The sequence below is a fragment of the Rhinolophus sinicus genome, linkage group LG01 (assembly GCF_036562045.2).
Source record: "Rhinolophus sinicus isolate RSC01 linkage group LG01, ASM3656204v1, whole genome shotgun sequence".
NCBI classification, from domain to species: Eukaryota; Metazoa; Chordata; class Mammalia; order Chiroptera; family Rhinolophidae; genus Rhinolophus; species Rhinolophus sinicus.
The window spans coordinates 204,456,277-204,528,365 of record NC_133751.1 but is presented as its reverse complement, the minus strand read 5'-3'; the positions used below and the strand labels follow the sequence as shown (position 1 = coordinate 204,528,365).

At 44.2% G+C, this 72,089-nt stretch overlaps 1 long non-coding RNA gene across 1 annotated transcript; it reads left to right on the top strand.

The window, feature by feature from the left end:
- Positions 1–13,140: 13,140 nt before the first annotated feature.
- On the top strand, positions 13,141–36,985 carry LOC141568508 (uncharacterized). The gene is made up of 3 exons (XR_012491670.1): positions 13,141–13,270; positions 35,303–35,416; positions 36,368–36,985. It is a non-coding gene; the product is annotated as an uncharacterized LOC141568508 (long non-coding RNA).
- Positions 36,986–72,089: the final 35,104 nt, after the last annotated feature.

The following is a 72,089-nucleotide window of genomic DNA, read 5'->3' as shown; positions in this document are numbered from 1 at the left end:
GGGGATGGGAGGTGCCCCCCACCCTCATTCTGAAGATGCCAGGAAGGAGAATGTCAAGGTGCGTCAGCAGAGACAGGACAGCCCAGGGAATGTGATGCTGGCAGCTTCACCTGATACTGTTCACTGTCGCCTTAGAGAATCAGTGTGGATCGCCTCTTTCGGGAAGGCCACCGGTGCAGGCTGGGCTAGTGCTCCATCCCTGCATCCTCTGTGTGCACTTATCATGCAGTGTGACAACCTTCGGATTGTTTATCCATCTCCCCTCTGCTCTGGGTCCTTGGGCATAAGGTCCACGACTCACTTTGTTTTCCTGCTGAGTGACAGCCCCCGGTGTGGTTGTACCTCCGTTTGTTTAGCCATCTATCCCCCGAAGGACATCCAGCTTCACTTCTCTGGGATAGATGCCCAAGAGTAGTCACCGGGTCATCTGGTAATTGCACATTTAGTTTTATAAGAAACTGAGTGGCCTCCTTTGTAAGTGGTTCTTATGTCCCCTGGAGGAAGAGAAGATAAAATTCTAGAATTGACATCAAACCCTCACCCTGAGACATCCCCCAGTGGGCCCTGGGTGCCCAGACAGCAGCAGAGACGAGACTAGGTGAGGTGCCAGGACGAGAAACTTCAGGGGGCTTCAGTCTCTGGGCCATGACCCTGCCCTTCCCCCATCCTGGAGCCTCTTCCAATGCTGAGTCAGTCAGGGCCACCTCACCTGTGACACCCAGGCCCTGCCCTGGAGGACACTTTCGAAATAAACACCTGGAAGCACCGGGTCCTCAGCCAGGTTTGAAAAATGGGCGGCAGCAGTCACAGGTTTCCAGCCAGGCAGTTTTAGGATTCTTAGGGAGATTTTTAGGTGGTTTCTTCCCCAGCTCCAAGCCGCCATTCCCTCACCGAGGTGGTGAGGGCACAGTGGATGGTGTTTAAGGATGAGAGCTGCCAAAAGAGGGCTCGGAGGCTCTGGGTGCCACTCACCTCTGCCAGCCCGGTGTCTGCACCCACCGGCCCTGCCCAACCCTGGGAGCCGGCTGGAGAAAGGGAAAGAGAGAGTGTTTAACTGGACCAGCTCTTTTTCTGAGCGGGGGCTCAAGAGCTGTGAAATGAGAGGAAGAGGGGGCCCAGGCGGTGAGAGGGTCGTTTGTGGGTGGCTTTGTAGCAACATTGTGTGGCACTGGGAGGGAGTAGGCCCTCTCGTGCTTTAGGCATCCCTGGAAGGAAGGACATGTCCTGGGTGTGTGCCTCTTTTTCCAGGGCACCCCCATCTCCACCTGGAGAACCCTCCACAGTGGCAACTGCCTCCACAACATAAATGACTAAGGCACCAGTCCCTGGAAAGCATAACCATTAGAAATACCGTCCTGTGCGTGACACCAAATTTACCACCCTGATGCCAATCTGTGTTGGGGCCCCTCCAGGACACGGGGTTTCACCAATTTCACTCTTGCGTTTATAAAGGAAAATTGTATAAACCACCCATCATTGTGTAAATTTCCCAATCCCAGTGAAGCTGCATCCACTTGAAGCACAGAGGGTACCTGTCTCTTGCAGGTGGGAAGTTGAACACTGGTACCCCAATAGCCGCTGCCTTCTCACCAATGTGGGAGCCATAACCTACATCCCAACACAGTGGGGCAATCTCCATGCAGGAAAAGCCACCATTGATAGCAAGGTGACTGGGCTAGACGTCGTGGTTTTTTGTCTGGTGGAGGGAGTCTGGCTCCCAGGACTGCGGACATCTGACCCCACGTGGGCCTGGGCAGTCGGGTGTGGGGTTCGCTTGACATCTGGCGCCTGGAAGACAAGCAAGGACCTTGGCTGGGAGTGAGGAGGTGCCATTGAGTGAGGAGACGAAGCCACACGAGGGACTTGTGCTCCACCCTCGGATGTCCTGTCAGCCAAGTCCCCGCTCAGGCCCTGCTGAGAGCTGGCACCAGACTCTCTGGGCCCAGGCGCCTGTTGCTGCAGCTGTTGGGCAGTTGTCACTCCTTCAGAACTATAATTATCAAATTTTAAAGGAAAATAAGGGAAAGTTCAGCAAAGAGCTGGGAAATAAAATCTACAGGCATAGCTGACAGGAGACTGTGGGTTGCAATTTCTGCTGAGAAGATGTATGCATGTGTGTGCATTGGAACATGCGTGTATATTTATGTGTGTGTGTCTGTGTTTGAGAGTAGGTGTGTTTTTGTTTATATGCGTGTGTATATGTGTATGTGGATAGGTGTGTTAGTCTGCATCTGAGTGTGTTTCTATGTGTGCCTGTGTGGATGTGCCGAAGAGGGGTGGGTGCACGCGTGTTAGACGTGGAGGCAGAAACAAAAGGCAGCTATAAATACAGTCACTGAGCAAAGGGCTGAGGGAAGTGCTGGACCTTAGAGCAGCATGGCTTCAGGAGAAGGATGTCAAAGTCCAAAGTGAAAACTCCCTTGGTTTTCTTGCTGTGACATTTGCTGACACCAGCCCTGACACCAACGTCACATGCCCTGCTTGGCTGCTTTCTCCCTGAGGAAGTGAGAAGGAGGTGAGGTCCTTTAGCTCTGATCTGCAATCACCTAAACGCCTTCCCCACGCAAGTTGTCCGCCCCCAGACTTCCCCTTTTCTCCACAGTTCCCGAGTCTCTTTGTGACCTAAGAATTGAACCTCTGTGGCCAGAACACGGGAAATACACTGAGTCTCTCGTTTGATTGGCAGGGCTTTTTACCAGCCACCTTTCCAGTCCTTGTTTTTCTGTTTGGGGAAGGCGTGTGTGTGTGTGTGTGTGTGTGTGTGTGTGTGTGTGTGTGTGTGTATAGAAGCGGGAGAAACGGAGAGACACAAATGGGATTAACTGTCAACAGACAGGCAGAGGGATCAAGAAACAACCATTCCTCACTCCAGGTACTAAAACTCCTGCTGCTGCCGTCTTTGCTGGCTTCTTGTTTAGCTCAAGAGTTTGGGGCCCACGCTCTGTTTGTCTTACTTACAGGAACATCGGTGTATCAGTTACCTACTGCCACACAAATACAGTGCAAACATCAGGCCAAAACTCAGTGCTGTATTTTCTTTATCATTTCATTTATTTATTTTCAACAATTGGGCCTAAGCCAATCAGATGAGTCCTTACAAAAAACTGGGACCTTCCTGAAGACATCGTGAGAGGGACTCAATGTGAAGGAGCTCAAATGCTGGCCGTGGAGATGGAGGCCACCTGACGCGGAATGCACGTGGCCTCTAGGAGGTGAGTGACCCCTCATTGACCACTGTCAAGGAAACAAGTATGTACTACTGCAAGGAATTGAACAACCTCAGTGAGTTCGCACGTGGGTTCTCTCCCAGAGTAACCAGACATAAATGCGGGCCGGCAGCCACCCTGATTCCAGCCTTGTGAGACCCTGGACGGAGAATCCAGTTGAGCCCTGCCTGGGCTTTTGACTTATAGAACTGTGAGCTGTTCAGTGGGGTTTGTCTTATACCACTAAGTTGGTGGTATTTGTTACACACAGACTGGCTACTTTCTTAGAAGGAGAAAGGAAAACTCCAGAAGGAAAAAACACAAGTTACTATCTCACTGAAGTAGTTTGCCACACCTGTAATGAAACTTGGTTCCCCCCAGTGGATAGAAGTTGCCTAAATTACCATATCTGCACCAGCAATGAGTTTTATGATTTTATTTTACTCATTGACAAATGAAAGTGTCAATTCATTATTTCAATTTGCATTTATTCCTTTGCCTTCTCATGAGAAACCCCCTTTTTCATATGGTTCTTAGCATAACAGCTGTTAGGAGCGTGCTTTCTTCATTTCTAGCTGGATAGATTTTTCTATTTAACTTTCATGGCTAATTTCTCAGTTTTTACAGAACCCCTTCCCCCCCCCCACACACAATACGTGCTAGAGAAATATTTGCTGAATTAACGTCTGAATTAACAAATAAAGAATAAGTAATTGAGTCTTCAAGGGCAGGCAGGGAAATTCAAAATGAGCTGCTGCTGAGAAATTCAGAATGTTGGTGTTAGAACAGGACTGGAAGGGCCCATTGGAAACCGCTCCATAAACCAGAGACCCGCCTGACATTCAAACGCCCTTGGCCACGTCAGCCTGTGAGGCAGCTGGCCAAGCAGTTGCCAGCAGGGAAGAAGCCCTTACAGAGCAGATGAGAGGATAGGAAATCAGGCATATGACTGGTGGTCAGAGGGCTGCTCTGGGGGGGAAGGGGGCTGCTCTGGGGGCATTGTCTACTGCCTTGCGTCATCAGATATGCCAGATTAGGTCCGGGCTTTGGTTTGTTGGAAACATTTCTTATTATTTCTTTGTTAAATGTTTATTTCTTTGGAAACTATTACTACAAAAGTAACCTATTTACTGTTTAAAATACTTCACAGAGTTTAGAAGGATATAAAATACAAGATAAGAGAGACTCTTTAACCCTCCATCTCACTTTCCTCATGTGATGAACTTTGACTTACATACATAATAGTCAAAGGAAAAATGGGCTGAGCTCAACACACTGTCTGCAGTGTATTCTGTTTTCACTTAACAAAACATCTTGGATATATTTTCCTGAACATGAATTTCAGATCAGGAAACTGGGACCCAAAGATTCCCAGAGGTCTCCATGAATAGACTTTGTACCTTCATAGACTCTGAAATTTTAGATGTATTTTCCAGAGTTTGGGGGCATTCTATAGGTCTCTGAGACTGCTGTCACCCCAAAGATAGAAAAACAAACAAGCCCAGCCTCATTTTTTTAAAGTCTTTTTTTAATATTGTGATCATTTTGTGAAATTGTGATGCCTTTTATGAAATTGCCTCTAGAGGTTCAAAACTCTAATTCCATAATGTACACAAGCCTCATTACTTATCCTGGAAGATTAAGAATACCTATTAAGCAGAGATAAAACCCCAACCTGTTAGTCCCTTTCATATCTACTGCTGAGTATACCCGAGGGGACATAGCAGGAGCTCTTTCGGTTCCTCCTGGGTTTTCTCTACCTGCTGTGACTTTTTGCAGGTGTGGTTGTTTCTATCACAGTGTGGGCACCACTGGTCTTTCAATGGGCAGTGGACCAGTCATCAAAGCTTCAGTCCTGATTTACCAGCTCTGTGAGGACTTCAGAGATCTGCATGCTGTCCCCTCCGAGGGCAGTCTCGTGTGTGACCCAGGGGGCTGCCACCACATGAAAGACAGGCACGTGTGGTCATCTGTTCCCTACATGTCGGTGAACCAGACTGTTGAAGGTGGGGGTAAGAGACGGCCAGGAAGGAAGTAGAATAAGGGATGGAGAGGGAGCATCTCCTCAGGAAATGCTAGTTCGAAGAATCTGTTAATTAACATTTGAGGCTTGGGTTTTGTTTAATTATCCCTTCGTGTGGGACAGTGCGTTGGACTAGGTACAGGACTGCTGACTCGAGCAGCGGGCCCCTATTTGGGAATGGGAGTGCTTTCTGGGGCACCTGGAAAAGTGTGGCCTCGGGGCAAACACTGTGGAAGACCCAGGGCTGCAGCAGGTTCTCTCGGAGGGAGAGGTGAGCATCTCCATTGGGACGTAGGTGTTACATCAGTGGGCAGCCACTCTGCTAAGATGTTACCGTCACGGCTAGAATGGACCCCTCAACCCATCATGGCTGAGGGGTACCTGGCTTTGCCGAAGCTCGCAGAGCTATTCTGGGGGCAGGTGATTATCTTGTGTCTTGTCTTCACAGTGACGTGGGGACTCAGGACCTTGACCAGGGGCTGGCTCTCTGCCGTCCAAGTCCAGAAACACGAGCTGCTGACCAGTGCTGAAAGTTTCCCACGTGGATTGTTTAACCCTCACGACCTGAGAGGAGCTGGGCACTGCTTCCACCCTCCCTGTGCAGGGCTGACATCTGATGCACGGGATGGTGAGTGACTTTCCCAAACGGCACACAGGAAGGGGGAGCTGAGGTCAAACCCAGACTCCCTCCATCGGAAACATGTGACTCATGTTTGTTCGATGCATGAAAATGTTTAGAGAAATGCAACCTCTGGATAGCACAAACCAGAATGCTGGGCCACCAATGCAGAGATAGAGGCTGGGGTGAGAGAGGCCACAGCAGGACCCAGAGAGGCAGGCAGATATTAGAAATCAGGGTCTGGTAAGAGCGAGCCAAGTCAGGGTGAATATGAAATACATTCATTCACAAAACACACTTCCATCGAGGCCCCTTGTTGTGGGCAATGCCCCAGGCACTGGAGATAAACAGGCTCTGCCACCCAGGCTCACAGACAAGGGCAAAGCAGCAGCGTCACAATGTGGAAACCACGCTAAGGAAGCCCTTCACTCTGCCTCCGGGGACCAGGGACAGTTTCCTGTGTGAGAGGACCACGTGGCAGATCTGAGGGGAGAAATGGGTGTTTGCAAGCAGGAGAGACTTTCCATGTAGAGCGGGCAGCACGCACAGGCCTGGAGACGCACCTGTGGGGAGGTGTCGTGGGGTCGACTGCAGAATTGGTGACTGAAGAATGGAGGGAGGTGACGCTGGGGAAACGGGCGACAGTCAGAGCAAGATGTCTTTACGCCGTGGATGACCGCAGGGGGAGCATCTGCGGCTGGGGTGGTTATGGTACCCCAACTTCATTGGGGGAGATGGTTCATGACTAGGGTATGGATTGTGACCTCTGCCCTCAAAGCCCCTGAGTGTGTGTGTGTGTGTGTGTGTGTGTATGTGTGTAAGTGTGTATGTGTGTAAGGGTGGTGGTGGGGAACGGACTGGCATTCAGCAGATAAACATGTAAATAAATACTAATCACACAGGGGCGTGGGATCAAGCACTCCTGTGCGTGATGGACGGGAGACCTGATGATAACGCCCATTAAAGTCATGACCAGGTGGCTTCAGGAGACACCTAGGTTTCAAAGGTTCCTTCTGGCAGCACCTGCAGGATGGAGGCAGAAAGTGGTGTGTGCAGTCCAGGTGGGTCAGGAGAGAGGCCAGGATGCAATCGTTGGCAGTGGGGACGGAGAGAAGCAGGCTTGCGTGGGAAGCATGAAGGGAGCAAGAGAACGATGCTGTGGCTGAGAGGAGAGGAGGAATGGAAAACGGAACCAAGCGTGTTCCCCAGGGTGGGCTCTTCCGGAGAACTCTCCCGCTCCCTGGGGACTGACCAGGGCTCAGGGCCGTCCCAGCCAGCTCGGGCTCTACAACAAAATGCCAAAGATGGGCGACTGAGACAACAGAGATTTATTTCCCACAGTTCTGGAGGCTGGACGTCTAAGCTCAAGGGGACATCAGATGCAGGTCTACGTGAGAGTCCCCAGCCTGCCATGTAGATGGCTCTCTTCCCACTTGTCTTCACATGGCCCCTTCTTTATGTGTTGGAAGAGAGAGAAAGAAAGATCTCATGCCTTTCTTATAAGAGCACGGCTCCCACCATGACAGCCCCGCCCTCATGACCTCGTCCAACCCTAATCACCTCCCAGAGGCCCCATCTCCTAATTCCCTCCCATTGAGGGTTAGGGCTTCAGCATATGCTGTGGGGACACAAGATTCAGTGCATGACAGGGGCTTCACCTGAGCAGGAGAAGAGGACAGGAGGCCCGTGACTGTATCGTGCAGAGGATGGAAGAACCAAGCAGCAAGAGTGAGTCCCCTGGGGTCACAGCATTGAAAGGAAGAAGCCAGCACTGGAGACCAGGACTAGAGCCCAGAATAGCAAGAAGGGGACCCTAAAGGCCTGGGAGTAATGGATGTGGGAGGGAAAATCCTCGTGGGCATCCATGGGGACTCCTTAGGTCATAGTCCTGTGAATGGGATAAAATGAAAGCACGTGTTTAATAGTTTAGATCAATAATTTCATGGCTTTCCATAGGCTTCCAGCCACCATGCCTAAGAGTGCCTGATCCTACAGCCCTGCACTGGCTTTTGTGTTTGTTTTGTTTTAAGTGAAGTTTTCATTGACCTGTGGCATTGAATTAGATTCCTAGGGCTGCCATCACAAATTACTATAACCAGATACTTACTCTCTCGCAGTTCTAGAGGCTGGAAGTCTGAAACCAAGGTGTCGGCAGGGCCACACTGCCCCCAAAAGCTCTAACGGAGGGGGCTCTCTTGCCTCTTTCTAGCTGCGGGTGGTTGGTGATTCTCAGCATTCCTTGGCTCATAGGCGCATCCCTCCAATCTCTGCCTCCGTTGTCCTGTAGACAATGACCCTCTCTTCTGTGTCTGTGTTTTCCTTCTGGATTCAGTTCTCTAAACCCATAACTACTGTTATCCAAATTCTGATAACTAATGCTGTCTAAATCCGATAACTAGCGTTATCCAAATCTGCTAAGGCTATTTATCAGATTTAGAGCCCGTCCTAATCCAGAATGACCTCTCTCGAGGTCTTTAGCCTAATCACATCAGCAAAGACCCTTTTTCCAAATAAGTTCACACTCCCAGGTCCTGGGGGTCAGGACTGAGACACATCGTTTTGGGGCCAACCACTCATCTCACTACAGACATACATACTGAAAAGTCCACAGATTGCAAGTGGGTAGTTCAAGGACCTCTTATACACTGAAGGTGTTCAAGTGATCACCACGTGGGACAACAGCAGGAACACAGAGTCCCCACGGCGCGCCTTTGCCTCACCATCCCCTTCCCTTCTCCACAGAGGCAGCCTCCATCCATGAGGTTTGGCTGGCCTTGAACTTCATGTAGATGAAAAGATGAAAGGCTGTGTGCTTGGCCCTGGGGGTATACCAGCTCTCCACCTTCAGTTTCTTCTAGCAATATACCTAGAAACGGAAAAAAGCCCTGTAATAGTTGAAGAAGTAACTAGAGCAGTTAACAAAGTAACCAAACTCAGCATAAGTTCCCCAAAGTAAGTAGCTTTTCTGTTTAGAAGCATTCAACGAGTTAAAAATATAATGGGGGGAAAATCCCACTTACAATAGCGCCCACGCATAGAATAGCTAAGAATATCCTTAGTAATCAAAATAAGAGGTCAAAGAAATGAAACTAAAAATTAAGCTGAAAAGTACTTTTGTTTTCAGACAGAGCAGCTATGTGTTAGGATGGGAAAATTATGTTTTAAAGTGAATAACTTCCCCCAAATGAAACTGGAAGAGTAAATAAGTGGAAAGACCTGAGAAAATCTTCTACAAGAAGAAAAATGAGGGACAATCTGCTTGCCCCACCAGGTTTTACATGGCGTGGTGGGTCTGAAATGAGTGACTCTGAACATTCCTGGTACAAGCAGTGGCAGACTGATGAAGAGTGAACAGCCAAAAACTGATCGGTATTTAACAATGATAATTGGGCGACATTCAGCAATGGGAAATAAAAGATTTCTCAATCAAGGATGACACGATAATTGGCAAGATATTCGGGGACATTATCTGCAGTAACTTCGCCACACACCCAAATAAACTGCAGATTGATCAGAGCTCAGCTGTTTTTAAAAATACGGTGGAACAAAGAGAGAATAACTCCTTCGTTTCTGGATGGAGTAAGGACTTCCTAAGTTTAAAACCAAGGGAAGGCAGTAAAAAGGAAGATATAGGTTTGAATGCACATCAAGAGTCTATGTCAAGCATCACAAAATAAATGAAAGGCAAATTACAGGCTGAAAAAAATCTGTGTTTTTTGCCATAAAGATGATTGAGAAAGGATTTAAAATGTCTATAAATAAATAGTTCATATGAATCAATGAGAAAAGCTGAAATATTCCATTAAGGGAATGGGCAAAGAAAAAGCTTAGAAACTCAGATGAAATGCAAGAACCTTACAAACAAATGACAATAGAGTCACTGTTACAAAGAATTTAAAAAAAAAAGATCAAGGCTGAAGAAAAAGACCATTTTTTGCCTCTTGGACTAGTAACTAAAGCTAGAGTTGGTGAAGACGTTCTCGATAATCTAAGCTGTGAATTTTCGTATCTAATGATGGGAGGGTCAATTTTTACAACTTTTTTGAAAATAAAGTTAGCAGTTTGTGTCAAAAGTTTAAGACATTTTAATGTACTTTGGGTGTAAAAAAAACCCCAAATCCAAGGAGTTTAAATTGTGTATGTGTGTGTGTAATGTACATAAAAATCCTAGAAAATGAAGAAAATATACTCAACTCTTGCAACGTTACACTCTCAGTATTCGGTGTTCTCTCCTTTGATGTACTCTTTTCTAATTTTCAAATGACTTTTATTTTCAGGGAAAGAAAATAATTATTAAAACAAAGAAACCGAATGCTAAGTACATTCTATGCACAACCCCAAAGGAATCACTATTGCCACCTCGTTGCAGAATCAAGGGCTTAAGATAACAAACAAGGGGAAACAAAGGTATCTCTTTGCTCATGACAAATCCAGTGACAGCTTATTAACCCAATCAATAGGTGGTCATTTGGTGATCTCCAAGTAAATGAAATCTCCCACTAAACAGAATTGACTCTACCTCACTCAGCAGGGAAGTGCACATGTAGGCTAAAAGGTCAATGAGCTGGACTTTTTCAGGCAGAAAAGCAAGGGGAAGGCTTCAGTCCAAGAAGGACCACAGGTGAAGACCAGAAGCCTAATCCAGCTGTGTGGATGGGAAAGAAGGTGGAGGAGTGAGGATACGGCCAAGAAGGTAGCGGCTGGACTGCTAAGGGCTGCTAAGGCCTTTAGAACTGGTCCTGCACAGAGGGGAGCAGGAGTGATGGGGACATCGGATGGATTTAGAGCATGAACATCACATAATCAGATGTGTCTGTTGGAAGGATCGACAGTGCAGAGAATAAACTGGGGGTGGGAGAAAGACTGTAGAGAGGCCGATGGATATAGCGGTCCTTCTGGAAGGTAATGGAATCCTAAACAAGGGCAGTTATACTTGAGATGAAATGGGGGATGGATTAGAACATCAGCTCCACAAAGGGCTTTTTTGGTCACATCTCTTTTCCTAACTCCTACAAAAATAATTGGCCAATAGCAGACGATCAATTATATTTGTTGAAGGAATGAGCCAGTAAAAAGACACAAGATATTTAGAAGGCAGCTAGAAGGACCTTGGATGTAGAAAATAATGGTGGAGGATTTTGGAAAGGATATAATCAAATAATTATACCTCAAAACAATCTTATCTCTATAAGTAAATTCATCCAATGCTGCCTCATAAATTTCCATAGATTTGCAGTAATTTGGGTTATAATTGTATAGGCCATCAAAATATTTTCAAGGGCTACTTAATGTTTTTCTTATAAATGTAAACATGCCCATTCTATGGACATAAACTCCTTGCTAGGATTAATATAAAAGCATTTTGTCCCTATCTGGTTATTTGGTGAGAGGTTTTTTTGTGTGTTTTTTTTAATAACAGATATTTTACATTTTTATAATTTCAAAAGTGACAATATATCTATTTAAAGAAGAGTTCCTCAAAACTGAATCATTGTATCAAAGTCAGTTTCCTGGTTGCGATGTTATCCTGTTTGTGCGAAATGTTACCTGACTGTGAAGGGACCCCTCCTGCTATTTCTTACAACAGCACGTGAATCTACAGTTATATCAAAATAAAAGGCTAAAAAAAAAAACCCTGAATGACTCATCTTCCTCACTGAGGATCTTTTACACCATAATGTCAGAAGGAAATCTTGGATTCACACACAACCAGGGGGAAACGGTTCCTTATCTCTATTTTCTTAAGAGATGAGCCCCGAAGATTGTCGCTCCCCTCATTGCAGCTTTTCTGTTTCCAGCTGTAATTCCAAAGTAAACACACCTATTATTTATGGCTTCCAAACCACGAGATTGTCGCCATGGTTATTCTCACCGCTCCTCTGAGCTTTATCACTTCCTCTCCGGATGAGGTTTGTTCTGCCTGTAAAGGGTTTGCCGACTTTCAAAGGAGCGAAAAATGGACCATTTTTGAGGTCTCTGTGCACCAAAATAGTGCAAGTCGGTCCAAACCGGAACTCTCTCCACCGGGTTTGGACCGACTTGGACGTTGCTATATAAGTCGGTCCAAACCGGATGGAGAGAGTTCTGGTCCAATCAGCGCGGTCCCCTCACTGTGGTCGACAACTGCAGGTACACAGTTGCCCGGCTGTGTGGATGGTGGAAACAGCTCCATGATGTTTGTTATCTTACCTGTGTGAGGTGGGGGTGGGGGAAAGCAGGGAGCTGGTGGAATAGCGAGAAGTCCCACCTGAGCCTCTTCCTCTGCCTCGCCCTCTTTTTCCTCTGCAGGGCACCTCTGGTGTCAAGGCCTCCTGTAGCACAGATGGGCACCCCGCCACCCCAGACCTCTTCCATCCCCAGGCTCATTGTTCCAGCATCTGACCCCTAGGAGGCGCTCCACACTTGCTGGCTGCCTGAATCTGGTTTCCCGGTGCCTTGCGCAGGTGTTTCTATTTCTGTTACAGACACCCATCCTTCTGTGGAAGGATTGCACAGACTCCCAAACTAGTCTCCCTGCCTCCCACTTTGGCCCTTCTCCAACTCATTCTCTGCAGGCAGCCAGAGTGATCTCTTTAAAACATCACCGCACTGCATGCTTCATGCCTTAGAGAATCTGACGTACCCTCAGGATAAAATTTGAAATATGGCATATGCGGCCCTCCCGGACCTGACTGGGCACACCTGCCCGTCCTCTCAGCCTCTCTCTCTGCAGGCCATCCTCCAGCTGTATGTACAAGGTGCGTGCATGTCAGCCCCACTTAAAGGGTCCCTATGGAGCAGACACAGGCTCCTTGGAGCCCAGGGGTTCAGAACTGGGAGCAGCGGCGCTTGGGGTTCTTGCCAGCTGACTCTGGGAGAGTGTCCTCACACTTGCTCCACTTCCTCCCAAGGTGTCTGGGGCACATTACCTGCTGGATGGTGGGATACCTGGCTGGCATCAGAGTTGACCTTATGCAGTCGCCATCTTGGTGAGATGGGGGAAGCAGGTCACATGTGCAATTGTAAGGCACCAAGAGGCCACCTGCCCTAAATATTTTTTCCTCCTGACTTATTGAACCTGAAATCACCTCTGCTAGAGCAAACACAGGCACCACATGGCCCGGACACAGGTTTCTAGCCACGAGTTCTCTGATCCAGTCTCTGGACCTTTCCCACCCATCTCCACAGCCTCCCTGCTCCTCCCTGTGAACAGGTGCCCCCTCCAGGAGGCACAGTGTGAAGGCGAGAGCCCAGTGGGGTAGAAACACCTGTGAGTGGGGCCTTGAGGAAGTGCGTCCTGTGTGGGGGGAAGGGAGACGCCAAGAGCAGCAGCAGGTTTGAGACTGCATTTGGGGAAGGACAGAGCGGGGATCCAAGTCCCCAGGCTGCGCACAGGCAAACATCTGGTGACCTCAGGACATTGGCCAGGACCTATTGGCCCAGGTAGGTGAAGAGAGGTGTGAAAGAGTCTAGAACCAAGTAACTCGTACAGTTTGGCATGTCTAGGTAAGCGGGCTTAGAAATCAACTGAAGTAACAAATGAGAAACAGAAACTCATAGACACAGACAATAATAGTTTAGTGGTTACCAGAGGGTAAGGGGGGAGGGAGGTGGGAAATGAGGGTAAGGGGGATCAAATATATGGTGATGGAAGGAGAACTGACTCTGGTTGGTGAACACACAATGGGATTTATAGACGATGTAATACAGAATTGTACACCTGAAATCTATGTAACTTTACTAACAATTGTCTCCCCAATAAACTTTAATTAAAAAAAGGAAATCAACTAACGTAACCCCTCATTTTACAGTCGAGGAAATCACGGTTCATAGAGATTCTGAGGTCTTCCCTGTGTCACAGATAGAAGAGGCCAGGACCTTTAGTGAACCAGCCAGGGCCATGGGTCACATGGCTTGATTGCTGCAATGGAGCAGGGCTGCTGTTTGTGTCCATTCAGGCCTTTTTTCTTTTTTCTTTGTGCACTTTGTAGACTATAGTATGAACAACCCCACCTTGGGGTGTGCAGTGCACATACTGCGCAACTGTACAGAGAGGCTCTGAGCCAGACTCAGGGCAATAACCAATAGTGACAGGGAGGTCCGATCCCTTGAGCTGGGTCCCTGATGAAAATCAAAGCAGGAGGACGATCTGGAGTGCAGACAGCAAGCAGGTGTCAGGGCTTTTCCCCACAGAAGAATGTTCATTTGGCCTTTAGTCCCGAGGCAGGCTCTGGTTCAAGAAGTTGACTGCTGAGCTCAGGAGCACCTGGCCAGGTATCCAAGGCCCTCCCTCCTAGGCTGTGGGTGGCGCCAGAGCCCGGCCCTGTGGTCAAACTGAGTCAACTGCAGACTCCAACAGGCCTTTGGGATGAACAGGCCTCCGGAGCCCAAAGGTCAAGAGCAGGGCAAGGCCAGGGTCACAGTACCACAAGCAAGCAGGAGGCCAAGACATCTTTGAGAGGTGAAAGGCTGGGGAAGGCGGATGTTGGCAATTTATGACTCATAAAGAAAGCACTGGAGAATGAATGGCCCCTCGTATTCGCAGATCTGTTGTCAGGCTACAAACACTTGTGCAAAACAGCTTTATTTGATCCCACAGGAAGCCTGTGAGGAAGGTGTTTACGTCCACAGGTTCTCCACGTGGATTTCGCAGGTTACCGGACAAAAAGACAGCTTGAACCCAAGGCTCATGACTTTCGGAGGCCAGCCCTGCACCATAGCGCCCCCTTCTGGCCACAGAGAAAACTTAGTTCCGAGGCTCTGTGGCTCTGGTCCGGGAGTCTAATAGAGGGGTGTGGGCACTTGATCCCGGTGACGTGGGTGAGGGGTTCCTAAGTGGTGCAGAAGTGAAGCAAGACCTCCTAACAGGTGGACCCTGACCATGGAGACAGAGCACTGTGTGTCTCAATCTCAGGGCACCGTTCTGCCCCCAAATGGGCGAGAGATCAGTTTCCTCCACACTGCGGCTCCCTACTCATCTCTATGTGTTTTTCCAAGGCCATCTCCCCCGTGGAATATGTACCGACAGCTGAACCCTTTTGTGTTCAAATGTCCTTCTCCCGGGCAGGCCCCAGCACCAGCCCAGGCCAGTTCTCTATCTTCTCTGTTTCTACAGACCTGTATTTTCCTCCATTTCAGACGGGATTAATTTTAGACGCTTTATGATTTTTCTTTTTATTAAGTATGTTCACCTTGCAGATAATGTGGAGAAGGTACAAAAGTACAGAGGCAAAACCAAAGTCACCTGCAACCCCAGCCCTCAGGACAGAAATCCCATTGCAGTTTTTACCATCTCCTTCCCGAGATCGAGTATTTAAGCAGAGTTATACTTTCTTGATAATGTCACATTTTTTGTTGTTGTTGCTTAACATTACATTGCAGGCATGTGACGAAATGTTTTCCAAGCACTCTTTTTAATGGGCTTGTTGCAGTCTGTCCTGTGGCTGGTCCATAATTTATACAGCCATTCTCCCTTGCTGGGCATTTCGATTGTTTTGAAGTTTACTCTTTTTTTTTTAAACAGGACTTTATTGGGGAACAGTGTGTACTTCCAGGCCTTTTTTCTGAGTCAAGTTGTTGTCCTTCAATCTTAGTTGTGGAGGGTGCCATTCAGCTTCAAGTTGTTGTCCTTTCAGTCCTAGTTGCAGGGGGTGGAGCCCACCATCCCTTGCGAAACTCGAGGAATTGAACTGGCAACCTTGTGGTTGAGAGCCCACTGGCCCATGTGGGAATCGAACCGGCAGCCTTCGGAGTTAGGAGCACGGAGCTCCAACCGCCTGAGCCACCGGGCCGGCCCTGAAGTTTACTCTTTTGAACAATGCTATAAGGGAAAGCTTGTGTGTGAATCTTTGTCCCTCCCTGGGGTGGAGTCCTGCAAGTGAAATCACCACTCAAAGAATCCTGACAGTTTTAAAACTCCCGCAATCAGGACCCAACTGCACCATCGGCTGGTGTCAGCGCACCACCCACTTTTCCCACTCCACCTGGAACAGGTGGTCAGGTGGGCGTGGCCTTTCACTTTTGTTTTCATGTGGATTTGTTTGATTAGCTGTCACATTGAGCATCTTCTCCTGCATGTCTGACTGAAATTTCTAAAGGGGCTCAATAAACAGCAGTTATATTTCTTCCCTCCATCCCAACAATTTCAAAAATGAGACCAGAGGGACAGAAAGGCTAAAATAGCACCTCTATTCTTAATGAAGATGGAGGTGGAGGAGGCAGCTTCATGTGGCAGCCACATGGCCTGCGAACTGAAGTAGGAATTCAGCGACACCCCTCCTTTGTATCCTGGGCAGTAGAGGCTGGACAGATGGACAGACAGAACTTCCCAGCTGTGGGCACTGCCGGTGAGTCCTGGCATGGATGAGCAGAGGAGAATCACTCCCTGCAGACATCTGGCTCCCTACAGGAAAAGGGGGCAGCTGAGTGAGCACCCCTACTTTGCTTCTCTGAATGGTCTTCTTCTCTTAGGGAAGAGATAAGGATGGGCCTGCAGAGAGATCAAAACCCCATTTAGGATGTTTGGAGGGTGGCAAGAGCAATGAAACACTTCTGTACAGCTCTTATCTGCCCATGCAGTTTCTTCTATTAGTGTTTTTTATTCTGCATATTTTCTAGTGGACTTGAGATGCAAAATTCTTCGTTGAACCATTTTCATCCTATTTGTATTTTTCTCTTCTGTAAACTGATTTTGAACTATGAAGTTTTAAATTCCTATTGATCCAAATCCACCATTTTTTTGCATGCAGCCACAATCCTGGGAATCAGCCTCCATCATCTTCATTATATTTGAGTGCATTCTCTGTGCCAGGCATTCTGCTAAACCCTGTGCACGTATTTTATCTCCTGAAACTTTCACAGCAGCCCCTACCAGGAAGGAACAATTCTCCAAACCAAGGTTGTCAAGTGGATTGACTTGCCAATAGGGCAGACGTGGCAGGGCCAGGGTGGTCTGAGTCCAGTCACTCTGTCCCCAAAAGCTGTGTCACCCTGGAGACAGGAATCGTGGCTCCGGGCTCACATTCCAGAGCCGTGCTTTTGGGAAATGAAAACGCTCATTTATTTGGGCTCCTAATTACTATGTCAGGAAGTGAGCATGTTACTGCTGACAATTTGGGGTAGGAATGATACAGATTCCAACTTGGGGATGATAAAAAGCTACAGGAGCGGCTGTGACTCATTTAAATGCTCTGTTTTGAGAAATATCAAAGCTATCACGGATTTATCTGTCTGCCTAGAGCCTCAGCTGTTCCCAGAAAGTATGTCCTCATAGTTGATACAGTTGGTGGACTCTTTTCTTTCTGTTCTACTGTTTTCCTTTCAGTTACATAAATAAATCATATTCATTGACATTATTCAAAAACTATAGTAACGTGTTTAAAAAATAGTTAATAGCCAGCTATCCCTCCTTCCATCAAGCTTTTAAAACAATGCCACCTGAATAATCATAAACACTTAAATGATGAATAACTTGAATAATATTCTTAAATAATTAGTACTTCAATAATAATAATAAGTACCACCATTTGTGCGGTGCTTACTATGTGTTAGGAATATCGCTTAATTCAGTTCATTCACAAAATGGCACTCTGAGTTAGGCACTGTTTTTATCCCTGTTTCACAGGTGAGGAGACCGAGGCACAGAGAAGTTAATAAATTGCCCAAGGTCCCATAGGACGAGTTAGAGCTGAGATTTCAACATGAATGTTTGGCTCCAGAGCCCATAGCTTTAATTACTTTACTCTGCTAATACTTTGGGGCAAAAATTATGGATGTGTACATGTTCTTTGCTCAAATAAATTCTCTTTGCTGTTTGGTTCATCCATGTACACGTGGATGAACCAATGTAGGTCACACTACCAACTTTTCTTTCTTTTCTCTGCTCTTTCTTTTTTTCTTTATAGCAAAATTACTTGTTACTTGACAATGTATTTGGACATCTTTCCAGATATAAACATAGAGAATTAAGTGAATCTTTTACAATCGTTGTCTTATAATTTGTGGTTAAATATATATTTAACAATCTTACTGCTTATAGGCATTTAGGTTGTTTACAAATGTTTTTAAATGCTGGCATAAATACCCTTATGCACAGAACTTTGTATAGTGTGCTTTTTATATCAATAGAATAGATTGCTAACATTGGGGTTGCTACATCAAAGACTTACGTATTTACAGTTTTAACACATGAGTCCCATGTGGTCACAGGCTAATTCTACCAAACTTTTAAGGAACAAATTATTTTAACTTTATACAAACTGTGAGACAATAGACCAAGAGGAACTACTTCCAAACTCATTCTATGAAGTCATCATAAGCTGATACTAATATAACACTATGACAGTGCAGAAAAGGACTATTTGGGCCTATGGAATTCATGCATGTGGATACAAAATATTAGACAATGGAACCCAGCAATGTATACAAAGATAATGCAACATAATCAATTTGCATTTATACCAGTTATGAAAGGATTGTTGGATATTATAAAAGTCGTAAATAAAATTTACTACATTAATCCATTTACATTTAAAGTAATCGTTGATAATTATGTAGCTGTTGCCATTTTATTATTCATAATTTTGATCTTGTTTTTTGTCCTGTTCTAAAGAAGTCCCTCTAAGATTCCTTGTAATACTGGTTTGGTGGTGATGAACTCCTTTAGCTTTTCCTTGACTGGAAAGCTCTTTATCTGTCCTTCGATTTTAAATGATAGCCTTGCTGGGTAGAGTAATCTTGGTTGTAGGTCTTTGGTTTTCATCATGTTGAATACTCGTATTTCATGCCAATCCCTTCTGTCCTGCAAAGTTTCCATTGAGAAATCAGCTGACAGTCTTATGGGGCCTCCCTTATAAGTTGCTAGTTGCCTTTCTCTTGCTGCTTTTAGGATTCTCTTTGTCTTTAACCTTTGCCATGTTAATTATAATCTGTCTTGGTGTGGGCCTGTTTGAGTTCATCTTGTTTGAGACCCTCTGCACTTCCCGGGTTTGCATGTCTATTTCCCTTGCCAGGTTAGAAAAGTTTTCAGTCATTATTTCTTCAAATAGGTTCTCAATCCCTTGCTTCCTCTCTTCTCCTTCTGGTACCCTCATGATGGCAATGTTGTTATGTTTGATGTTGTCCAGAGGCCTCTTAAACTATCCTTCTTTTTTTGGATTCTGTTTTCTTTTTGCTGTTCCAGTTGGGTGTTTTCTGCTACTTTGACTTCCTAATCGCAAATTGCTGATTCAATCCTCTGCTTCATCTAGTCTGCTGGTGATCGATTCCTTCTAGTGCATTTTTCATTTCAGTTATTGTATTCTTCACTTCTGACTGTTTTTTTTTTTTGTTTTGTTTTGTTTTTTATGGTTTCTATGTCCTTTTTTATGCTTCTATCTCTCTGTTGAAGTTCTCGCTAAGTTCCTTGAGCATCCTTATAACCATTGTTTTAAACTCTGTATCTGGTAGGTTGCTTGCCTCTATTTTATTCAGTTCTTTTTCTGGAGCTTTCTCCTGGTCTTTCATTTGAGACATATTGTCTCAGTTTGGCTGCCTCTCTGTGTTCGTTTCTGTGTATTCGGTAGATCTGCTATGTCTCTGAGTCTTGGCCAGGTGGCCTTATGTAGTAGCTGCCCTGTGGGGCCCTTGCACAATCTCCCTGGTCAGCTGCTCCAGGAGTGTCCCTAATGTAGGTTGTGTGTGCCCTCCTGTTATAGTTGAGCCTTGATTGCTATTGGTACCTCAGTGGATGGGATTGACTCTCAGCCTGACTTGATGTGGGATTGGGCCACAATCACAACTAGGCTGCTCTGCTGGGGGCTGACCTCACTAAGTGGGATTCACCCCATGGGCTCTGGTGCCTGTTGAGATAGCCATTTTTGTGTGCCGCTTGTGGGGCAAATTAGGTAGTGCGCTGCTGTAGTCTGAAACCATCCTCCAAGTATATTGTGGCCTCATGGGAGGCATGTGGGAGAGGCCACACTGAACCGAGGAGGGCTGACACCAGTACTGGGCCTGGGGTAGCTCTGCAAAAAGCCAGGACACCCCAATGCCTGCTGCCACTTGTCAGCTCTCTTAAGCGTCAGCCACTGATAAAGCCTCTTGCAGTATGTGAGTTGAGTGAGGCGGGGTCTCAGGGAATCACTAGAGTGGGAGGGATGGTGGTCACCAGGTTCACGTAGATTCTGGTTTGGTGCCAGTACTGAACCTGGAGCTACTCAGCAAAAGTCTCAGAGCACACCGAGGCCAGTCACTGCCCACCTGGGGCCTGTGGACTCTGATAGTTTTCCATGAAAGAGTGCATGGAGGTGGGGCTAGCTGCTCGTAGAGAAAGTAGATGTCCTATAATTAAAAATATAAAGAAGAAGCCACATCGAAACTGGTAGGAGGGTCAGAGATGTGGAACGGGCCTCAAACCTCCATGTGGCTGTTGAGAATCAGGAGGGATATCTTGGCAGTGGAGCTTCCCCCCAGAGGAGCGAGAGACCCCAGGCTCACACCAGGCTCCCCAGCCCGGGGTACTGGTGCCGGGATGAGGAGCCCCCACAACATCTGGCTGTGAAAAGCAGTGGAGAGTCCGATCATCCAGGTGGGACAGAAGGCAGCGGGAAACCCAGACATCCTCTTAAATGGACCACTCACAGACTCGCTCGCAGGCACTCATCCTGGGCTGCAGTAGAGGGACAGTTACTTGGGGGCCTCAGAGACATAAGGGGGGGGGGGAGACTGAGGTGTGTGGCTTCAAAGTGAAGACTGGAGGACAGTCGCCATTTTCCCTGTGAAAGGTCCTTCCCCTGTGCAGCCAGCAGACAGGCGCCTTCTTTCTATTGCTGAGCCGGCCCCCACAGTCCAGTGGTTTGGGAGAGTTAAAAACTTCTTTTTATTTTGACTTTTGGGGAAGAAATGGGTTTTTAAAAGTACACACAAGTAATACATGTATACATTCTTATTGCAGAAGATTCAAAGATACATTATATGCTGAGCAAGGGGGCAAATTCACCTTTCCTTCTTCTGCCTAATTCTACTCGCCACCCTAATCCACTGCTAATATTATGCTTTACATCTTTTCAAGGCCACTTCTAGGCACATACACACACTTAAAAAAATACTTCTTATTTTGAGATATACTAGAGTGATATGCTGTTGTGAGAGCCTGGGTTGTTCCCCCAAGGCTAACATCTTGCACAGTAGACTCTAATGTCACAGCCAGGAAGCTAACAATGACCCTGTGCTGACCTTGTTCAGATTTTGTCAGTTTCATATGCACTTGTTTGTGTGTTCATGCATTTACTTCTATGCATTTTTGTAGCATATGTAGATGTGCTTTACTCCCACCAACATCAAGGTACACAACAGTCCACACACACTGAGCTTTTTATTGACATAGAGTATAAATGTAGAAAAGTGTTCATGTCATAAGTGGACAACTAGATACATTTTCACAAAAGAAAACTCACCCATGTAACCAATCCGGCGACCAAGAAAAGTGACATTTCTAGCAACCTCAGAAGATATTTTCGTATTCCCACCAGTAACTGCTAATTGAGGGAAAACACGAGCTTGACTTATAGCAGCACAGAGTATTAACAGTTTTGCCTTGTTTTAACATTTTAACTGAAATTGAATTATATGATATATTCTCTTCTGTGTATGGCTTATTTCACTGAATATTATATTTGTGAGATTTTAATGATATTCTTGAATGAAGTTGTAGATCATTCATTTAATGACTGGGTAGGAGTCCACTCTGTGACTATACGGCCGTTTATTGATCCGTTCTACGTTGATGGACATGTGGAAAGCATTATCCAATTTGGGGCTCTATGAATGCTGCTGCTAGGAATATTTTAGTAAATGTCTTTTGGTAAATACATGTGCACATTTCTGTTGATATACTAAGGAGTGGAATGTCTGGGTCATGAGGTATATGTAGTCAGCTTATTAAATTCTGATGATCACTTTTCCAAATTGTTGTATCACTTACCCTCCCACCAGCAGTGCATCTCAGTTTTCAGTTGCTCTGTATCTTCACCAAATACTCCGTATTCCTGTCTTTCCCCCCATTCTGTTGTGTATGTACTATTATCTCTTTGTGGTTTCTTTGATGACTAATATAGCTGCACACCTTTTCACATGCTCGTATGTCATTTGAATATGTGCATTTGTGAAGTATCCAAGTTTTTTGCTGATTTTTCTGTTGGGTTTTCTCTCTGTAGCTTATTGCTATATAAGTGTTCTTTATTCCTGAAATGAGTCCTTGGTGGGGGATATGTATTGCCAATATCTTCTCTCTGTCTCTGTGTCATCTTTTTCACTCTCCTAAGAGTGCCTTTTGATGAAAAGAGATTCTTAATTTTAATATAGTTCAACTTATTGAATTTTTTTACTTGAAGGTTCGTGATCTTTGTATCCTATTTTTTAAATCTTTGATTATTCTAAAGTCATAAAGATGCACTCTTTTGTTTTCTTGTCAACGTGTTATTACATTATCTTTCACATATGGATCTTCAGTGTATATAGGATTGATTTTTTTATATATGATAGAGGAATCAAGATACATTTTTCCCATACAGAAAAACCAATCAACCCAGCAACATTTATTGAAAAGTTTATTAACCTACCAACTCCCTTGTAGTCACATTGCCTTTACCATAAATCAAATGACTAGATATATGTGGTCTGTTTCTGGACTTTATCAGTCCATTTGTCTATCTTTTCACACATCAGTGCTACATCTCTTAAGTACAGCTTAATAGGTTTTGACAGCTAGTAGTTTAAGTCTCCTATATTTATTCCTTAAGATTGCCTTGGCTGTTTGGTGAGGCGCAGACCTGGTGGGGTCGCATGGGACCAGTTATGAAAGTCTTAGAGGACTTTAAGACGTGAATTTGAGCATATCTGAATTTTTAAAAGTTGGCTTTGCTTTGGTCACAGTGAGGAGAATGTGTGTGGGGGGTGGCGGGGTCAGACCATGGGGGCAGCTGTTGCTACAGTCCACGAATGTTGTGATAGCAGCTGTGGAATGCATGTGTCACGGGGTCACAGAGGAGTCCAGCCCCTTTCCAGACCCTGTGCTCCTTGCTCTCTCTGTCCCAGCGACACTGGCCTTTTCTCAGCCTCTCTCTCTCCCCATTTCCTTCCTGCCACTGGGCCTTTGCACATGTCATTCCATCTACCAGAAATTCTCTACCCATTGCCCTTGGTCTTGTTTACTGTGCCTCATCCTCTGTATCTTGACTCAGATGGCTTTTCCTCAGAAAGCTTTCCTTGAGCATCATAATGACAATGATAACAAAAGTAATAGCACATTTTTATTCAGTGGCTACCAAGTACCACAGTTTATTCTAGATGCTGAAGAAACAGCAGCAAACAAAGCAGATACAGTTCTTTCTGATATGTGTTACATTCTCGTGGGAGAGATAAACAACAACAAAAAGAACATCAGTAAATATTGATGGATACTGATAAATCCTAAGAAAGCATAATCAAGCTTTCACTCTCTCTGGACTTTAAGCGAGCTACTTAGCTTTTTTGAGATAAGGACACCTTCCCTGTCCAAGTTACAATCTCACATTGGGGATAACGTGAAGAACACACACTCACATGTTTTTAAAATGGTTAAGTGCTATTCTCAAGGTACGATTAGCTGAGTGTCAGAGTCTAGCAGCTCATCTGCGACAGATGGCCATTCTGTGCTCTGCTTCCCAAATCCCTTCTAAGTGGAGGGTGTGCCCGTCACGTGCCCATCCAGGATTCTCAGGTACAGTGGTGCCCTGAACAGACACAACCTCTGACCTTGCAGCGGTCCCAGCTCACAAGCCGGCCATTCCTTCAGGAGCCAAGTGTTGGTACCTGAGATGACCACTGCCCAGCCGGGCTGTGCTGGGGGAGAAGCAGCTTGACACATTGTTTTATTTTTGTTTTCTTCCAGTTTCTTACAGGAGATGGAAAAGCTGAACTGCTGAGGGTGTAGGTTTATTTTTCTGTTTTGTGCTGCTCTGTGGGATGCTTTAAGATAGTCTTTGAGGGGGAAAATAATTGCAAGAAAACATCTGCTGGTGTTGAAAACGCTAGGGTTTTCATGTAATAAGATGTGGCGTGAAAGCATAAAATAAAATAAAAAGATTATTTTTAAATTTTCTTTGTTTCTGAATTTTTCCAAGCAAAGGACATGTGTACGTGTAGTTTCAGGCCCAGAACCGAGGGTGTTCACGAATGAGCAATAGTCTGCTTCTGCTTCCAGTTCAAGACTCTTGGAGACTGGGAAGGAGGAGCTGGAAGGAGCCTTCGAGCTTCCACGTCCAGCTCAGGGAGGGAAGGAGCCCTGTGTCACGCTGTGCCCTGCCCACCTGTGTGCTTCCCTCCACTCTCCTGATGACAGGCTGAGGCCCTTCTGGACCTGGCCTTGAAGGAGGGTCTGTCGTGTGTCAACTTCCGGGCCAGCTTGGGAAGCCAGACCTGACTCCTGAGAGCCGCGGGAGAGGGAGCAGCTGGGCTGAGGTCTCGCACAGAGGCACCCCTCCCGGGATGGCTTTACTCCCTGGTTGCCTGCTATGGCCTGAGTAGAGCAGGTCCCAGCCCCTGGCGTTATAATGTATGTGAACCTGATCCTGACGTTACTGAGTTAGGAGTCCCTTGACCTGTTTGTGCTTCAGCATTCATCCCCTGAGAACACAGCCCAGCACCTTGGGCAAAGTGTGTGCAGAAGACGTGAGTATTGGTTGAGTGAATTAATTTTGACTCTGATCTGAAACTTCCCTTCTTATCTGAATCTGTCGTTTTTTGGCATCTATCCGTCTCTAACCCCAACTCAGCCCCAAATAGCCATGGTGCACGGGTCTCTGTTCATGGTGTGTTCCTGGGGTGTCCCCTAACCAGAGTACTGTCAGGGGAAGTTTTAAGAACTCAAATGTCATGAGCCTTTCATCCGCCTATTGCATCCAGTGGATTCCAAACACTGGTCCTTATGGTATTTCCAGGAGGGGAGGGGATCGGCTGAGGGCTGAGTGTGACTTGCTCCTGTTACAGATAAGCATCAGCAGGCCCAACATCTGTGTGTTCACACTTCCAGCCAGGGCCTGTTCTGACACGTTGCTCTGGCTGCCAGTAAAGAGGATTCTGGGTGTGTTACTTCTTTCTGAAGTGAGTGGAGTTTGCGCCGAATAGCTCCTTTCCTTTTGCTGCAAACTAACGCTTTTCTAACATGCAACCACAGTTTGCCATTATTCAAAGACACAGGTCAATTGCCACATGTGACAAACTGAAACATGCACTCTCAGTTGATTTTCTATCTCACTGCCTTCGGATTCCCCCAGTCGAAACCCGGTGCTTCTGGTCTCTAGGGAAAGCCACTTGGTCACTGATCCATGTCATTGAAAAGTCGCCTGATGGATGTTAAGAAACGAACACATCCCCTTTCTCTCCTCTGCTTCGGACTCGTGGCCATGTCCCGCCCACCTCCCGCCCCTGCCCTCTGCCCCTCTCTGTTTCATATCCTGTGACTCACAGGACCTGCAGCTGAGTCACAGCCTAGTGCGCGGCCAGTGCCAGGCATCTTCCTTGTCAGGACAGTTCCCCCACTTGCTCCTTAAACTGGCCAGAGCAAGACGTGGGGGACACTGCTCTTTCTAATCTCTCGCCTTGAGAGAGTATTCTGTGTTGAAGCCCTCACAGATCCCCCTTCCCCACAGACCTCAGAAATGCTGGCTCTGAGCTTTAGCTCTCTCTCTTCCCCACCGAGTGACATTCTCATGTCCACCCTCTTAGCTCCCAACAGAAGGGATTTCCTAAAGACAGACAGCTCTGGTGGGAGGTGGATTGTCCTTCAAACTCCGTCTCTCCTCCTTGGCAGCATTCCAGGATGCTGTCTGCATTTTTCCAGCTCCAATGGTGAGCAATTACATCCAAGTTCAAGAGCTGGTGATTTCTGGCAAAACCCAGGCAACGTGGGTTGGTTACTGGAGGGGATTTGCAAAACTCATTCCCTCCACAGCCCCCAAGTGTTTGTACCTCTACATGAGTTAAATTTTCTTTGCTTTTAATATTAGAATTAAGATTCTTGAGGGCAGGGCATGATCTTGCCCAACTCCTTGAGTTATGCTTGGCACATATAAGGGCTCTGCAGATAATTGTTTGTTCTGTTGGCTAACTTTTCAAAATTAACATGGAAATATTCTGAGCTCAGGAAGATAATGGAACCTTCTCTGTTGCCTCCCCCACCACCTTGAATCACCCATACTCTCGCTCCATGCTGATAATAATGATTGATGCGTTTTACGTGCCAGGCTCCATGTTGCACACTTCACCATGGAGTGTCTCGTTTGGGTCATGTAAAGCTTCATGGGCTTGACGCTGTTATTATTTGCATCTTTGCCACCCATGAAACCAAGGTTTTCAGGCTCTCCCGCCTATCAGTGGATGAGCGGGGGTTTGAACCCAGGTCCTGCTGACAGCAAGAGTCTGTATCCATCCCCAGGTAAAATGTTTCACCCATATGGTGACCTGAGAGAAATGGCTTTTCATTGAAGTTTCAGGGGTGGTGAAGGCAGGAGAATCACATCAAGATAGCCAGGACTTCAATAATCAAGAAACCCATGAGGGGGGTCAACCTGAGACATCTCAGAGAGAGACCCACGATCTCCTGAGCGGCCCAAACGTGACCAGGACTCCACCAAGTGGCGTATCCCAGGGATGCTCGCCTGGTGAGGTCAGCACTTGAGGCCCCACGGGCGCAGGGTCTTCACCTTCACAGGAACACAGACTGCTCCCAGCCTCGCTGACTGGTAGCAGCTGTCTCAGGAGCCATGGGATGCCTCAGTCCAGCCCCGCAGCTTGCACCAGGTGAGGACAGACGTGACCTACACCCCCATCTCCTTCGGTCTTCTGAACTTAGTGTGGGCAGTCAAGGACGACTTTTTAAAATGAATTGCATTAAAGATGAATATTTATATCTATTATATATATCTATGTAGATATATATACACAATAACACACACACACACACACACACACACACACACACACACGCGCACCCCTACTGAACCCAGGTTTCTTTGCCCAATATAACCAAAGACCAGCAGCATCCAGCCATAGTGTGACCAGGCTGGGGACCAACACCAGCACCTAGCCCAGCGTTCCTCTTCTTCAGCCTTGACCCGGATACAGAAAGAACAGGTCCGTGGCTGATGGGCTTAGGGTGCTTGTAACAGGGACATTTGCTTCGTTTTTGGAATTTCTGCTCTTCAACAAGAAACTTCTCGAGCTTCTCAGGTTCCTGTCCACATGGTTTGGCTTTGAAAGATGTTTCTGGCAGGGTCTGCAAGGGGTCCTCACGGGGTGTTTTCTGCAATGGCGCCGCGTACCCGGGCTCCTCTCTGACGATGCCGGGTAACCTGGCTGGCTTATCCGAGTGGCTTCAGGTATTGCCAACGTGAGTCACATCCATACGTACATTTTGAATGCGTGACTGTTACTTCTTTGTTCCAATAAGTCTGCATTTCACGTATCCATAGTTCGTTGTTCAACTGACAAGTCCAATGGTTTCTTTCGAAAAAGGGCCAACTTTAATTCTGCAGACTATCCTGGTTTACATATATATTTTTCATCATATTGTACAGATTCTTGATAATCTAATCCGTCTAATTTTGGAGCTGCCTGAATAAGCATATCCTAATCTTTCTTTCATTGTGTGTATTCTTGAATGTTCTAAAAATATATACTTGGCCTCAAATATATTTCTACTCAGCCCCAAACAAGCCCCAAATCCTGAGTATGCTCCAAATCAAAATTGTAATGTAAAGGTGAATCGCAGCTTCATTGATATTTATTTTGTTTTAATAAACATCTCCTTTTTCCACCAAAATAACATAGAGAGCGACTGGCACGCAATAAGCCTGCATACTGGCTCGTTTGGCCAAAGCACAGTGCCGTCTGCACCCTCTTTTGTTTAGCCAAGGTAACTCAATTTGTTTCCATTAATAACAATAAACAATGAAACCTCATCTGTTTAGGGAATGGCAAAAATGGACTTTGAATGCAATTATGTGTTATAGTTATTAATCACCTAATTAATTGGCTGAGAAATACTGTTGCCTGGAGCAGTATGAATTATTTTGACCAAACAGAATTTGCTTAATCAGATCTTACATGTCAACTAACGGAAAACTAAATCAATGTGCACAAAGCTCTCTCCTGGACACGAGGTGACTGGAACCCGTCCTGGTGTTTAAGAGTCTTACTGTGTAGGTGATGAAACACGATGCGGGTTTGGTGGCCAAATGATAGACACTGTTGTCATCTAAACAACCACAACATAAATCACCTGGAATCATTTTTGAAACGTGTGTGTTTCCATAGTGGTCTGTGTGTCCATGGGTACGTGTACATCTAAAAACAGGTAATAGAAACGGTATGTTTCCTCACTGCAAAATGAAAACCGAGCCACGTCCCAGAACCCCGGGGGCCCTTCTGCAGATACCACCTGGGCAGGACTAGACAAAACCAGTGGCTCAGACATGCGTCACATCCAGAGATGAACGTGCTGGTGAAGCAGGTACACTAGGCCCTGGCAATGCCCACTCGCGCCCTCTAATTTAAAATGGGCTTTACAGCCAAGGTGGGGTTCTCTGAAGCCCCCAACTTGCCTTTGCTTCCCATCTGCCCAACAGAGGCCCTGAAACTCCACCAGGGTGTGGAGCTTGCTTCTGATGGGCTGGCCTTCCAAGCAGAGGGTCAGGGTGTGTGTGTGTGTGTGTGTGTGTGTGTGTGTGTGTGTGTGTGATTGTGCAGGTATGTGTGAGTGTGCTATTTGTGTGTGAGGGTGTGGCCATATGTGTGATTGTGTGTGTGTGTGCAGGTGAGTGTGAGTGTGCATGGTAGACATGAGTGAGCATTTCTCCCAGAGCCCCCATCAGCTTATCTCCAGGAGTCAGGCTGGGGACAGCATGAGATGAAGCTCCTGGCTGCCTGCACTGCCCCGTCTGTCTTCATCGACCCCCCACCTTTCACCCCAACCCTCAGGCTTCTGGATACCCAAATGGGCAATCCCCTGCCAATGCCTCTCTTGCCTGCGGTAGACAGATGAAATACAGGACGTCCAATTAAATTTGAAATTCAGATACATATCTAGAATTTTTAAATAAGAGTATGTCCCAAATATTCCATAGGACATGCTTACACCAAAAAATTTTGCAGTGGTTGTGAAATTCAAATTGAACTGGGCGTCCTGTTTTGTGTGCTTGTTTCTTTGTTTTTGCTCAGAGCTCCACCCCTGAATAACTAGGATGGCATCCACACTAGTCTCAGCAAGGCAGAGGATTAACTGCCTGGGCCTTTGGAACAAACCCCACCACTTACGGCTGCAAAACCCGGGCAAGGCCTCAGTTTCCTCCTCTGTAACATGGGGATAATCATAGCTCCCCCAATATTATTATTGAGTCAAATATCCATAACAGGAAAACAGGGTGGTTCTCAGGTTGGTTGAGGCTGGTTTTCATTCTGGTGAAGGATGACAGGCACACACGATCTGTGGGGCCAAGGTGAGGTGCCAGCCTGACCACTGTATATTCCTAATGTACCGCACGTTCAAAGGCATACCGAGACAATATAACCAACAGGGGCCGTCTGTGTCATTTTTTTTTTTTTTTTGACAACAACAAAAAGATGGAATTCACGCATTGTAATATAAACAGATACAATCGTCCCGCATGTTGGTAGAGCTGTAGCCCCACACGGGTAAATGTTAATGGAAAAATAGCAGGTACATGCTTACCACGTCGATTCCCACACATGGGCCTGCTGGTTCCTTGGCAGCCACCCCGGAAATCGTGAAAATGACTGACACATCCATTTTCACATGTTTGTCTGCCAAGAATGAGTCGAGACTAAAACAATTGGATTTTTTCACTGCAGGACTTGGTTGCCCAGTGCTGAGAGGGAATGGAAGGGAGGAGAAGGTGGTGGTGTTGGGGACTGTCTCGTCTTACCCACGGCGCTGACCGCAACGTGTTTCTTCCCAGACCCAACCATCCCTCGGGAATACAGATCTTGTTCATGTCCAATCTCTGCATGTGTGTTTATAATTTCTGCCGTCTCCTCCATTACTCCTTCCCTAACACACACTTGTGTTTGAAAGCCAGTTTAATGAGTGTCAAGGGCAAAGTGATGTTGAAAAGAAGGTTGGCATCTCACCTGAGTGACGCTCGTGAATAAGGAATGAGCAGACGCACCACTCAATTTGTCCATTTCACAACCATTTCTTGATCCGGCCTCTCCACCTGGTATAGGTGGTGCTAGGTCAGGTGACAAGTGAACCAGACAGACCAGGGAGGATCACATTCTAGTTGGTCAGAAAGAAAACAAACAAGAAAAGAAACAAATGAAATAACATAGTCACACATTTACATTTTCCTGGGAGTGCCGTTGATGGAAAGACAGGGGTTGAGAGGCAGGTGATGGGTGCATTTCAGAAAAACCGTAGAGAAGTTACCTTGCTCGTCAGCGGCCTCTGTACCATGTGCTCCTCTCAAAAGCAAACAGGGATTTGTGTATGATGTGTTACTGCGAAGTAATCAGATTATAATTGTCACATGCCGCTCATAAAAACAAGCCTCAAAGCCGCACATCACACAGGAAGCCCATCCAGGTTCACTTTCCACAGCGACGGCTCATCTTTGTGTTCAGCGATTGGGCTTCCCGTTTCACACCATCACTCCTTGTTTTATAGTTTAGTGTTTTAAAGAGAGGTTTCTTGTAATTTAGTAAGTGTTATGTTTTCTTGAATCTTGTTGAGAACAAGAATTGGGCATTTTCTCTATTATCATTATTATTATTATTATTATTATTATAGTTGTTATCATTGTTATTATTGAAGCGAAGTTATTTCAAAGCAAGCAAGTCCTCTGGGTCTGCCAGAACCTAACTGGTCTCTTTCTGGAACAATGCTGTGCTGTCATGGGCTTGAGGATTCTTTGGTCAGCTTGTTGGAGCAAGCCCTGTGCTGGGCCTGCATTGACTTACGGACAGGTAGGCATTCAGTGAGACTCTGCCAGAGATCACTGTTGATTCTGCCAAAATCCTTCAAGAAGGAGCTCCAGGTCAGACCCAGGAAAGCAGGGAGGGGAGGTGTGGGAAAGGTCGAGGGTTATTAATCTGTTCAGGGCCTGGAAAGCCAGGCGTGAGCCTTGACTCGGAGTTTCATACTTGGCTGTTGGTGTAGCCAGGATTCCAGAAAGCTCCCTCACTATGCCCGGCTCCCTGCAGGGTACGGTGGCCTGGACCAGGAGCACACACCGGCCAGGGCGATTCCAACGCTGCCTGTGGTGAGAGGTGGCAGGGCTCATGTCTATGTAAACTGTCCTCCCTCTTAGCCTGGAGCATGGCAGCTTTCCTTACTCTGGGATAATTCAGGGGACAAAGATGGTCACTGTACTTTCACCAAGACCTCTGGTTTCTCTCTTTTCTCCTCCACTCAGCCTCTGCGTCCCTTTATTGCCCTGAAGTGGGGAAATGGCGTTGAGGCCAATCTTGTCACAGCCTGAATTAGGGCCACCTTTGTCCTTCCAAACAAATGTTGCAATTCTGGAACTGTGAGGACTTTTTAAATGTTCAGGCTCCAAGCCTGTTGCATTGGCACAGAAATTGATCATGGTGACCTAGAATTATCCTTTCATCTTTGGGGTTTTTTCCCTTATTTAAAAAAAAAAAAAATGTATTTTCAAAATATTGTGCATACTTTGGCAAATACAGATCAATAAAAATCAGTCGTATATAAATCACTGCCGAGGGCTAATCACTCAAGACTTTGATGCTTAGTGTGTTCTGTCACCCATCCATCTACATTTCCTAAACAAACATGGACCATATCCTGTGTTATGATGGGGACTAATACTTGACAAAGACTTCCTCTAGTGGCGACTTAAAAGTTCTGCCACCATTTCCGTGGTTACAGGCATAGCACACTCAGTCTTAGATCAGAAGAGGGGTCCCTGGGAAGACTTTGAGGCAAAGAGGTCGAGAGAGTTAGTAGGAAAGATGCACAGTTTCGGTTCAGAGGTTGACCACACTGTGATGAACTATTGACTGACAACTAATCTCTGCGTCTCTGAGACCCTGGGACCATCACAGAGTCTTCAGAGTCCCCACACCCATGCCCTTGTAGAAACCTACTCACCTACAGCATTTCCAGGACAAGGAACGTGGCAGAAGGCAGGTGTCGGGGGGTAAATGGAGATACTTGTATTACCCCCTCTTTTATGGTTTTTTTTTTTTTTTTTTTTTTTTTTTTTTTTTTAATGTTAAGACGGGCATATCTACAAAGCTGTTGATTTGGTATATGTTGAATCCAGCTGATTTAAGTTAACCAGTGGTCCGAATCTACCATCCGTTCCCCGTCTCAAGCAAGTCTCACCTGTGGACAAGCCTCACAAAGCATAGTGTCTAGGGCCAGCCTCGGCAGGCTTGAGGATCAAAAGTCAGGCCCCTTGGGGGTCCTGGTGAACTTGCTGTACTAGAACAATTAACTTGAAAAATAAGAGTTGGAGTTGGAATAATAAGGACAAAAAGTGACAGTGTAAAGTCAATAACAAAGTCAGAACATGTTTCTAAGGCCTTGGCAACCAACCAGCCTCAGGGTTCTGGAAACTGATTCGTGCTCTCATTTCTGTTGTTAGAATATTTCTCATCGTGAACACTTGTATTAGGTTGGTGCAAACGTAATGCAGTTTTTGCAATTATTTTTAACCTTTTAAACCACAATTACATTTGCACCAAACGAATAACTTGTCAGGGCTCAACCCTTTCCTCTAAATAGTTGAAGAATGAGTTGTCAGTTAAAAAAAAAGAAAGAAAGAAAAAGCTTAATGAGCGAAAGGGCTGTTGCCTCACTCCACAGTTTTAAGTATGGTGGCATCTCTTGTCTCGAATCAGGTTGACAGAAAGAAAACCTACAGTAGTTCCCGTATGTCAACTGGACGGCAGATAGTGTGGCACGTGGAAGTTTCATCACGCCAGGTCAAGGTTCTTGTGTAACTACTCTGGGTTTCAGTCTGTCTGCAGTGAGCCCTTTCCCCCACCCATCACCATCTCGTGTGTTCTCCAGAGCCTGGTGACGTTTGCTGCATATGTGTGAGATTGCTCTCTAGGTATGGTCCCAGGAAGAACCACGAGCAGCCCTGAGCCCTCTATGGTGGTGGAAAATAAATGAAACAGCTCGCACATGCCCCAGGGAAAGAGGAAGAAATCCTTGGAGGAGAGAGAGAGAGAGAGAGAGAGAGAGACTAGAGTTGCTGGAAGTAGGTGACCATACACTTGGCACCAGGAAGGAGAGTTTTATTGCTTCCAGAGTCAGGAGACAGAGCTGGATGGAACAAGAACCAAGATGTTCGAGAAACCCAGAAGGTTGGCTTCTGGAGAGCTGCTTTGCTAGAGACCGGAAGTCGAGGGAGAGAGAGGGATTCAGGTGGAACTAGACAGGATGCAGGCTTCTCAAGGAGCCACGATGTGGAGAGGCCTGGGCTCACGCACTGGACGTGGGTGAGATCTCTCGTAAGGCGTGTTTTAAGGCTGAATAGCAAACCTTTTGTATGACTTGAACTAGTGGCCTTCTTACAGTTTGTGCCCAGATAAAGTCTCAGATTTGTTGTGGAATAGTTCATTTTGCACCATTTAAGACCAGCCTAAAGGGTTTCTGTTAAAGATGTAATTCTGAAGAAAAAAAGGAAGAAATAGAAAGGTACCTTAAAGAAAAAACACATCATTTTTCTTCTGATTTTTCTCCTTGTAGAAAATTTGGAAAATGCGGGAAAACTTAATGAAGAAATATAAAGTAAGCATACATATACCAACCAATGACAATGAATTTTATACTTTTCTGCTTTTGTCCGGTGGATTTTAACATAGTTGTTATATTAAAACTATAGTTTGTATCTGGCATATTTTTCTTAATACTGAAACACACATATTTTTCTTTGCCATTAAAATATCTCTGAAAAACACAATTCTTTTTTCTTTTCTCTTTTTTTTAAGGAGGGTGCCGCTCACAGTGGCCCATGTGGGGATCGAACCAGCAACCTTGGTGTTGTTAGCACCGTACTCTAAGGAACTGAGCTAACTGGCCACCCCAAAAAACACAAGTCTTAAAGGCCATACTCCATTTCACTCTGTTGAACACCAAATTATCTTATCATTACAGATTGTTGACCGTTTAAGTTACTTCTGATAATTGAGTAACTTAAGTAGTTTTGTAATAAATCTATTTATGTACAAGCTTTATCTATAATAAAGATTATTTCTTTGAAAGATATCCAAAGAAGAGTCATTTACTATAAAGCATTTTGAGATTACTCATTTATATTACCATGAGAATGTCAGTTTCCTTCTAGACATTACTCCCTGCTATAAATAAAATCCTAATTGACCATACACAGTAATCTGCAAAACAGTTAGAATATGTGTATACTCTATATATCAGAAATTCTGTTCTGACTCAATAAAGGGAACCTGTTTAGTAGGGGCTTAAGAGAGTTTATTTGTTTCAGGCAATAAAATGGTGGAGGGTAGGACATCCAAGGGCATTATGGCAGCTCCACAAACTCACGGGGACCCAGGCTACTTTTGTTTTCCTGCTTTGTCATCTTTGTTATTTGTTAGCTTGTACCTTTCAGTCTCATAATCACAAAATGACTGCTATGGCTCCCCAGTCATCATACATTCCAGGTGAGATGAAAGGCAGGCTGAGGACTAAGGAACTCATCTCACAAAACTCGTTTATTACACAAAGTAAGCCTTCCCCTGGGGGCTTTCATTTCATTACATGGCCAGAATGTGCCCCGTGGACAGCCCTTAGCTGCAAGGGAAGCTGAGAAGAGAGTGGGCACATTGCCATTCTGAACAGAATCTGTCGGGATGGAAGAAGAGGCAAACAGTCATTGTGTATAGATACCAACAGTGTCCGCCACAAATGCAATGTGTGGTGTGAAAAACTCTAACAACACGCTTTCTTTTCAAAGCCAGATAAATAGAAAGAAATGTAAAATGCTTGTAGATGTTTTGAATAATTGATCTAAAACTATGAGCCATCAATAGGAGGAAGGAGCCAACTTTCAGTAAATCAAATATCAAGAATTTTTGGAGGCAGGAGGAGACTTGTGAGAAAAGTAAAAGTGAGAAAATATTGTGGAAACAGGTAGAGAGGAATGTGAACGTCTAACTGGAAAGAACCGCAAGTTTCAAGACAAAAGTCATCCATGTCCTGTTCCTACAACCATGCCCTCTGTTGTCCCTCATTTTCTCACTAGTATGGTGAGTTTATTTTTATAAAGTTCTTCCTTCATTTAATGTTTTTCTCCATTTTCTCTAAATCAAAGCCTCTCAAAAAGTTCTGAAATATTGTATCACCATATCTCAGCAATTAATATAGTTTAAAACCACTTCTCTGCACGAGCACTACATAGCTCACCCTTAAATACCAACTCACGGAGTTTTTTAACTGCATTTTTATAGAAATTGAAATTTGCATTGTGGACATCGCTGAACACAAGAGGGACCTTATCGTCTGAAGATTGGGACGCTCTGCATATTTATAATGTCTACCAGCAGCTGCCAATTGGGCTTCAGGTACTTTCCTTCTCACTATGTTACTTAAAAGTCAATTTTAGAAGCTTACTCTCTTCCTTCCTTCTTCCCTTCCTTCCTTCCTAACAAAATAGTTTCAACCTCTGTTGTTGAAGAGGTTGTTTACTTGGTTCACAACTAGCTGAATAACTTTAAGAAAGAAGCTCCCCACACCTTTCAAAGTCTGGATTTCATCAGATATAAAATTAAAAGTTTTGGATCAATCTTTACTGCTCCTTATATTATATATATGCAATATAAGGAGGAGTAAAGATTAGTCCAAAACTTTTTTTCTTGCAATTCTAAGGCTAGGAAAAGCCCTAGAGAGAACCTTCATATTTGAGCAAACTGGGATCCGGAGAGCAGAAGTGACTTTCCCAAGTCACGTGACAAGTCTGTGGCAGAGTTGTGATCAGAACACAGGTTTCAATCAGCCAATGTGGATTTGATTTTGCCCGTTTTATGTCCTGGACTTGACTCATTAAAAAACGCACTCTTGATTTTAATAACAACAAAATTAACGTTGTTATTACAATTTCTCATCTCTACTGTGTTCATTATTCAAATGGAAAAAAATGAGCTTTTTATCACGCTATCCAGCATAAACAGAGGTTACCTTAGGTTATTTCATCTCTTCTCCTATTGTTAGAGCTGATGTGATTGCATTTAAATGCTCATTGGGCATAACACTGGAGAAAACGATTTTGAATAAGTGTTTGAGATCCTCTTGAGTGGTTAGATAATGTAAAGTTTAACATCTTTCTTTTAAATCAACACTTGAAATGTTTAAGACTTTCCACTGGATATTGGCTTCTTTCAGTAACATTTCTGGAAAAAAAAGTCATTTATGAGTCATCCCGTTAGTATGTCATCATCCATAAAGAATGCTTCTGTGTGTATTGTTTCACCATACATACAGCACTTTCTTCCTTTCTTTCAATCTCTTCCTGACAGTGTGGCTTTCTCAGGAAAACAGTAATTCACCCATCATGCTGCCTTAGCCAAGATTCAAAGTCATCGGAGCACCAAATTCAGCAAAGTCTCGGAAAACCCACTGATAACCACTGAACACTCTGGAGGACGTTTGTTCAAAGACCAGCTGGCTCGATTTCCATGTTCTCAGCTTCTGGTCAGTGAAACTCATTCTATAAGGTACATTCTATAAGGTACATTCTATAACCCACCAGGAGGAGGCTGCAGCGAGCCTGGGACTCAGGGAAATGCGGACGGTCCAGGGTGGTGAGGCCCCTGGCTGCTGGCAGAGCAAGTCCTCTACAGACAAAAACATCCAGAGCATACTCCTGGGCGTTGCCTCAGACCACGTGCAGGTGGCTGCGAAATCAAAAGTAACTACAAAACACGCAAAGAAAGGAGCTACCGTCAGTGAAAGCATCGAACAATAGCATTAGTTCCCCAAGTGCTTCAACTATTGGAATTATCATATACAGACCAGAAAAAATTCTTCAAATTTTTATTTGAAGAAGTGAAAGAATAAAAGCGATCGCTCACAAGGGACGATTAACATTTCCAGGAATATTTTAAAGTAATCAAATTTTACAAATAAAATTATAATTAATAAAATGAAAAACTCAACAGGTGGGTTATAAGTAGGTTAAACACAGTTGAAGAAAGAATTGAAAACTGGATTTGAAGAAATTTAACACAGAGAAACAAGAAAACAGAAAATTTGAAAGAGACCCGAGTAAATACAAAGTAGAGAGTGAGAAAGTATAGCACGTTAGGGTTAGGGTCAGAATTCCAGAATAGAGAGCATGGAAAAGGGGAAGTATATGGCTCAGGACTTTCCAGAATTGATGAGAATATGAATCACCTCTTACACAAAACATAATGAATCCCAAGTTGGTTAAATAAAAAGAAATCCACATCATGCCAGATTATAGCGAAACTATAGAAAACCCAGTGAAAAATAAAAGATTATAAAACAATCAAAGAGAAGAAATACGTTACTACAAGTGAAAATTAGATTTACAGACTTGTTATTAGCTGTGTGGATGAAAAAGGGGTCACATAGTAAACCTGACAAGCTCAAGGGAGGCCAGTATGGCAGGCCCTACAAACTCAGAGACCTAAAGTAATGACACAGGATGGTCTGAACATACAAATTCCTAACTCAGATCAGTCATGGCTGGTAGTCAGTCACATCCTAGGCCGGTGGCTTCCTTAACAAAGGTCAATCTTTACCTTAAGTGAGCCTGTCTGTTGTATTTTTGCATCTAGGATAACAAAACTTTGAGATGTCCGAGTAAACTTCTTTTCTAGACCCCTCAAGCCACAACTACAGAGCACGAGACCACTGAGCCCCTCATCGTTATCCTGTTCCCCAAATACGATCTCTATGTGCTGTTAAGTGTTAGTTATTAACGATCCTGTATACGCCCATGAAAAAGAAGTGTGTGTCCCTCCATTTTACTTTTCATCCAATCCCAGAGGTTTCCCCGCTTTGCTGTCTCCCACCCCCTTAATCTACCACCAGCAGATTCCACGTAACCCTCCTTACGTCTCCTCCTTTGACTCTAATGTATAAAATAAGCCACGAAACTGCCATTCTCTGAACCAGTTTCTCAATCCATTGAAATTTGTTTGGCTTCCCTGCAGTTCTCGTCCGTTTGACTCAAATCAACTCATCAAAATTCTCTACAGGTTTGGACATTTCTTACGTCGACAGCTGCAATGGAAGCCAGAGACAGTGTGATGACCTTTAAATTACTGACTCAGGATTGTCAACCCAGTAAATGAATGCTTAAAAACAATGGCAAATTGAAGAGACTGTTACAGACAAACAATGATTTTAGCACTAAGAAACTTTAACCAAAAGGATTCCAAAATGTGTTCTCTAGGCAGAGGAAATGATCCCAGAGGAAGGTCTGATGTCCACGAAACAGCGAGTAAAATAATTTTCAAACAAATGGATACATCTTTTAAAGTCTATATAAAATAATAATAATTTAAACAAAGAACAAAATGCTGAAAAACAATAGCAGGTAAGTCTGGAGGTAAAGTGACCACATGTAACCATTAATTTTTTTTTAATTTAAAAAAGACTATAACTTTCAAATTGGAAAAGGGGGGAAATAGGAGAAGGAGGAGGAGAAAAAGGTTTTTTGCTGCAGGAGTTCTCTAATATACCAATGTGTGTCTTGCATGTCTGAGTAAAGATGTTTTATGCTGTGTTTCCTATGTTTATTTTATTCCACTTTCTACCCATGGAGTAACACACGGGGTTACACTGGTGTTCTGTGGAACACACTTTGGGGAACATGGCTGCCTAGCAACTCTGGGGCATACTTCACACAAACCGCATCATTTTTATTAATCCCATCTCACTTTCTCCAGCAATTGCAAGGCTGATGTCACACGACCCAGGATGCATTCTAATAAAACCACAAGCTGATGCCTCAGTGAGAGGAGCAAGGCTAACTCTTACACAACACACCGCAATCACAGCACACGGGGAGGAATCACTTCGGCAGGAGAAGGCCTGCGAAGATAGGAATGTTTCTGCTTGGAAATTGTCCTCATTTTTCAAAAACATTCGAGCTGCTCTAATCCATGTCAGAGCCCCGGGACTCGCTACACAATGCCTTCAAGTACTTCTCAGGCTTGTCAGGACAGCCGTGACTGTCTTGGGTTTGACCCTCATCCAAGAAAAACCTCACTTTCTAGACAGTGAAGAGACTTGACTTTCTTTCCAGATCAGTGAGACTGTGACAGGACGATGAATCATTCTGCAGATGAAGAGTGTATCTATCACGGAGCCCGGAGCCATAAACCATTTCTGCCCCTTTCCAGGTCTTTCTCATGCACCCTCCCTCTGGCACTGAGATAATTCATTAGTTCTGCTTTGTCAGGGGCCCACCTGTCTGATGTTCATGAGCAACCGGCATTGATCAGAGGGATAGAAAAGCCGTGAACCCGCTCTGGGGTACGGGCTGCTCTGAGGAGTGGGTTTGTTTTGCTTTTTTTTCCTATGGGAATCTTACATTCTAGGATATAAAATGAGCTCACACGTCATGAGTTCACTTGACAGTATTCTCACCCACTTGAGGAGATATGTATGTTAACCCAAGATGGTGATTTTTTCAAATGTGTCCAAAAATTCTTGATGTTCCTCCCTTTAAGAGATGGTGCTTAATTCTCCCTCTTGAACGTGTGGGCTGGACTTTGGGACTCACGTCTAATGATTAGAACATGGCAGAAGTCAAGGGGTGGGTTATAAAAGTTGCCCTGGGTCCCATCCTGCTCTTCCTCCCCTCAGTTCTCTGTGGGAAGCCGGGTCATGAGTACTGTGTGGAGGGGTCCACGTGGACATGGCAAGACGTTGAATCCTCCTGCAGCAACTGCAACAGTGAGCTTGGAAGTGGGACCTTGAGAAACGGCTGTTCCTGTCAACAGCCTGACGGCCACCTCCTGAAAGTCTCTGAGCCAGAACTACCCAGCAAAGCTACTCCTGGACTTTTGATCCTCAGAAACTGTGGGAGTTAATAAGAGCCTGTTGCTTTAAGGTGCTAAGTGTTGAGGTAATTTGTCAAGGGCAACAGATAACTAAAAAGCCCAGTGAGCAGAGCCGCGTAGGGCACAGGGAGGCCATGACTAGGTCATCTCAGGTCATCTGTAGCTAGTCCTATGGCGGGGACTGTACTGGGCTGGTGGGGAAAAGGCATTCCTTCTAACTGGAACGCTGCATTACTGGGGAGGTAGCGAGGGGTGAAGGAACCTCACAAGATACAGGAATGGTCCTACAGCTCAGCTCTCTCCCGAAGGCAGGCAGGAGGGGAGAGCTTGACCATGTGGACAAAGCAGTGGGGTTGGCAAAGTGTCGGGGGAAGATTGTCTTACCTGTTGCAGAAGGGAAAGACCCTGGTGTGGCAGGGGTGTGGAGAAACCTGAGTACCAGCATTAGGTCTGGTTGGCGGGTGACGACGGCTGTGCTGGTCAGCCTTCACCATGGCCTTCGGTAGATTCTGCCAAGCAGTGCCAGCACTGAGGGCATTGGCAATGACGGTGCAAAGAGCATGAAAAGAACTAGGCTGACCAATGCCGAGCGCTTAAACTAAAGGATTCCACTCTAAAGGGAGGTCTTGATTTCTCCTGTCCACAGAGGATGAAAAGTTCCCATTTGGGAACTTTGGGGATTGGAATTTGAAAGTTAAAACCTGACATGTACCTATCCTTTTGGGATTGGAATTTACTTAAGATACTAGGTGGAAGGGCTCTTTAGCTGCTCTCCAATAATTTATTTTGGCATTTGGTAAAAGAAAAATAAAGCAAGAGTTAGAAAATGTTTTTTAAAATCTTTAAGAAATAAATAAAACTTTAATAACTTATTGACACAAAACTTTCCTTCAAAATTCTTGTTTCATCAAAATTAATTCTAATCGGTGTTGTTATGATGTCTCTCTGAGTAAAAATCTTTCCATTCCTGATGTGTTAATTATTCAAGCACTGTCAAGCTGACATTGTAACAATATTTTTCTGGGTAAAGTAACTGAGTCATTATTTTGAAACCTGATCTGAGAATAGGTTTTGCATTAATGAACTGAGTTTCACTGACAACCCAAACATAGTGACTCTACAGTATAATACCAGAGTATATCGTACAATAAAGGAACAAATTTATTTATTTCTTTAATAGATGTTTACTGGACATCCACCACATGTTAGCCAGTGCACAAAACACATAGGAAGTGAATAGTTAATAGCCTGAAACCAAAATATGGTTTTCCAAAGGAAGGCGGTGGTGAAGATGGTGGCACTGCTTCTGATGACGGTAATAGGGTAGTATTTATTTACTACCTTATGCCTAGAGCTGTGCTAAGTATGGTTCAAGCATCAGTTCACGAAATTGTTGTAACACTATGAACTTGTTACTACTAAGATCCTCATTCTGCAGACGAGGAAAAGAGGCCTGCTAAATTAACTTGCCTGAAATAATACAGTAACGGCTGGAATCTATATTGACAAACCATCCAGATTCCATAGCCTGCATTTTTAATTTCCACATCAGCAGGAGAAATAGGAAGGGAGCTGCCTACACTGAGAGAATATTATTAGAGACGCTAGATAAAATTTCAGAATTAAAATCTGCACATGGAGGCAGTAAAGAGAATCTGTGAAGGGGAAAACCAATTCCCCCTCAGCTTGTAAATGAAAAAGACAGAAAACAAACAAACAAACCAAAAAAAAAAAACAAGCAGTGGAAAATGTGAAAGATAGAAAGGTAGTCGGGATTTCTGTGGAAAAGATCTGAATCCTTGAGAGAGAAGTAATAATATACGATAGGATAAAAATTCCTGTGTTTAAGAAAAACCTGATTCTGTAGTTTGAAAAGAGTCACTAAGTACAGAGTAAAATTACGGAAAAATATAAACAATAAATGTATTCTGTGTAAATGCTTTTATTTTTAGTGAAAAACAAGGAAATGCACAGACGTTAAGTGTTTGGTTCTAGAAGTTTTGACACACTAACAGGATAGAAAATAATCCCCAAACGCTCGTAAGTTCCTCTGCACTCCTCTCTAGTCAAGCCGCACTCCCCAAGGCAACTGCCGCCCTGATTCCTCTCACCACAGATTAGTTTTGCCTGTACTTGAACTTCACATAATGGAACTATACAGGGTGTTACTGTCTGGATTCTTTTGCTCACCAGATGTCTCCACAATTCACCAGTAGTTTATTTCTTTCTATTGCTGAGAGATATTCCATCGTATGAATAAACAACAATCTGTTTGTCATTTCTCTTGCTAATGAACCTTTGGATTTTTTTTCCACTTTTCGGCTATCATAAATAAAGTTGCTATGAACGTTCTTAGGCAACGCTTCTTGTAGACATATGTTTTCATGACTCTTGGGTAAATACCTAGGAGAGGATTCGCTGAGACAGGACAAGTTTATGTTCAACTTCATAAGAAACTGACAAACAGTTCTACAAAGTGGTGACATCGTTTCACACTCTGGCCAACAGCCTGTCAGATTTCCGCTGGCTTCACATCCTGGTCAACATTTGGTGCTGTCAGTATTTTTCATTTTAATTGGGGTGTGAAGTGGTATCTTGTCGTGGTTTTAATTTTTCATTTTCCTGAAGACGAAGTTATGTGGAGCATCATTTCGTGTGCTTATTGGTCATTATCTGTCTTCTTTGGCGAAGCGTCTGTTCAAATCATTTGCACCTTTTTAATGAGGTGGCCTCTCATAATGAGCCAGGTGAGAAATTATGAAGACCTGAACTGAAGTAGTGGCAATAACGAGGAGAATATGTATTCAAGAGGTATTTAGGAGGTAAAACTAATTGAGTGGCACGAGGCTGAGAGGGCATAGTACAGGCTGGCCACCGGATTTCTCGTGTGAGTGGATAGTGGTAATAGTGAGTTCATTCAGAAATGAGGAATGTGGCTCTCATCATTTTAACACTCCTAACATGACTCAACAGACATTTTGGAGAAGGTGTGCTGGGGTCAAGACTTCACACCTGCTCTTCACTCAACATCCAGCCCCAACCTCCACTGTATACATCACTTCTACACTTGGTACCCTCGTGGGAACACACCTAGAGCTAAAGCAACCACATTAAATTGTAAACATATAAGTTGACCGATTACATTCTCATGAATTTTGAGGCAGGACATGAAGCCTAGGAAATTGATAACCCCCTCCAAGGCACAACGTGAGGCGCCTCACTGGTTATACCAGCATCAAACTGAACGCATCCGGGAACTGCAGCTGGAGAAAAACAAGCACCTGTTTCTTCCAGCGAGGCTCATCCCCGTGACTGAGACCTGACCTTTAGCTAATTATAATGTCACTATAATCTCATTTACATTGTGGTTACTACAAAGAGACCTTCCCAAAAGCTGCTCCCAGGTGGTATAAATATCCACAGTCAGGATTTCCTTGGTGCAACTCTTCTCTGAGCTCACCTGCACTTTCCTCTCAAGTGTGTACTTTCGTTTGCAATAAATCACTTTCTCTTTCCTGTATCTGTCTCGTTCTTCAGTTCTCCCTTGGGTGGAGACAAGAACCCAGTCACCGCTGCTGCAGGTTGAGTCCTTTCTTGGACATTCCCGTGAGCCTCTGGCGACAATTGGAAGTAACCTAAATGCTTCATTGGCTCAGAAGTTTCTAGGAGATCTCCATGGGAGATTAAGAAAAAGAAAGGTATTAAGTTTTCAAAGTTAACAAAATGCTAACCTGAAGTCTTGTGTAATATTTATGCCCACTGACGCCCAGGTTTAATTTGGTTTGAATTTTTGTAAGAAACAGATTTCATCATCCAATCTCCAAAAAATCTTGCCCTAGAACACAGCTTATGGGGATTGTTAAAGTCATGACTCTTCTATACTCCAAGCAAGCATGAGTGACATTTTCTTGGAGTTGTTTGCTATATACATATAGTGATTCTACACATAATCATCATAGGGGCCAACTTTTGGCTAGAGTACATCCACCGTTCAGTTGACCCAGAACTCCTGGGTCATGTAAGTTTTATGCCTGGTTTAGACCGTGCTTAGTCACAGGGTGGTTGTACTTCACGGAGCCACCACAAGAGCTTCTTTCTAGAAGTCTGCTCTGAATCATTTCTTGGGTAGTCCTGATGCCTTTGTTGGTCTTCCATGTTCCATTATTTCCCTTCATTTGAGTATTTGAACACATGACTTATTACAAATGCTTTTAGGTGGAAGTTCCCAATGCAGGAAGCATAAATGACCTTGGTCAGCTTCATTGTATATTTTTGTTTTCACTTGGTTATTAAAGTGCAAATCATGAGATTTGTTTCCTAGTAATCACATTGGTTAAATAGAAGAAATAAGTCTGTACAGAATGCAATAAGTATGAAGTGAATTTTGGATGGTATAAAAGTAAGGGAATAGCCTGGGATCTCTTAGATTGTAGCATATACTCGTATACCATGGATTCATGAGTTGTGATCTTGGTGTCATTTTATTTCTGTGGAATCTTGTTTCATTTTGCCCTGGGAAGTATGGGAAAGATATGCATTACTAACCTGTAATAAAATACTGTATTAGAGCAGTTCATTGAAAAGGAAAAAAAAAGCATGAGCTTCAGAAAATAGAGACAAGAAACCAACTCTAAATATAAAAGGAATTCTCAGAAGCAGGAAATGTTGCAGCAGTGGAAGCAATGGTCATAGAAATAATACAAGAAAAGTTCTCTTAGCTGAAGATACATACAAGTTCTCAAACTGAAAGGCCCAGCAACACCAAGAAAAATAAATGGAAGAAGACCCATAGCTAGTGATGATGTTTTTCAAGGGTAAAGAGAGTTTCTTTCTAGCATCTAGGAAAAGCATTTTAAAGGTAAACAGAGTCAGATTAGCATCAAACTTACTTTCTTCAGACAAAGTACTAAAAATCAATACATTGATAGAGCCACAATTTTGAGGGAAAATTATTGTAACCCAAGAATTCTATAACTCATCACACAATATTTATGTGTGAGAGTAACATATAAATTCTCAGCTATAGAGAAATTGAGAAAGTATACTGTTTTAGTTCCCTATTCCTGCTTTAACCAAGTACCACTAACTTAGTGGCTTAAACAATACAAATGTATTCTTTACAGTTCTATCAATCAAAAGTCCTATCATCAAGGTGTTGAGGGGCTACATTCCTTCTGCGGGGTGTGGGGGGTATTTCATTTCCTGCCTTTTCCAGTTCCTAGAACTCACCCACATTTCTGGTTCCTTCTTTCATCTTCACAGCCAGCAAAGTTGCATCCCGACCGTTCTTCCATTGTCACAGCTCCAACTCAGTCTCCTGTCCTGCTTCTCTATTCCACTTAAAAGAACGCTTGTGATTACTTTGGGCCTGCCCAGACAATCTATTAAACAATCTCACCATCTTGAGATCCTTAATTTAATGACATTTATAAAGTCCCTTTTGCCATGTAAGTTAACATGTTCACAGGCTCTGGGGATTAGGACATGGGCACCTTTGGGGTAGGGGTTGCGGGGCATTATTCTGACCACCATATATACCAAAAAGGGCCCTTTTTGAAACAAAGTAAAGATCATATAAATGTAAAATTAAATTGGCACAAAACACATAAGGACAGCCCAAAAAAAATTGAAAACAGAAAAAGTAATGCTTGGGACATGCCCTTATAATCTTTAAAATTGTAGAGCTACAATGCTATTAATACCAGAACAAATAGATTGTCCACGAATAGGCCCAGACATCATATGAATTTAAATCAAAATGAGAAAGAAATCCAATGCACGTTGTTAGGAAAACTAACAAATAATTTGAGAAATAAGATGTTCAGTTCCTAAACTCAATTCTTATGCCCACAGACAGTAAAGTATTAAATATATATATTTTAAAAAATGAATCCATGACACGATTAGGAAAATTTTTAAGTGAATATTTCTGCAATTTTAAAGTACAGATGAATTTCTAAACATAATTCTCAAGCTATAAACCCCTAAAAGAAAACAACAGGTGTATTTGAAGACAATTAAATAATAATAAAATGATTTTTATATGGCCAAAATATCTGTTAGTAATTGAAAAGCCAATGATAAATTATTTATAACAAAAATAACAAAAATTAATATTCTTCATATATTAAAAAAACCTTTGTAAATTGGTAATTAAGAGATAGACCCCACAAGAGAAACTGACCAAAGGATCTATAAATAGACACTTTAGAAAAAGAATTGAACAGAACCAATAAACATAAAAAGAGCTTTACATACCAGATTAACCAATGATTTTTTATTTATTTTTTAATGATAATGTTCGGTTTTGGTGTGAGCGATTTTAATTGGTTCAAGCTTTCTACAAGGTAATTTAACAACATGTACCAGGATTTCAAGTTTGCATATTCTTTGCAGCAGCAAGTACAACTCTTCACCAGCTGGCTGGAGTAATGCCTCCCCAGCAGGGGCTCTCCCCTCTCTCAGGGATGGTGGGGGGCCTTGTTCTTACTACAATGCTACAGCACTGTCCCTCGCTCACTCCCTCCCTTCGTCTCCCTTCCTTTCCACTCCATCATATGTGCTGACCCAGCAGACCCTTTTAATGCACGCTCCATTACTGCAAATTCAGAGGCTGGGGTGAGCATGGCCCAGCAAGGCAGCATGAGTGTGGGTGAAAAGCCCTTCCTCTGGATTGATAGCTGTGACTTGCCTGAGACCCTCTGTTAATGCATGAGCAGTCTCTACTCTTGTTATGTCCCCACACACAGCAAGCCCCTTTTTTCTCTGTGTTTGACAGATTTATGGCAAATAAGTTCCTCTCTTCTCTCTTTGTCTTAGGAATATTTAGGGATTTCTTGCTCCTTGACCATCAATAGAAAAGAATGGAGGGGAGGGAGGATACGAATCTCTTAATTAAAGTTGAAATGCAAATCCAATACTTTTAGATAAACTCTAAATCATAGCATTTGCCATTCCCAACAGCCTGTGGTTTTTATCTCTGGAGTTCGAAGTCTACACTTTTGCAGATGCAGGCCTGGCCTATGATGGGGAAATTGTGTCTTGTCTTGAAACATGAATTAGTTGCCACTGAGCCAGCACACGCCAAGGACATAAAATATATTTAAAGTAAATTAATTCCTTCTATCACTAAAATATTAATGCTAACTGTGGGATATGTATACTCACACATACACACACACACTTCCCCAAATACCAGACAACATTTTTCAGTGGCAACGTTTTAACTTCAAATAGATACAACAGATCCATATTTACAGACTCAAAGTCTAAAACATTGGGGCACTGATGCCCAGTCTTTCACTGCCCATTCTGTCTCCAGGGTATTTCCCGCTGGCGGTCAGACCCTCACCAGTACCTCTCACCTACCCCTGTCACTTCCATATTGAATGCATATTTTTGATTACATTATTTCATTGAGATTTACTTGAAGTACCTAAATAACAACATTTTTTTTTTGTAGAAAATTCAGAAAAACCAATGTAAGTAACCAAAATCTTTTAGCATCCTAGAGGATCAAACACTGTTAACATTTTAATGACTAGCTTATCAGTCGTTGATAGAGATCATTTTTTTCCGAAAGTAAAATCATGGCATTTGAAACTTATTTTTCCAACTGAATTTTGATGAAAATTTTCCACGACATTACGTATTTTAAATTATTTTTTATGGATGGATTTGTTCCAGTCTGTGAATTAACCCCCGACTCGTTAAATATTTTGTGTTTTTAAGTTTTCACTACTCAGTGCAACCCAGCTAAACGTTTGTGCACCTCCATGCTAATTCATCTAAGATAAATTCCTGGAAGTAGAATGTTTTAAATGTTACATGTTTCAAAAATATTTTGTACATTGAGCAAAATTATCCCCTGAAGATCTGTAATAACTGACACTCCCAAGCCATGTGTCAAATTTCTTAGTTTCCCTAAGGCCTCTCCACCCCGGGTATCATGTTTTAAATCTTACCTAATCTGAGAAGCAAAGCATTTATTTACACACATTTTATCGCTGACTCTACCCTAAGAATGTTTCAAATTGAAGGACATGAATTTTGCATTTTGCATAATTGATATACTCATCCAGGATATGTAAGCTAAAATAATGATGCAACTATATATATAAGAATTAATAACCTGTATTTATTGGCTGACCTTGACTTTATGTCTTTGAACGGCCATGGTAGTGAAGTAACAGTCGTGTGTTAGTATAACTGGTTATTTCTGAAAGTGAGGAAGAAAGGGATACCTTTTCTCAGGCACAATTCTATGTGTAAAAATCTGACTCTTCGAGAAAATGAGTAATGCAATTTGCCGGAAAATAACGGACTTTGATACTATTTCAAAGGGTTGTTTCTAAAACTTCAAAGTAAGGATGATGAGTTCCTGGCGTGGAAAACGTCAATATCTGACTTAGTTGCCTCTATGGAAATAATTTATATGAGTAAATAAACCCTGATGAATAACATCTATTGATGCTTAAACGCTTAGGATATCAGGGGAAACATGCAAAATCCTGCTGGTATCTTTTTATAGAGAATGTGAAGTTCAAGAATGCCTTACAGGCTTCTTTCAGCATTCTAAGGGAAAAGTACTTAAATTATCAAAAATTTTTAGATCATTCAGTCACTCAAAGACCTTCTATTCAGGGCCTCCTATGTGCCAGGCTCCCTAAATAGCTTTCGCCTTTAGTAAATGACTGAATGAATGCCCCGTAGTGTGATGGTGTAAACAGTGTGATGGTGCTAGAACACCTGTCTGTACAAGGCAAAGGATGACTCACACAGGTATGAACACATGCGCACGTACTCACCCTGCATCTTGCAAATGCTTAGGGCCCTACGGAGCAACACCCATGATGACTGGGGTCTTCTGGGCGGGGCTTGGTTGGGCAGCTCCACGCTGCAGGTGGGGTCTGGCTCTGTTCCACGTGTTTCTCATCTCCTTCAGACCACCCAGCAGGTTAGGGTGTGTTCTCCTCATGGCATGAGGGAGCAGGTAAAATCACATGGGATCTCTTAAGACTTAAGCTTGGGGGCCGGCCGGTGGCTCAGGCGGTTAGAGCTTCATGCTCCTATCTCCGAAGGCTGCCGGTTCGATTTCCACATGGGCCAGTGGGCTCTCAACCACAAGGTCCCAAGAAACTTATTGTGTTAATGAAGTTCGGCACTTTAGAATCTTTGGACAAAATTGAAGTGGCACCCTGAATTAAAAAAGAAAATGTAAAAAACAAACGAACAAACAAACAGCTCTTTCAGCAAAGAGTAGACCCAAAGATTTCAGGTGTATGCCTAGTCTTGTATTGTCTCGTGGTAGCCAAAGTTAATAAAATGCTATACCACCTCCCACCAATGACCAACTAGACGGACAGCAGGATGGTCTAAGATGGAGGCCAAGGAAAGCCATAAGTGTGAATCAGGTTTATTCTTTGTAGAGCTGAGTAAGAGTAGCAGAGACTCTGGGATTCTCTTCCATCATTCTTCTAGTTCTGGCTAAATTAAGCTTCCTGTTGCTGAGCTGAGGGGTGTCTGCGGAGAGTCGCTGTGCTAGATGAACTCCTTCCAGACAGCCCGTGACGTCAGCCCGCTTTCTACCTCTGAGGATGGCTCTCCTCCTGACTAAGGTTTCATGTCTTCACTGCTCCTGAGAACAGATCTCCTCCTTAAAGTGGGAACAAGTCCTGTAAGATGTGCTCACAATTGCATTCAACTACTTCAAGAGCCATTTCTCACCCTCGGAAAGCAGCAAGAAGGCGTTAGGGTATTTTCATATAATTATTCACCAAAAGAGAAAAGAGAAAAACCTCAGTAACTTCACACACTTGTCTATAATTGATCTGGCCCTGCATTCTCATTAGAATAAAATCATTCTATTTTTCATTTGGATAAGCTGTCATCTCTGCTTTTCCATTGTGAAAGGGTATGGAAGACTTGATTACTTGATTTCAATGTAAGATATGTAATTTTCCTAAAAAGGCTGCTGACAGATGCATTTTCAATCAGGGCTCCAGAGCCCAGAAAAAAACTCTGATTAATATTCCATTGAGGGTTTTAGCATATGGTTCTGTGTTTAAAGCGTTTTAGATAAATCCATTGGGGATGCAACTCTGCTTATGACGATAATATTATCTGGCTTTCTGGTGCAAATATAGCTAGTTTAATATAAATTCACCGGGTACCCTCAGATACACAGGCTGTGGTGCCTCAAAGGCCACAGCGTGCTGTTATTCAGAAGGGGTCTCCAGCGTGTAGCTTAGTGCCCACGACACAGTGAGGACACAGTAAAGGTTAAATGCAGTGCTTTTGTGCCTGATGACATACGTAGAAACTGGGGGCAGAAAATCAATGCCTTTTGACAGATTTTCTGAAGACCATACTTGTGTTGGTGCCACCTATGACTGCAGGACCTTCTCCAATTCTTAACTGGGCCATTCACTCAGCAAGCATTTATTGAGCACCTCCTGCCCACTAGACCCTTTTCTTGGATATGGCAAACAGCTCTTCATCAAAATCCATTTCCTCTTCACAGGTACACCAGCTGACTGTGTCTCCCAGTGTCCTTTGCGGTGACTGAGACCATGTGGGAGGTGAAGACGGGCGTGTGCTTTTCTTCAGGCCGGCCCTTCATGTCTCCCTCAGTACCCTCTGACATACCATTCCTCCCTCCCCTTCCATTTGGGACTGAAGCAGCCACAGAGTGCTTTGGGAAGTCATGTGCTGTGGGTAGCAGAGCCTTCTTGAGCCTGGGTCCCTGAAAGACCCCACCACAGGTGAACCAGAAAAGAGCTTCCATCATGCGAAGCCCAACCCCAACTCAAATGCTGGAGACGCAGTCAGAGGAGAGCAGCCCTGCCTCAGGGGACATCCCACAGTAGCGTGGACTCTGATGGTCAGGGGACCCCTGAGGCCCTTGTGTCTCCACAGAAGAGAGCCACGAACAGAGAGAGGCACTCTGTGACACATCCACTCTGTGATCAGCTGGTCCCTCAGAAGCCCTCATGACAAGGCCCTGGTTGGAGGTGATTAGCCCCAGACCACCTGCCCACAGGAATGAACAGAACGCTGCCACTGGCCAGATGCAGAGCTGCAGGTCAAGGGTTTCCATAAGAGGCTGGACTGATGACTTCCATTCCTCAAGTCCCACCAAAGTGAATCAGCAAGTGCTGGCAGAAGACAGAGGGTCCTCACCACAGAAGCGACTCTGACGGAGGCCCAGCTCCCAAACATAAGGCAGGTGGTTTGCCAGCAGGCAACCTCTTTCCAGCGTATTCATTTACAGGGCCTTGGTATCCTCCAAGTCTCATTTATATGTATTTCTCATTTAATCCTCAAAACAACATGACCTTGCTGACCAGTGAGGCGAGTTGGAGCAAGGTCAGTAGGGAAGTTAGAATTCGAATCTTCTGACAACTGACTCAGACTCAGTGTCCTTTCCCACCAGGTCAAGCTCTAGTTCACATCAGGGCTGAAGACACGCTTCCCTCAATTGTCCCTAGTAGTTCTTCATCTCTCCTGACTCCATGGACAGACCCGACCGTAGCCTCGGCCTCCACCGCCTAAGTCATGGGGATCTCCGGAGTTCAAGGGCCCTGCACTGGGGCCCTTTCCGGAGTCAGCAGCTTCAGACACCCATCTGTCAACACCATCATCGGGGGCACCTGAACTGGTGATGGGAGAAGACAGAGCAATCATGGATGCTCTCACGATATCAGAGGCCCAGACTGGAGAGGAAAGGGGGTGGGGTCCATTTGGGATACACAGAGTTGCTTTTCCTTCCCTGTCCTAGGGCTTCAACATCTGACCCCAACAGGGGAGCATGACATAGATACATGTGGACTTTCTACACCTGTGAAGGGAGAAGCACACGTCTCATCAAAATTCCATTTTAACATACAAAAAGAAGCCAGAACCCTTGATTTCTGAATTACACACCGAATATAGAGGATTCGAATGGAGAAAAGAACCAAGTATTTTAGAAAAGTCACAAAGACAAATGAGCCATCCACAAAATTGATCTTTGTGGCCCAACACAGGTCAATGACAGTTCAGTTAAAGGTCATTAACAAATACAAATGGTGATCAATTATTTAAATATAATTTAAGGCAAACATAGCACAAAGCGTTTCCAAACCAGACACAATCAATTTACTGAAAATAATATTGCACTTCCAAGAGACCAGCCAGACCCGAATCAATAAAATTACCCCCAACCATAAACCTTTTATCCAAGGCCGATTTATCATTATCAATACCTTTTAACAAACCAAGCATTTGATGTACCGCGAAGAGGGTTCTTGGTGGTGATTTTCCTGAAAAAGCTTACAAGCAAAGAGAGTAATTTGTCGCCTGTTCACACATGCCATCCCCTCCAGGTCAGGCTTTGATTCAAAGGAATCCCTTTTGTTTTCCCTGTATTTCTGTTCTGAATGCAAACTGCAAGATCCAGTGTTCAATTCAACTCTACAATCAGGTATCGGACATCTGAACAGTGGACCTTAACCTTTTCATTCCAGACGGCAAGTCAAATGACGGAGGTGCTCCTATGTACAAAACCTTCCCCTGGGTGACACAGGGCAGCCCTAATCCCCCCCTTTCTCTCACACTTAGGAACATGTATCAGAATACAAAAGAATGATTGTGACAGTATTACAAAGATAATCTTACGTTCTAATTCTTGCCAATAGAAGTAAAATTCATAAACCTTGGTGCCTAAATGACCCTGAGAGCCACTGTGATGACACATTAGTGGTTGAAAACCACAGATATACAAGATACTCAGTGTTTGTGTTCAAATCCCTTTCCATGAAATATCTTAATGACTTTAAAAAGGGATATGCATTCATGGAAAAGAAAGGATCGTGACCCTGAAACCTGTTCACTAGACAAATGAGCGTTGGGTCCCTCCGCTAATGGCTCAGAACTCATTCCGCCTCTGCCGTGTGGCTTTGCAAATCTTTTCTCTGAGATCATGCAGGGACTTTAACTCATCGTGGGGCAAATCTGACTTTCCCAGCTGTCAAGTTCTTGGGGGAGTTCCCCTGTTACCCCAACATACCAATCACCCTAGAAAAAGGAAAGGGGGGAGTCCTACGAAGATTAGGTCACAGAGATAGGGGACAAGTAAGGGTCTGTCCCCAGATCCTCTTCTCCTCTGACCGTTTCAGCAAGGCAGGCAGTCAGGGTAGATGGCAGTCAGGGTGGATGGCAGTCAGGGTAGGTGACAGTTGGGGTGGATGGCAGTTGGGGTAGATGGCAGTCGGGGTGGATGGCAGTCAGGGTAGGTGGCAGTCAGGAGAGGTGGCAGTCAGGGTAGGTGATAGTCAGGGTAGGTAGCAGTCAGGGTAGGTGGCAGTCGGGGTAGATGGCAGTCAGGGTAGATGGCAGTCGGGGTAAGTAGCAGTCAGGGTAGGTGGCAGTCAGGGTAGATGGCAGGGTAGATGGCAGTCGGGGTAGATGGCAGTCGGGGTAGGTGGCAGTCGGGGTAGGTGGCAGTCGGGGTAGGTGGCAGGGCCTGGGCTGGGGGGACTGCACAGAGAGCTGGTCATGAGCTAGAACACACAGCGTCGGGGGACCTTCCCATTATTTCCAGCCTGTCCTCCTTCCACTCAGGCCATGACCTCCCCACACCACATGTTCAACACATTTTTAACTTTTTATTATGGGAATTTCCAAACATAAAAAAGTAGAGAGAAGAGTAGAATGCAGCCCATCTGCCACCACCAGCTTTCAGCAGTTATTAACTCATGGCCAGCCCTGTTCATTTGTACCCGCAACTTCCTTCCTCAGCTGGATTATGTTAAGCATTTTAATTCACCCCAGAAGCACCATCACTTACTTGATACATTGTGGCAAATTACTTGATCTCTGCGATCCTCAGTCTCCTTGTCTATAAGAGAAGAGCATTTCCTCCTGGGAAGACGGTGAAAGTTAAATGACATAATACAGGTAGAAGTCTTAAGAGCAGAGCTTGGAAGGTGGCAAATGTGATGTTAACGTATTACTCTGTTCTCGCCTGGAATTCTACGTGTAACCAGCACATCGAACCAGAGGACTCGTTGTCTAGAAGGCTTAAGCAATTGTGTTCTCTGATATCCTATAAAATGAATTTCATGGCACTGGGTTTCACTACCCTGATGAAAACCTGGCAAGACGTGCCTTTTCTGGCCATTCTTAGGTAACACACGGCCCCTGATGGTTGTTAGAAAGTCCAGTGCATGTAGGGCTGATGTTCAGGACGTCTTTCGGATATGCTGCCTCTCCTTCCCCTTCCCTCCCAGCCCAGGCCTGTGCACGTGGGCTGGGGCTAGGCTGTTTCTCCTTTATTTCCCTTCCTTCCTGTCCCCCCTGCACCACACCCAACACACACACACACACACACACACACACACACACACACGCTACAGAACTGTGGGAAAAGAGGTGGTAATTTGAACAAGGATTTTCCAAGGTGATTGGCCGATGTTTATGGTGACTCTTTCCCTTGTGAGGAAATTTCTAGGTTCTTTGGAGAAATCCTGCCCCCACCCCTGGATATTTCTTCCCTGTCATTCCCATAATATGGACAGATAGATCCCTCACCTCTTTTGTCCCCCCTCCTCAGGAATCCCTCCAGCTTCTCTATGATACTGCAGGACATGACATCTTCTCACTGTGGGCTCACCCTGTGGACCCACTGGAGGAAATGCTCATGAATCCTTTCCCCCACAAACTGGGCACACAAGTCAATCCTAGTACGCCCTCCCCCCACTGCAGAGCTTCATTGAAGGGTCTACCCCGGCTTTCAGTCAATGGGGTCCATGGAGTCTGCTCACATAAGGTTCCTAATCATACAATATTTCAATTAAGGACAAGAAGATGCAATGACACCGCTGTTTGACAGTATGTGGGTTGTGAATCATGGCTGCCAATGTGTGCAAGGGAAATGGGAATTATTTTGAGGCACTAACCATCACAAAGACTTTTCATCAGAATAATTTGCTACCACTAGAACAGGTAAGTGTTTGAAACTGATTCATACCAAGTGTTCACGTCCTTGTGGATCAGAGTCACACTTACACACTTCGCTCAGTGCTGTTCTTACGGGTGTTTCCCTGTTGCTCGGAGTCTTTCCTCTGGGACTGAGGTGGCAGGGCAAGGAGGCAGGCCAGCCATGTGAGGGTCCTGGTGATGGGCTCCAGGGCTCCTTTTAGAGATTCTAGCTCCTTTCTCCCAGCAAGGTGACTTCTGGGTAGAGAGGCGAGTGGACTTGACCCCACAGCATGGGGCAGGAGGGTCTTGGGTCCATGGCTGGTCCCTGTGTCCTTGTGGTATCCTTGGGCGTTGCCCTCCCATCCTACCCACTCGGCTCTGGGTCCTGTATGGACCCCACCCATAGGTCTCTTTGCCCTGAGGCTGTTGGTTGGGTTTGCCAAATGGGGATGTTGGCAGGAGGTGGGAGGGAGAGGAGAGTGAGGCCAGAGAGTTTATTTCCCTGGTCCCTTCCCTGAGGAGTCACTGGGGGCTGCCTGGTCCCTGATTAAAGGTCTGGGCCCCTGGGAGTCCTACCTCTCTATGCTGCCTTCCCTGTCTCTGGGTTTAGTAACCGCTCTCTCGCTTTGCCCAGGATGTTGCACTGTCCCCTGTGGTCCCCTGCCCTCAGACGCACTTTTGAGAGAGTTCCTTTCTTCACCTCTACTCCAGGTATCCTAACTGGAGTGTGCCCTCTGTTCCCAGAAGGAATTCTGACCCAGGCTCGGGGCCTTCTCGGACCTCTGAGAGACGCCCTGATTCTACCTGTGCAGGTCTGCCCCTGCTGCAAAAGCCTGAGTGTCCCTTGGCATGGCCAGGTGCCCCATGGTCCCACGTTGATTCTTGTTGGAGCTGTGGGACCTCAGGGTCCCAGCCACAACCTTGGCAATAAGGTTGGGTCACACTCCCTACGGGCCATTCCAGAACTCCCAGCTTCTGGACCACAGACTCTGACTTCCATCTCTTTGCCCTCCTCTCCTTACCCCTCCTCCTCCCTCCCGTTCTGAAACAGCATCTCCCCACCTTCATGCCCCAAGGGACCCTCCCCAGGTCCAATGCATCTCCCACCCTCCCTGTGAACCTCTTTGCTCCAGGGTGCCCACCTTCCTCTTTTAGAGGCACCAAGCCATATGGCTGAGTCTTAAGGACAGACGGGTTTACAGGGAGAAAAACTTTTCAGTACTGCAATCCTCCCCAGGCTGCCCCCCGCCCCCCATACCAACAGAGGCTCAGAAATTCATATTTGACTAACATTTTGGAAAGTATCTTCTTGAGGATTTCAGGCTATAATAGTAGTATAAGACTTCTTAAAAATAACTCTGGGAAACAGACAAGTGCTTCCCCCCACTCACAGTGCAGGACTTACCAGAACCTTTTCTGTGCTGTTGTGCTTTACGACTCTAAGAGGGTACATAGTATGCCACCTTCTTCATGATGTTTGACCACAGGTCTGTTTTCCACAGAGCAAAGCACGGGGCCAGTGTCCAGCCAGACACATTCTGAGAAGCACTGCTCTGATAGGATTACACTTAGAATGTCAAAGTTCAGAACCATTTTAGAAGATAACAAGCTAGACCTATTTCTTTCAGGCAACAGGCAAATGACAAGGGAGCGGGGAAGAGCATTAAAGCTCAGAGCACGAAACACAGAAACAAAGGAGGGCAAGAAATGGATTAAACCCGATTCTCCCTGACAGGCTACTTACAAAACCATACCCAAAGGGGGAAAAACTGGGAGATGAAAAATTTAAAAATAAGCCAATATACAACATGTAAATGTTAGCCCATATAAAGAAGAAATAGAAATAGAATTACAGAGGAATTGAATTCCAAGAAGTGTTATTTAGTGGGGCAAACCGGGACATTTTTAATGGACACAAAACCCAATCCAGTGTGAGAAGATAACGGTGTTAAAGCTTTATATGCTGGCTTATGCCCCATAAAGCAAAATTTATTATAATTGCAAAGGACAGAAAAGCAATGGTAAGATTTTTCCAACAATATTGTCAGTCCAAGAGAAATTAAACACAAATAATATTAACAAAGAATATTGTAATTAATAAGGGGAAATTTACAGCCATGTTGTAAATTTTTTCTACCAATAAATAAATGTTCTTTCTTACTTTAAGTATCCATGAAAATTTAGAAAATATGCTCACCCCCTCAGATCTCATATCTTCCCCAAAGTAGGGCACAAAATATTTTTTAAAACCACGATACAATAAAGTCACATATTAGTAACATGTGCTCAAAAGAAAGCACCAAAATGACTCCGAAATTTCAAAATAACAAAAATGAAGGTCATTTGTCTAAAAACCTGTAGGATTAAGAAATAAATAAAAATATCCAGTGGTGGGCTACGTGGATAAGAATGAAAATGAGACTTCACCATTTAAAAATACACGTCACAGCCACTATGACAGATTATCAAAAAGAAAGGCACACTTTTAAAAAAGGAATGACAGAAAATACATACTCTAAAAACTCACCTCAGGTTTCATTTTTTGTTGTTTTTCTTTTTAAACAAAATTAGTCTTAAGGAGATCTGGAGAAGAGAAATTTTTTAAAAATGGCAGAAATTAATTAATTGGAAAAATAGGGAATTCATAAATGTAACCACGAGTTGGTTCCTTTCACAAAATCAGGAAAATAGGCAAACCTTTTCTAAATCTAATTTTTTAAAATACAAAATACAAAGAAATCAAATTAGAAATTTTAAGCTGTTAAAAAAGAGATACACTATCCTTTCTTAAAGATGAGTCTGCTCAGCAAAATTGTGCAGTAATAGACTTGACAATGTCAATAAAGAGAAATATTTCATGCAAATTTTTAAATAATAGGAAAATTTAAACAACAGGACCAATAACCAAAAATATTGTAGTTTTCAGTAATTATTCCTTAGAGTCTCTGGTTTCCAGTATCTTTTTAAGCAAATGCAATGATAACTTAACAGAAAAGTTGTTTTTGAGATGCTAACATAAACCTGATTTCAACATTTGGCTCGCGCAGCACAGAATGGCAACTGTCAGTCAGTCTCCTATTGGACAAGAACGCGAAGTCATACACCTATATACTAAATCTGAACCTACATATACACAGACACAGATATATAGAATTTATCCCAGGGGTGGAAAGATGTTACAAAACTTAAATAATGCTTTATATTAATATTTTAAAAAAGAAAAAGCTATATAACCATTTCAAAAGGTGTTGGAGATGCATTTAATACGTTTCAGTTCCCTTTCCAGCTATCAATCTTTGAAAACTAGGACTAAAAGGATTCTTGCCTCACCAGTTAAAAATAGTTATCTTAAAACAATGGCCATCATCACAGTTAGTGGTTGGCTTGAGGCGCTCACTGAGAGCAGGAGAAAATGCAAATTGTGGTTATGGCTATGAACATATTCATCTGTCCATCAAATATTCATTGCAGGCCTGCTAGCTTCCAGGTGTTGTTTTAGGTGCTGCAGACACTGAAGCATGGTGTCATGTTATGTGACAGTGATATTATTGCTCTGACTGTTGTTATAATTATATTAGCCATGGTTATGATCATTTATGTGCCTAAGCACCCAAGTACACATCAGAACAGAACTCACCAAAATATGTGGACAAAATCAATACCCAACAAAGTCTTCCTGGTTCCCCCAAATCCCGAGTTAGAAGATGTAGAAAAGGGATCCCATTCACTGTCGTAGCACGAACTATCCCACAAAATACCTCCAAAGAATATTGAAGAGAAAAGACAGCCACAGAGAGAGCTATAAAAGAACCTTTTGAAAGAGAGGCAAGAATAGAGAGCCCACATTTCTGAGTGGTAAGGCAGAATACTGTAAAAATGATATTTTTCCCTAAGTTAATTTCTACGTTTAGACAATTTTAATGAATAATCCCAATAGAGGTGTTTCCATTGCTGTTTGTTTGTTTGTTTGTTTATTTCTTTGTTTTAGAATTTGGGGATGAGGACTCTAACTTTATTGGGGGGGGCGGAAATGAATCGACAAAAGAAGCAAATAAACATTTTAAAAAGCGTATGGTGAAAAAGACTAAGTCCCCCAAATGTTAAGATATCCCTGCGTTCGGTGGGTGTTGACTGCATCCTGCTGTGAGACTGACACGTCAGGACCACGAGAGGAGACCCCCATCCAGTGTGTCAGACCACACGGGGCAGTGATACGTGCCATGAAGAAACGGATGCAGGATAAGGGGTGGGGGGGAGAGAGCGACCGAGGGTGTAGAGCAGAGCTATTTTGGATTGGGTGTGTGTGAGGATGACCTTGGAGCAGAGACCTCAGTGAAGGGCAAATGGAGCCAAATGGATGCCTGGGAGAGTTGAGTTCAGGTGGAGGGGACAGCGAATGATAAGGTTCCGGGGCTGCCTCGTGGGTTTGAAGAAGAGCAAGGCCATTAGAGTGATGGGGAGACCTGTAAGGACTGAGGTCTGGGGGTAGCCGGGGAGCCATGCATGTCACAGGGCCCTGGGGGTCCAGGGTGGGCATTGACCGAAATTCCCCAGGACAGTTCTGGTTTATACTTGTTGGGCCTTCGGAAGTAATAGCACCTCCTTCCATTCTCAAGTTCTGCTTCTTCTTCTTATAATCTGCTATAGCTCCATAAATAAAATGCATTCAATCTACTCATGAGAGGCAAAATATTAGAGCTCTTTGAAGAAATCACAGGGAAAAAATGTCATGACTTTGGGTTAAGCAAGGATCCCCTAATTAGAATATAAAAGTGGCACCCTTGATGAATTGAACTGCATTAAGAAGTTATGTTCCTCAAAAGTCTCCTTTAATGGGTCTGGAATAACTTGTGCCACAGAAAGCAAGGAAGTATTTAAATATTCATCCCCAACGTGGCATGTCCAAATTGGCATTAAGGACCTCCCACTGGCTAAATTTAGGACAATTCAATTCTCCAGAAGAATGATGACTAAAATGAATAATAATGCAATGGATGTAGAATACAAGAGTCCATGCTGTACTAAAAAAATAGAGATAAATGAATAAACAAAGGAAAGAAGGGAAGGCTCTTTTTTAAACAGAGAATACCAACTAACAAATGTAGAGGGTATAACAGAGTTAGGAAATCACCATTTTGCAACCACCATAGTTATAATTATCTCACGCAAGAATTGGGGTGAATGTTTACTGGGGAACTTGACATCTATCAACATGGTATCATCTCCCTGCAGATTACATATTAACTACATAGAAGGAAAAGGTACGTTTCCAGTGGAGAAATCAGGTAGACACCACCTTAGCTGAGTGATCAGAGTGATGTCACAGGCATTCTGCAGTGATGCATTGAGACGAACACAGCATCAATCGTGAAATATGCTGAGAAAAATAAATACACTGAGCTTAACCCTGAAGAAGCAACTAGAAATATCCATGTTAGGATACATTCTACCAAATGACTGGAGTATTCTTCAAAATTGTCGATACCATGAAAAACAAAGAAAGACTAAGAACTTATTCAGATTAGAAGACTGTAAAGATACGTGACACCTGAATGCAATGTGTGATCCTGGGTTAGGGGTATAATGCGATTACAGAGACATTATTGGAGCAATTGGCAAATTTTTAATATGGATCACATGTTAAATAATAGCAATACAAAAATACATAATTCCGCACATTTGATAATAACACTGTTTTGAAAGAAAATGTCCTTATGCTTAAGCCAGCCCTACTTAAATATTTAGAGATGAAGGGTTATGGTGTCTATGACTTACTCTCAAATGAGTCACACAAAAAAATTTTGATAGGTAAGTAGATTAGTAGATAGATAGATAGATAGATAGATAGATAGATAGACAGATGGATGGATGGAACAAATATGGCAAATTGTTAACAATTGATGAATCTAGATGAACAGATCTATGGGTATGCATTAGATAATTCTTGCAACTTTTCTGTAAATTAAAAGATTTTCAAAATAAAAAGTTACAAAAACAAATATATATTTTTTTAAATCCAAAGAAAGAAGACTCAATAGAAAAATGGACAAAAGTTATTGGATAAATGGCTGATAAATGTTTGACAGTGAGAATTCATGCCATTGGTCACTGGGGACAGAATTAATGGGAGAATAAATGAATAAGTAAATTGTAGTTTTGTCATGGAATATTACATAGCAATAAAAATGAACAAACAATGGCTAACCTTAACAATATGGATGAGATTCGCAAACCTAGCAGTGAATGAAAAAAAAAGACAAAAATCTATGAGTATAGAGTATATAGTATAAGAGTATGTAGTATATAGTCCATGATTCTATTTACATAAATTTCGGAGGCAGGCCACGCGTTTGTGGAGTTCAACACCAGGGACAGATGATCCAGCAATCCTTTCTGGGTTTATTTTCAAAGGAAATAAAAACAGGATGTCAAGGTGACCTCTGCACGCCCATGCTCATTGCAGCATTATTCACAATGGCTAAGATATGAAAACACCCTAAGTGTCCATCAGCGGATGAATGGATAAATAAAATGTGGTGTATGTATATACAGCGCAATATAATTCAGCCTTAAAAAAGAAGAAAGCCGTGTAATTTGTGACAACATGGATAAATCCGGAGGATACTATGCTAAGAGAAATAAGCCAGGCACAGAAAACAAACACTTCACGATCTCACTTATATGTGGAATCTTAAAATGTCTAACTCATAGAAGCAGAGATTAGAATGGTGGCTGCCAGGGGCTAAGGATGGAGAATATGGGAACATCTTGGTGAAAGGGTACAAAGTTTCAATTATGCAGGATAACTGAGTTCTGGAGATCTAATGTACAGCATGGTGATTACAGCTAATAATAGTGTATTATCATATATCTGAAATTTGCCGAGAGAGTAGATCTTAAATGTTCTCACATACACAGAGAGAGAACTATATAAGGTGATGGATATGTTAATTAGTTTGACCATGGTGATTATTTTATTTTATAGTGTATACATACATAAACACATCAAGTTGCACACCTAAATACGTATCATATTTATTTGTCAGTTGTACCTCAATAAAGCTGCAAAAAAAGAAATCAGGGGCCCAGGGGGCTTCTAGGGTGCCGACAAGGTTCTGAATCTTGTTCTTGGTGCTGGATACACCAGTGGGTTCCCATTGCTAAAACCCATCAAGCTATACACTTATTATTTATGCATTATCTACATGTTACACTTCAGTAAGAAGTCTATTGCTTTTTTTTATTGAAGAGATGCAAATAGAATAGTTCTGTATCGGAAGACAGAACTCTTCTGAGCAAACTTTCATTTCAAACGCAAAAGCAAAGGAGGGGAGACGCCTGCCAGCTTACTTCACTCTCACTCATTTCCTGCAGTGCTGACTGGATAATCCTTCTTATTAGCTCTGGCATTGCGAGGAGGTGAGTCACACTGATGAAAGCCGTGGAGTTTTGAGAGGCGCTCTGAGTAATTCCCACATGAAGAACAAGCTGGAATTATTCACCGACTGTTGAAGCAGTGCAAGTGTTTAAATTAGTAGCCAACAAAATAAAACAAAACCTAGTGAAACATGTGTTTGAACAGAAAATGTGTACTTCAGATGTGTGCTCCAGACAAAACAAGAGTGTCATCCCGCTGTTCCACACAGGCATTCTGTGGAGCATGCGCGTGAGGGTGCCAAGGCCACGGTCACTGTCACACAGACAGCACCAGGCTGCCTCACACAGACACCCAGGAATTTCGGCCTTGACATCCGTAATTGCAACACAGAGATTACAGTTTTTAAAAATGCCATTAATTTCCCATAGTTTGATTTTTACCCTTAGCATTGGTAGCTAATGACAGCAGAAAGTCGGTATTAATTTGTCACCAAAGCCTGGTCCTATTAACCTGAAAAGAAGACAAAGTGGAATTGAAGAATGTGCCCTCCCAAACCAAGGCCACCAGCCCAGCCTGGCTGTCGTGTTCTGGAGCTGGAGGACACAAGGCCTCAAAAATGTTGTCCAAGAATGTCTCCCCAAAGTCGTACCGAGCAGCAAGCAGCACGTGGAAGGGTCCCCCTGGTTTGGGGTCCACTCCGTGTTCAGACTCTTGATTGGACAGTATACCCAGACCCACTCTATCTAATCCCAACTAAATTCAGCAAAAGCCGGAGTATGCTTAAGAATGCCAACGTACAAATTGACAGTGAGGAACGCAGAAGGGACCTCAAACCATTGAATACATTTGTAGTTATCCTATCAACAGATTTATATGCAAAAGCAAAATGTGAACAGAAAGTTATTTTGTTAGCATGGAACCAAAACCAAACAAACTCACCAGACATTCTTTTTTTTTTAAATTTGCAGTTTCAATGTTTATTTCTGATACCAAAACTTGACAGCATACAGGGCAAAAAAAGCAATAGACAAAGAACAGCAAATAAATGTATCTTGCATGCCACTTTCAGTCAATAGGATGTGGCTCTCTAGGTAGCTGTGTTTAGAAGGAATCTGAGGTTTCAGCCTCACTCAGGGGAAAGATGTTTGCAACTGATTAGCAATAGCTAACATCTCACTCAACCCAGAAGAAACCAAGGCACCAAAGTCAGCAGCAAAGTTGGCAGTGGCTGTGCCACCAGGGCCAATAATGGGGCCGGCGAAGGTCTGAGGAAATCTGGAGCAGGCATTCTGGTGGTATCTGGCCAAGAAAGTAAATGGGATTCTGGACAAACAATCTCCAAAATCTCCTTCCTAATCCCAGGTCAGCAGCTCAAACTCAGTGTTATCCCAGCTCCAGGGCCCAGATACGGCCTCATGTCCAATCCCCATGTGGGTTCTTGCCTCAACCAGGGGCCTCAGCCTCAGCTGCAGCAGCATCCAGAGCATCCAAGGCCTTGTCTGCGGCCTCCATGAACTGTGCCGTCCAGTCGCGAGTCAGCAGACGTTCTTAATGGCTGGGTTTGGACCTTGGTTATATCTTTTTCTGTTTGCATGACATTGAGTAAACCATTTGGTCTACATGAACCGCAGGTTCCTGGCCCATAAAATGTGGGTGTCAGTGCCTCTTCCAGGATGGTTGGGAAGATTACAGAGAGGACGTAAGTGAAAATGCTGCAAAAAACATAACGTGAGATCATGCTCCGTCAGGTCTGCCCCCGGCCACTTGGCAGGTCCTGAAGCTGTCACCTGGAGCCTGAGTCATACAGAGGTCCTAATCTGTCCTGCACTGCGCTGGGCAATACCTGTCCCAAAGGCTGGTGTCACCTGAGTCAGTGTTGCTCCTACGAGCACGATTCCCTCAGGGTGTCACACTCCCCCAGGCACACACAGGCCATGAAGTTCTGCCTTCCAGCATCTTCTATGCTGTTCGGGTTGATGTCACAAGCTTCCCACATGGTTCTTGAATTTACTCCCCAGTTTCTTTGTTACGTTGGTTTCGCTCCTTCACATTCCACTTGGCTGGATCCTGAAGACTTTTCTCTTGCTCATCTGTTCCCTCTTCCTAGGGTCCCACTGGCTTTCTCTCCTTTACCCCAAGCCAGTGTCTGAACTTCTGCCCAGGGTTGGAACTCTCTGGAAACAGATCCAATAATTTCCGCAGTGTGACTTGAAGTGCCCTGGAGGTCAAGTTGAACTGCACTCAAGCACAGGTTTGCTATGTGTTGGGTAACTGTGACCTTAATTCTCAGGCATGACCCACCAAGCACGCACAAGAGTTGTTTATTCGCTGCTGAGTCTGTGGGTTGGCTGGGGGTCAGCCAGTCTAGGCTCAGCGTGTCTGGAGGTGGCTCTGGGCCACATGTCTCCCACCTTCCTCGCAGGAGCAGCAGGCCGCCTTGGTCATACATCTCTGGCTGATGACAGAAGCACAGAGATGCTGGCAGAAACACCTAGGCACATTTCTGCCTGCTCCATCCAGTCTGCTAACATCCCATTGGCCAAAGCAAATCACATGTTCAAGCCCAGCAGAAAGGCATGGGAGGTGGCCATGGCAAGGAGCGTGGATTCTGGGAACGACACCGCATTTCAGTTTATTCTTATCTTCCTCAGAGGCTGGTTCAGACATTCTCCTGTCTGCCATGTCGACCACTAGTTTCCCACAAAGGTTCCTGCCATCCCTGACAAAGATTGTTTGCTTGAACAAACTTTAGACAGTCTCCTGTCCCTTCTCCCAGGCCCACCTGTGTGCTCCCTTGTAAAATCTAGTTTTAGCAAGAACCCTGCTATGTTGGTTTAAGCAGAACCCCGACCCTTGACATCTGACGAGGCTCCTCACCCCCCCCCAACCCCTGGTGTGACCCATCACGTGGCCTGTCTCCAGCAAGAATCTTGTTAGGTCAGTTTAGCCAGAACCCCCCTGACCCCTGATGTCCCTCTTAGTAATTTTCCATTTACTGACCCCAACCCAGCTCCTTGGCTGTGAATTCCCACTTGTCCTTGCTGTTTTCGGAGACAAGCCCCATCTCTCTCCCCCACTGTAAAACCCCCTATCGTGGTGGCCCTGGATAAATTCTGCTTTGCCATCTTTATCAGGTATCATTGGATATTCTTTTTCTTTACCACTTCTACTTACACTCAGAAGAGATTTCCATGGCCCCCCAAATAAGTGAGTTCTCCCTATTTCCTTCTCTCATAATGCTCTTATGTTGTCTTTCCTACTTAATACGTATTTCTGGGAGTAAAAAGAAGTGAATCCTGGAATCATAAATACTGAGAGCCTGCAAGGACCGGAGGGTTCTCTGGTCCACCTTTCTTGTTTTCGGGATGTAGAATCTGTATAAACTTCCTTTATGATCAAATGCATGCGTATTTTCATAAGAGTTTTTGACACGGTTGAAAAGAACATGCATTCTTCGTTTTTCTGGTGTTGAGTCCTACATGTATCTGACAGTTCCGCTCACGAATACTACGGTGGAAGGCTTGGGTATCTCTGCCTACTGTTACTATTGTTTTTAGTTTTGCCTGCTTAATCTATTGTTTTGAGAGAAAGGTGTGTTGAACTCTCCAAAACTGTTGATTTGCCTGTTTCTCTGCCGTTTCATCACTTGTTGCGTTTCAGATTTTTAGGTTGTATTGCTTGGTACACATATGTTTCTGAGAGATACGTCTCTTTATTCTACTGCGGCATTTACAGATATACAAATATAAAACATCCCTCTTTGCTCCTTAACGATAGTTTTGGCTCTAATTCTATTTCATTGGATACTGACATTTCTACCTTTGCTTTCTCCTGGTTTGTATATAACTGGTTTATCTTTTCCTACCCTTCCATTATCAAGCTCTGTGTATTCTTTTCTTCTGAGTGTCTGTTGGAGACAATATATTGTTGCAAAGGCTGAAGCCAGGCCTATGTGTGTGGACCCGATTTATTTATGTGGGGTCGGGGCTGACTTTAGAGTGGAGAGTTCTGAGCACCAGAGGCCATGGGTGTCACTCCTACTGCCACCACAACTTAGTCTACTCCTCAGGTCAGGGAAAAGCGACCCCAGAAAAAGTAGTCCCTTGGGTTGAAATCCATCAGTACTGGCGGCTTGGTGGTGGAGATGGAGACGTGACTGTCTGAGAGGGGCCGGACAGTCTCTGTACACCTGTTCTCATCAGCCCCCACCCAGCAGGCTTTTCTTTGCCCTGATGGTACCTTATAGCTATTTAGAGCCTGCCCTTTTTTGCACATCTTTTGAAACCTAACCCTCATCTCTTACCTTGTAGTTATAAGGCTTTAAGCCTTCAGAGTTCTCTGACCCTGAGACTCTCTGCTCTCACTTAGACATATAAACCTCATTTCCAATGCCCCTCTCCCCCTGGACTCCCCTGCCCTCGTCACCTTCTGAGAAGCGACTCCACAGAAACCTGCCTGGGGGACTTTGCTCACATGCAAGCCTGTCAAAGCATTACAGGATAAAGCTTGTGTGTGCTACTGCCACCTTGTGGCCCTATCTTTTTCCCAGCTCCGCTAGAAACCCCTCCAACACCTACACTGGTGGGCACTTGGAACTAACGGTCCAGGCAGTAGCTGCCAATTTCCGCAGTAACGTGGCAGGTAGTGACTGTCAGGGCAACGTCAGCAGAATTTAAGAAACTGTCCTCTACACTGTCCGCTTACTGCTGCCCCTGATCGTCTTCTACCCCAGCTCAGACTAACCCCCCAAGCCCCAGACAAGAGTTCGAGGCCGCATCCATCTCCCAGGGCTTTCTCTGGCTTTCATTGATGGTGGTGGGAACATGGTTGGTTTCTTTACTTGTTCTTTCATTTTTGCAAGTTAAATAATTTTTTTCTCTATTATCAAAGTAGAGCTTGGGTATTTTTTTTTTAAGTTTGGAAACTAAAAAAAGTCAAAGAAGGAAAGAAATTCCAAGTATTTTCACTATCAAAGACAAGCACAGTTAACAGGTGCATTTCCTTCAAATATTTTCTGTATTCACTTTTTTTGTCTTGTTGTTCTTAATACCATGTGGGACATTCAAAGTTATGCATAATGACATGTAAGTCTATTTCCCCCTGTTTATAAAAGAATTGCATGCTCATCACAGCAAAGCTGCTTCTTGGGGGCTTATTGACTGTTGTCATCTCAAACATATCCAAAGATTCAGGCCCGTGATTACAAGCTTTGAAGATGCAGAAAATCAACTGTCTAGTTTTGGGCACTGAAACTGGCTGTTACGTTGTTCCGTGCATCTGTGCTTTCTGTGGGGGGAGAAGAAAAATCTTTCTGTTTAGCTGTTCTCACATCACAACCACATGGAACTTGGTCTTTACTAGCAAGTGCCAGGACAGGATGGCATGGTTATTATTTTAAGTAGATATCAAGACTGGCAAGAGATTGCCTCTGAGCTGAGAGGCTGTGCCGGTTTCCTTTACCAAGCCCCAGAGGCATCCCCACTACGCACTGCATCTCGCCACGTGTAACATCCTGGACAAAACCCTGAGATGAAAGACACAAGAAGAACCAAAGTTAACGTTTCCACCAGCCAGGGAGAATGAGGGTTCGGTCAGCAGCTGGGTAAAATTACAGAACACTGTCATCTGTCCAGAGGGAGTCGTTCCCACAAAGAAAAGATAAGCCACCTAGAATTCTGTGAGACCCTGGGGTGCCTACACCTTTCAGTGACGTGCTGGACGGCTGGTACAGGCTGATGAGGTCCGATCGTGATCAAATCTTCCTAACTCCGTATTCGGTGGACTCATGTCGGTAGCTCGAAATTGGCTACAGTGGTAGTATTTACACCACAGAAATTGGCAAATGCTATAAATCAGGGTTTTTCCCACACACACTCTACAAAGCTGACTGGGAGAGGGCTGGAGGGGTGGAGTCCACTGACTTCCTCAGCAGCAGCTCCCATGCAGTCAAGTGTTGCCAAACTACCTTGTTGGTAGAGAAAATGTCATTTTCTTCCTTCTTTGCTGTATCTCGCTGATCTTTTTTTTTTAGATAAATTCACATAGTAGATATTCTTGGTACTTGCCTTGTACCAATCACTGTTCTCAGTACCTGGGATACAGCAGAGGACCAGACAGGGTCCCTGCCTACACACAGTTTATGTCCTGGCGGAGTGGAGGGTGGGGGGAGGGAGGAGGAATTGTCCATAAACACACAGATAAATGAGTAGGAAAACAAAAGGCAGTACTAGTGCTCTGCTAAGAATAAAACCAAGTGAGGTAACAGAGATGGGGGAAGGCAGCCTGGCTCAAAACGGGGGCTGTGGAGGTGCAAAGATGGTCACAGGTTTCGTGTAAGAATCTACAACACCTGTCACTACTATAATCAGAACTATTGTAATAGGAAAATGAGCTTTGAAAAATGTTTACAGTAGAAGAAGAGTAAAAGGCCCTTACGTGAGCTCCTGAAGAAATCATGGAGAATTTCTAAACCTACCAGAAATATTCCTGGAAACACAAGGGGAAAAGGAGATATTTTTAGAAAGGTCACATCAGGAGCTTATTATCCAGACTACTAGTGTGTGGGTCGGAAATGATTTAAGCACCTGCCTGATCACCTGGGTCATGCTCCATGTTGCTGTCACGTCAGCAGTGGACCAGCCCCTCTGAGAAAGCATCTTGGACCTCTCTGACAAGGTCACCCTCCCCGACACAGACATCTGTGGTATTGCACATCTCTCCTTAGCAGTTGATTTCACATTTATTTTCAAGTAAGCTGATTGATGCCTTTCTGCAAACCGGTGAGTGCGGGACATGTGTTTGTACTCAACTGTACATCCCAGTACCTGTCAAGGAACCTGCCATAAAGTAGGGAATCCAAAAAGATTTCTTAATAACAAGATGGATTGTAGAAATACTGAATCCACATTCATAAATTTCCTGCCAAGCAGACTCTTAAATACAACTTTAAAAATGACCAGGTTTTTAAAAATAAGCATTAACTTATTCATTCAATAAATATTTACTGAGCACCTACTGTGTGCTGGGGAGAATGCTAGGTGCTGGGCATACTACTAAGACTGACACGGCATACATAATTGTTTCCCATTGTATGAAATGTTATTTTCAGTGATATCTCCAGTGTCAGTTAATAACCGACAAAGACTCTGGCCTTAAACAAACGTTAGTCAGGCTCTTCTGAGTCCTGTTTTTGAGTCAGCCTCGCCCTTGGGCTCTGGCCTTGGCTCATGTAAGCCAGTGTTAGCAAGACTCCTCCTGGATCAGTCTAGCAAAAATTCCCTACCCTTGGTGTAATGTAATAAGCAATATACATTTTGTGTCTCTCCCAGTTTCCCGGCACATAGTTCCTAAAACACTTGGAATCTCCAAATTGATAAATGTCTTTTCTATGCTCATGAGATGACTGGGGTTGGGTGTGCCTGGATAGTCTCAGGATGAGCCTTGGTTGTGAGGAAACCAACCATGTGATTAGAGGGCTGGAGCTTTCAGCTCTCCCCACCCCCAAGGGAAGAGAGGGGCTGGAGGTTGAGTTAACCAGGAATGGCCAACGATGTCATCAGCCATGCCTAACTAATGAAGCCTCTATAAAAATCCTTACATGATGGGTTGGGAGAGCTTCCGGGTGGGAGAACACTTTGGAGGGGCTGGGAGGCTGGCACACTGAGAGGGCATGGAAGCACTTTCCCCATACCTAGCCCTGTGCATCTCTTCCGTTTGTCTATTTCTAGGTGGTATCCTTTATAATAAATGGGTAATAGTACATAAAGCACTTTCCTGAGTTTTGTGAGCCATTCCTGCAAGTTATCAAACCCAAGGAGGGAATCACGGGAAATCCTGATTTTTAGCCATTTGGTCAAAAGAACAGGAGACACCATGGACTTTTGACTGGCATCTGATGTGGTGAGAGCGTTTAACCTGTGGGGGTCTGCACTAACGCCAGGCAGTTCGTGCCAGAATTGCATTGTGGGCACCCAGTTATAATTATAGGAGAATTGGAGAATTAGTTGTGGTGGGGGGGAAATAACAACCCAGACGTTTGGTGAGAGAAGTGTGGTCAGTAGAGTAAATGAAAGTGTTTTTCCCTTCACTCCCTGAATATTTGTCAAATTCCTCACCCCCGGCCCTGGTATCTTATCACCCTGTCTTGTCTCCTACAAAAATGTTGTCAGGCTGGTTTGGGCCCGAATCCCCCTTACCTCTGGTGATTCCTTTTAATAATTTGTCAACCATTGATTCCACCCTCCTCCTTGTCTCCTGAATAAAGTCTGCCCACTGTTCTTTTAACGAGTGTCATGAGTGGTATCTTCTTTAACAGAAGCGGCCCAGCCATCTACAATTAGAGTCCACTTAAAGAGCTCACTGGGATGCCTTTGCCCAACTGATTATGAGTTTTCTGTATATAACAACGGATCTCTTTTCCCCCATCTCTGGAAAAGCAAGCCATTTCATGAAAGCCGCTGCAATTTATGTGAAACAGAAACCCTTGCTTAGTTACTGTAATTGCTAATTTGAGTCAACCCTTCATTATAACTCTTTCCCCCTACATGACCGTCAGGAAATACCTATGATCTTTGCTTCACTGTAATGGTGAAGTTATAGATAAGTCTCACTGGGACCGTTTTGAAACTGCGATCTGTAGTCCAGTGAAAAGCAATTGAAAAAGATTCCTATTTCTTTGTAAGAAACGTATGTCTGAAATTTACATCCTGCCACTGATGTCCTTGGTCAGTTGACAAACTTCATATGAGCTTAAAACCAAAGCACTCCGTTTGTCAAGAGTTTGAAGAAAAGAATGACTTTCCTCGCAGCAGCTAAAAGAAAAACGGTGCAAGAGTTTCCATATCTAGTAGCTCTTGACGTAAGTTAGGCATGAGGGAGAAAAGGGTGCCTACATCTGTGTTCTGAGTAACACAGCAAAGCGGACTGTGCAGCTTGGAACAGTATCCGCAGCCATTCTTATTACCAGTGAGTGAATAGCTTTGATAAAATGCCTTCCTATTGCTTGTATCTCTTTCTCAATGGATGTCCCTCACTCCCTTTCTTCTGCCACCAACCTCCCCCTCTCTCACACATTGCATCACTGAACATACATATACGCACAGAGAAACATATCACAGCTTCAAGTGGCAAGGAATCCATCCCTTAAGCATCTCAGCAACACTTTCCACCCTCGTTTCCTGTTTATTTCATGCATTTTGCTGGAGCAAAAAGACTCACAGAAATAAAGAACATAGGATAAAATTTGCTTCCAGCGCTCCCTTCCCAACGCTAAAACGACCACTAGAATGTGTGAGAAACCTCGGTTCTGGTTGGGAATCAAGAGTAAGTGCCTCCATGTGGGGGGCAGCAGAGGGCTGTGCAGGGCACGGAGCTGCTCTTCACATTGTAGCAAGTATCAGTTTCCTACAGCTGCTGTAACAAACACCCATGAACTGGGCACCTTAGAAATCAGGCGAACATCTTCTCTCCCAGGTGCGGGGGCTCTGAGGGCGCATCTGTTCCAGGCTTCTCTCCTAGCTTCTGGTGGCTGCCGGCAATCCTTGGCTTGTGGCTACATCATCCCCATGTCTGCCTCCATCTTCACACACTCTTATCCCTGTGGGTCTGTCTCCAAAATTTCCTTCTTATAAGGACACCAGTCATTGGAATGGGATCCACCCTAATCCAGCATAACCTCATTTAACTCGGTTATGTCTCCCTATTTCCAAATATGGTCACATTCATAGGTTCTGGGTAGACATGAATTTGGGCGGGATGGGGGAGGGGCATGTCATTAGACAATGCAGTACATAGCACATTGAAGGAGGGCTTGAGAGGAAATAGTCATGGCTGCCTCTCAAGCATTCATCCCACGATTGAGTAGGA